Source organism: Candoia aspera, chromosome 3 (genome assembly GCF_035149785.1).
Source record: "Candoia aspera isolate rCanAsp1 chromosome 3, rCanAsp1.hap2, whole genome shotgun sequence".
Classification (NCBI taxonomy): Eukaryota; Metazoa; Chordata; class Lepidosauria; order Squamata; family Boidae; genus Candoia; species Candoia aspera.
The window spans coordinates 114,149,042-114,221,130 of NC_086155.1; the positions used below are offsets into that span (position 1 = coordinate 114,149,042).

The 72,089-nt window shown below is 38.6% G+C and overlaps 2 protein-coding genes across 2 annotated transcripts in view; one reads left to right on the forward strand and one right to left on the reverse strand.

The window, feature by feature from the left end:
* Positions 1 to 1,978: 1,978 nt before the first annotated feature.
* Positions 1,979 to 33,866, forward strand: PFDN1 (prefoldin subunit 1). The gene is made up of 4 exons (XM_063298661.1): positions 1,979 to 2,092; positions 4,040 to 4,206; positions 17,930 to 18,014; positions 33,607 to 33,866. Exons 1-4 carry the CDS (start codon positions 2,027 to 2,029, stop codon positions 33,688 to 33,690), a joined length of 402 nt encoding a protein of 133 aa, XP_063154731.1. The 5' UTR covers positions 1,979 to 2,026; the 3' UTR covers positions 33,691 to 33,866.
* An 11,555-nt stretch (positions 33,867 to 45,421) lies between these two features.
* CYSTM1 (cysteine rich transmembrane module containing 1) overlaps positions 45,422 to 72,089 on the reverse strand; it is a 37,008-nt gene continuing 10,340 nt past the window's right edge. Inside the window, exons 2-3 of the mRNA XM_063298662.1 lie at positions 60,648 to 60,895; positions 45,422 to 45,932 (exon numbers count right to left, since the gene is read on the reverse strand). Of these exons, the coding sequence (XP_063154732.1) occupies positions 45,826 to 45,932; positions 60,648 to 60,876 (336 nt within the window). The 5' untranslated portion in view covers positions 60,877 to 60,895 and the 3' untranslated portion in view covers positions 45,422 to 45,825. The remainder of the gene's footprint in view (positions 45,933 to 60,647; positions 60,896 to 72,089) is intronic.

A 72,089-nucleotide genomic window follows, 5' to 3' on the forward strand; every position in this document is an offset into this window, starting at 1 on the left:
GATTTCCACTTCTTCCTCCTCCTTGGGCTTGGGATTAACAGTCTCCATTACCTCATGGGCAGACATGCAAGCAGGAGATGCTGCTTCATGCAGCTCTTCCCCCTACTGTCTCGCTTGCACGCAGAATTTCTATTCCACATAGGAAGTGTCTACAAAGAACCAGTGATGATCAAGTGCTTTCTACTATGAACCTACCTGTATCCAGATCTACTGAATAAAAGTAAGCTATCTCTATGTTCTTCATCTAACTACAGTGTGAAGACTGAATTTATTTCTGAACGTAATAAAGCCTAATGTGCAAGTTCTTTTTTTGGTTCACGCTTCTACTCTGCAAGATTGCTGTTAGCTGCCTGAAGTTCTTTTACTAACCTTTAAAAACTTCATCAGATGTGACCAGTCTTTCCTGCTGTACTGGCTCAGACAGGAGAATTTGAAAGTAACGCTCTGGTTGCAACTTCCAATCAAAGCAGGTAAAACAGAACCCTTTTACCCAGAACAAAAGTGTTTTGAATGGTATCCAAAACAAAGAAACCCTATTTTGATTTGTGTCCTTCAACAAAACATCCAAAACATTTTTTGGTTCAGGTATGGACAATCTAAACCACCTGTTTCATGCACAGAATATTTCCCATATCCCTGAATTTAATTTATTAAAATATTTAGCTTGCTTTTTAATACAAGTAATGCCAAAACAGATAAAAAGGATGAGAGAGCTCAAGAACATGTTGAAACATATTAACAAAACTGCATCAGAAAATAGGTCAAATATACTTTTTTCAGCATTAACTGAAGGCAATCAGCACACATACTCAGGGAAAATTAGGACAAAAGCATGTCTTAAAATGAATTAAGGAAAAAAAGAATTACTGTAAGGAAAATGGTAACAGTCTTTGCTACTCTGCAGGTTTCCAAGCAAGCACTGAATAAACACCCAACTTAACACTGACATGCACACAATGCACATTACTGTAATCCGAAATGTGATTTATGTGGCTTAGTAAGTTGTTTGAGCTTAGTCACTGTAATTTATTAAACAATGGTTAAGCATGCTATTGCAAATCATAATGTGATTTGTTAAACTATTGGCTTAAGTGTGTGAACCAAACCGTTGTGACTTAACAGAGGTTTATGGCTTGATATAATGTGGCTTATTCAACAAACCATGCCTAAACAGTTTAGCACGGATGTGAAGGCAATCTGGCTGTGACATCTGTCACCCCATTGATTGCCAGGGTTGATCTGGCTAGCTAGGCAGGTGTCCCCTTCCTCCCTCACCGCTCCGTGTGCATCCCTCCCGAAGCTGCGCGCTCGGCGGAAGAGGACGACCATCCCAGATAGGAGGACTGTACCGATCTTTGGTTAAGGGTCTACGGTAGCTGCACTCCTGATAGAACCTCCAAACAGTTGAGCACAATGTATGAACCAACACCCAACATACTGTTGCCTTGACACTCAGGCACCATGAGTTTGGCATGGAGCTGATAAAAATTTGGTCCCTGAATTTGAGAGAGAGGATGATGATGATGATCTACTAACGAAGCCTGAAAGTTTCAGGTAACAATACCACAGCACAAATTAGCATGAATGTGACCTGAACCAGTCTGGACTTCCAAGACTGCATTCATTTACTGTCAAGATAACTTGTTCGCTGCAAAACAGGAGGAAAGCGAGGGAGGACAGGGTGTAAGATTGCAGCACGCGTTTGTTAACTGAACTTTGTTTTCTTGGGTTATACCAATATTGCCAATGACTCTTAATCTGTTATTTATATGGGAACCAGTGATAGAGCTGTTATGACAGAAGAGAAAACCCTTGCGTATTTTTATTGAAGACATTAAAAACTGCTAACTGAATGATTTAAGGAGGATTTGCTGGAAACCGAAGAAAAGACTGAGCAAGAAAGACCGAACGCGCCACTTTCCAAGCTATCAGTCACATGCGCGGTCACCTGCCGTTCCTCACTGCGCATGTCTCGACTGAACAGGAACAAAGAACAGCCAACGCCGTCCGTTAAAGCTGTTGCCCAATGCGCATGCGTAGCTTTTTTGGTTTCGTTAAAATGGCAGCGCCCGTGGATCTTGAGCTGAAAAAGGTAAAGAAAAGGAAAATAGGGCCGAGCTTGCCTGGGAGCGAGGAGGATTTGGAAGTTAGGCTAATGTTGCCCATTACCGGAAGAGTTTGGTTGGGTTTTAGTGGTTGGTGTCGCTTGTCGAGAGGTTCTCCTAGGAATTTTAGACCACTTCTGTATTAAGAATATCAGACTTTTTAGCGTTTAAGAGCCTATTCTTGGTTGAAGGATAAAATTCCCTTCGAGTCGAGTTCGACGCCTGGTGACTTCATAGAAGATCAGCAAATTCTTCTGGGTGGGTTCATCTGATTAATCTCTTTCCAGGTTGGCGAATGGTCTCCACAAACTTTTTACTTCTGTTGTTTCCCTTCCCTTAGCAATGTATATTTGGAAGCATTTTGTTTGTGAACCGAATTGTGGCAACATTGTTTCTCATATAATCCATTTTCTGTTTAAGCTAGTGCCATTGCCCGTTGTTCGTAGGAGAATGTTTAAGAGTAACGTTTTCGGTGGGAATTATTTATTTGAATTGTTTGGCTCTAAATTTCGTTGTGTACCTAATTCTAGGGCGAAAAGCATCTTTACTGATTTAATTCTGTTTTGGAAACTAGCCAAGGGATAGTCAAATTTAAATTAGGTTGCTTTTTGTTTTGGATCTGTATAACAAATATCTAGATGTAAGCGTTTTGGGTAGGGGTTAAGATATGTTTTAACATTCACCTATTTAATCCTATACAGGTTGCATAAAAGATAAAACTAATAAAATTTAAAATTTGTAGTATTTCAATTCAAACTGAGCTAACTTGTTGCAAAGTGTAATTCTAGCAGTTTAAATATCAAACCAGAACACTTCAATAATATCTGTCAGCTAATGACTCTATTGATCTGGATCTAACTTTCTCCCTTTTCTGTTCTTTCTTCCGTGCTGTTATTTTTTTATAATTGTAATTATTTATAGTAATCTATCCCTTTTCTGCAAGAAAAATATAAGGTATTTTTTACTTCTGATTTCATCTGTCATTTCGGCTCCATGGAAGATAAACGCATTAGCTAACTCTATTTGATTTTCAAAACCTTCCATATCCCTTTACACTTTAAATTTCATTGTTTCTTGTTCACCCAGTTTGAACCTTCAGGGTTTGCTTTTCTTATGTGGAAGAAATAAATTTATCTATCATAAGCAAGGAAAAATCTCCACTGAACGATAAAGCTCACTGGGTTCACACATAGCTGAGCAAGGAGGGTATAAGGCTGTTCATACACTGCATTAAGGCATAATGTGGTTTTGCTTGTTATGGTGTATGAACCAGTTATAAGGGAATTTGTAGAATGCAGAGCAGATCTACAGTAGAGTGAGTAGTACTGACCATTTTCCTTGCAGAATTGTTCTAAGTATTACAGTTATATAATGCAGGGTAAATATTACCACTAAACAATGTCCCTCAAAGCTGTGATGCAGGCCTTGATGGTCAATTCCCAATTCTTCACATGTTCTCTGAATTATATAATCTGATTTTTAAAAACTGTACCAGATTACTGTTTGATGATTGGAACAGATTTGTGTCTCAGTGCTGTGTGTCATTAAAGAAACACATATACAGCATTAGTCCTCATCCAGTGTTATTCCTGGTTTTTTTTCTCTAAAACTTTCTTGATCCTTGGTTCATACTCCACCTTTTTCTTCCATTTACCCGATGTTTAACTATACAGTACAGGCTGTTTGTAAGAGACTGCAGTGGGAGGAAAGGAGCTCGGCTCTATTTTGCCATCTTTAACCATTATGTCAGCCCCTACCCATACATAAGACTTTCTGAAGTTGTCCTGGCTTTTTTTCTTTTAATAGATAACTTGCTAGGCATCTACTATTTTTTTTTAACATGCACTATAAAGGGGCTCAATGCTGTTTGCTACAGTGAAGTCAATTATTTTTTTTTTTAAATTTAGCTGCATTTTTATTGTTCTCCGTGACAGGCATTTTCTGAACTTCAAGCCAAGGTCATTGAAACCCAACAAAAGGTGAAACTGGCAGATATACAAATAGATCAGCTGAACAGAACAAAAAAGCATGCACATCTTACAGATACAGAGATCATGACTTTGGCTGAAGAAACAAGGATGTATGAAGGTATAGGACGGATGTAAGTAATTGTTCTTGTGTTTCAATTATCTTATTTACATTCAATTTTTTTGGTTTTCTCAAACGTTTATGCCAAATTTGTATGACACAATCAGCCATATTGGAGTTGAGTTTAGCATATCATCCGTACCAAGACTGTGGTTAAAACAAAGATAATTAATCATAATTTGTAGCATCATTTATCTTTGCTTTATTTGGTCTAGTCATGGTTCTGCATGTCATATGAATCTAGCAAGTCTGTTGCATGGTTAAACAGCCATTGGTCTGAGCGGAAAATGAGGTAGGATATCAGATTATCTCCAGTGGTTCAGGATTGCTCTAAACAGAAATAATTTTTAGGCAAAAAGGTGGAGGAATTGGTCATCTTTTTTTCTTCTTTTTTATTATGTTGTTAAAAATCTCAATATATTGTGTTGTTTCAGTACAGTGATGTTTATGTTATATGGTTAAAGAATATCGATATTCTATTATTTAGATAGCTTAAAGTATTGAAAATAAAGGCCAAAGTAATCACAAATGGTAGGCAAGGGATTGGTCTTCTCTCCTACCACATGTGATTACTTTGAACTTGATCAGTTACCATGCACCTGTATTTAAAAAAAGTGACAACTGGACTTCCAGGGAAGATATGGTAGACTGAACATGGCTCACCAAGGAGCAGAGCCAATGGCCACAGCGGAAAGAGGAGCTGGGATTGATTGGCTCCTTGGAACCCCTTTCTGGACTAAGGAGAGGACTAGGATTACCCACATGTTTGCTCCATACAGAAACTCTACTCCTCGCTTAGAGATTGCAAAAGTGCGATCTTCAGTGGGTTTTGGAACTCTGGGAGTCAAGGGAAAACCATCCTGCTTATGCTGTGGTTCAGCGCCGTTAAAAGAGACACTGGGTTCATCTACTTCCTTTCTTAATTTATTAAGGAAATTGCGTATTGTCGATCTTTTGAATTTTAAGAACCTCCGGAAGGGCAAGCTTTATTACACCAGGAGATTTTCCTTCTATCCATGATGAAAGATTCTTTATGTAAGTTTTAAGATTAAAAAGAAAACTTTTACCTTTGGAAAACAGCAAAAGGGGGATTACAGTGTTGTCCTTGGAAAGCTAAGGGGCCAGATGGATATGAAAGAATATTTTCTGTGGGTTGTTTAAAATTTTATAAAATATATATGAAGATTTTGAAATTAACTATAAAAAAATTCTCTTGTGGGAATGTTTTGTTGATTGGAAAATAAACATATGATAAGAGACTTTGAAAGTTGGCTAGAGGGAACTAGAGAGAATTAAAGATTACAATTAAAGGAGAAGTGACCTATTAAAATGGAGCAGTACTGGTTAACTATAAAACAAATCAAAGCTGTTTGGGAACAATGTACACAGGAATTATATTTAAGATTATCTGACAGTACAAAAATGGACTTAATAGAAGTTACAGAAGAGGAAGAGTTTTTACCAAATACAACAGAGGTTGATCTCAATGTGGATCTGAAGATGGACTTAAAAACACCAAGGTACAAGAGTGATATGGGGAAGGATGCTAATTTGGACTTGCAAACTGAGGCTGATTTGAATGTGGAGTTTTAGAAAGGGGATATACAAATAATAAATCAGAAGAGTGACATGGAAAGCCTTTTTATCTTGGATTTACAAAAGAAATATCTTAAATCAATGAAGCTGTTTTTGAGAGGAGACAAAGAGAAATTACTGGAGTTCTTCCTGAAAGCAGACAAAGAGAAAATGATAAGAAATCAACTTGTGGGACATTGTTGAAAGGTGAAAGGTCCCCTGTGCAAGCACCGAGTCATGTCTGACCCTTTGGGGGGACGCTGCTTTTGCGACGTTTTCTTGGCAGACTGTATAGCAGGGTGGTTTGTCATTGTTTTCCCCAGCAAGCTGGGTACTCATTTTACCGATGTGGGAAGGATGGAAGGCTGAGTCAACCTGAGCCGGCTACCCAAGAATCCAGCTTCCACTGGGATCAAACCCGGGTCGTGGGGAGAGTTTCAGTTGCAATACTGCCGCCTACCACTCTGTACCACATGAGGCTGTACTTGACAGAATTAAAGAGCAAGCTTTTGAAAAGTAAGCAGAAGGTTTACAAAGTTAACTTACTCGATCAGGATTAAAATATGTATGTTGTGGTTTCTGGTAGCTATAAATGAGACTTCTTTTTTGACCAGGACTGAACAATGGGGTTTTAAGGATTTGTTTATTGGGGAGAGATTTCTTTGGTTTTACTTTTTAGAGAATGATTTTTTTTTAATCGTATGGCGTAGCAGTTTGGTGTTCATGCTGCTTTTTCTTGCTGGGAAATCCTTGTGAGGTCCAGCAGCCAGATGTGTAGACTATTTAGCCATGACAAGTCACGTTGCCTGGGGTGCACCATGAGGAGGCTAGTCTACATTGCACTAAGTTGGGCTGAGAGCAGGTGACTGGCCCAAGGTCACCCAGTGGGCTTTCATGCCTAAGGTGGGACTAGAACTCACAGACTCCTGGTTTCTGGCCCAGCACCTTAACCACTAGACCAAACTGGCTCTCTCTTTAGAGAAAGTGATAAGTTGTATTATAAAGATGATCTTCTTGATTAAGGTTAAGATACATCTAGTACTATTTCTTGTAGCTCTGAATAGACTTTTGCTGATTAGACTGAAAGATGAGTTTTTATCGTTTGATTATTGATAAAGGATGAGATATGGGAAGAAGAGAGGTTTTTTTAATTGAAATACTAAATTGAAATATTAAGTTACTAAAATTGTTTATACTTGCCTGGAGGGAGGGGGGAGTATATCTGCCCCCCCTTTTTTCCTCTTTCTTACTTTCTTTTCTCTATCTCTTTTCACTTATTTCTTTATTTTTAATATTTCTTTTAGTTTGTATTGGTCTTTTATCTTTTTATTTTTTAAATTTTAATAAATATTATTTAAAAAAGGTGACAGCTGGCCACCTCAAAGGTGGCTGGAGTACTGGCCATAAAATAGTGAGACTTTCAGATGGTTCCTGATAGCAGTCAGCAGTACCTTCTGTAATGCACTTTATGGATAAGTCTCTTGCCCATGGTTAATGTTACACATGCTTAATGTGTACAGCATCTTTCTGATTTCTATTAGGAGACGTAACTATTAACAACTAAGAACAAAGTTTGGTTATTTTAACTTTGTTTCTAATAATTCTGAAAATTACTGTTTTGCCCTTACACACCTTCACATTGCTCTTCCTCCAGTGTGATATGTACTGTCATCTGTCAGCAGTGCCCCTCTGGATTCTACATAGGGCAGACTTTGACACCAGAACTCAAAACAAGGACAAAGTAATAACAGATTATTTCAGCTTCCCAAGGCACTCCATGGCAGATCTCAAAATTACTGTTTTAGAAAAGCAGGATTTTAACAGTACCATTGAGGGAGAAATTGTTGAACTCGGATCAAAAGGTTTCAGAAGGTTTCAGGTCTCAGAAGGTTTCAACAAACAAGTTTTTTACACATTGCAATTGTTAATCAATAAGGTACTTGTAATGTGTCTCACGTATACCTTCATTTGGTAGCCAGCCTATCTGCCCCTCCCTTCCCCTTCCCCTTCCCCCATCCCAATTTAAATCCTACATCAGTCTAGCCACTCTATGTATCTGATGAAGTGAGCTGCAGCTTATGAAAGCTTATGCCTTTTAAATAAAATTAGATTGGTGCCACCAGCCTCCTTCTGATGTTTTGCCACCGTAGACAGCATGGCTGTTGTCCTACAATAAATTATTGTTATAATCTTTGCTCTTTTCATAGCTTCAAAACGAAGAATACTATTGTTAAAACTAAAGTCTTGTAGGGCAGGGGGACTTATCAGAGTAGTATTTAGTCTGGAGAGTAACACTTCCATGGTGATTGCCTAGCATGTGATGTGGAAAAATCCTTGACTTGGCTTTACCCCAGTGACCCTTGTGTGGTGTTTTGATCCTTGAATAGTCTTTTTTTCCCCCAGACTTTTTGGTGATGTAATTTCTTTTTCTTTTAAATGGTTTATTGTTGTATTTTGTAGGCAGTCTAGAGTTGTGGCAAATTGGGGCAACCTATAAATTCCACAAATAAACAAACTGTCAGTGGCTAAAGCCTAGGCTTCCCAATTTCTGATCTCTTGTACACTTGTTTCAACTTCAGAATCCTTAAATTGATTTCCCAATTGAAGAACAGTAAAGTGACAGGAAGGGACAGTGTCTTCAGAATTCTTAGAAATAAGTCTAGCTGCTGCATGAGAATACCTTTACACAAATCAGATGTAAAAAACAATGGAAAATTAACTGCCTCCATTTCTGTCTCCAAAAGAATCAAGCAGGGATGCATTCTGTCTTCTCTATTGTTCATTTTTTATGTTAATGACATCCCTTGCAAAACCCAACTTCATCCTCCAGCCCTCACCTATAGGCCCATTTTTATTTTACTCTATGTAGATGATGCCACCAAGTTGGCATTCATGGATGCTAAGGAGCAGTAGTGTTCTTTTGTTCTAGGGACAACCTAGAAATTAGATATTCTAAAACAAAGACCCTATTTTCACTAAAAAGTATTCTAACCTTTCCTATAATTGTCAAATCAGTGATAAACCTATTGAGCAAATCAGGTACTTTAAACATTTACATATTCATTTCCAGTCAACTTCTTTCTGAAGTCACTGAATAAGTGAGCTCTTGTCTAGAGCACAAAAAGCCGCCAATGAGATTACCAGATTTGCAAACCACAAAAGCAATAACTGGGTGCCTGCAGCCATCAAATTATTCAAACTGAATATCTTAAGTTTGCTGTTATATGCTGTTCAACTCTGTGCATGCAAGAATACTTCTACCCTAGTTCTGACACATTCTCTGTGTCCCTTGATCAGCTGGGAAGGTACTCTTTGGGGTTGGAATCTGGCTTGTTCTCTCTTGAGGCCTGGCTGGGACTTTGCCAACTTGCTATATACGTACATGCTGTTTGCTAAATAAATATCTCTACATATAAATTAAAACTTAACCTAGATAATTTGAGTCACAGATGAACTGAACCAGCATGTTAAGGCTACTGATAGTGCAGTCCCAAATAAGTAATTTTTCCAAAAACTTTCCTGGTTGGGTTTTTCTTTAAATAAACATTTTAAGTATATTTTTTTGTGCTGTAGTCACTTAGGAATTACAGAATCTTAGAACTGGAAGGGACCAGCTTGACTATTAAACCTAGCCAAGGGAGGCCTGCGCCTCGCTAAGGAATTGTTTCTGCTTTCAAACTGATCTTAGTTATGAAGTGTTGCCTAATATTTAAATGGAATCTGCTTTCCTGTAATTCAAAACAATTGCTTCACGTTTTGCACCCTGGAATAATAGTGAACAGGTAGTACCTTTCTTCAGTGGGATCTTTCCTCAGGTATTAGAAGAATATTATCATATCCCTTCCCTGTCATATTTTCTCAAAACATCTGAATTTTTTCTTACAAGATTTGGTTTCCAGTCCCCTATCATCCTCTTTATCTTTATTTGCATCTGTTTCAATTTGTCTGAATCCCTTTTAACAGGTAGTGCCAAAACTAGACAGCACTTAATATAGGATCTGATTAGAGCAGAACAGAATGGAAATATTTGCTTCCCCTAATTTGGGCAGTTTAATTTTATTGATGAGACCTGATCCTATGTTTCACTTTTTTGCAGCCATGTTATATTGTTGATTTATATTCTTCTTGTGATCAACTATGATTCAAACATTCTTTTACCAAGCCAAGTATCCCCCATTCTGTAATTGTGCATTTGATCTTTTTTTTTCTAAAATTGTGTATGTCTGTGTTAAACTTCATTTTGCTATTTTCAGACAGAATTGTTTTTCTGTCTGCTAGATGGCTTTCAGGATAACAGTCTTTCCAAAGCAGCTTGCACATACTATAAACATTTGTAAATAAATCTACAAAAAATATTATGTAAAGCCAAATAAATATTTCTAAAATCCTTTCTCTGAATAGCTGATCATAATAGCTTGCTGGTTTGTTAAAGGTGAGGAAAGAATCCAGCTAAGCAGGCTTCGTAGATCTTTGTCACATATCACCTCTCGCTCTTCAGGCTACTTCCAGTAGGATGGTTGGTTCCTGCCAGGAATCCTACCTCTTGTTTAAAAAATCTCTGGATTTTTTTTTAATCATGTGTTTGGCTAGGAAACTTCATTTTAAGTTTCCTTAAAAATCAAGAACTGCAGCATGGTAAATTTCCTTCAAAGTCCTGTTTCCCGCTATTTCCACCATGTATACCTATTGTTCCTTCTCCCCTTGTTCCACCATCTAAAGGAGAAAATTGCCAGCAAGCCAAGTCGGAAAGTTAGAGACCAGGCTTGGCAGTGTTTGTCTCCCAAAAGATGTCAGGATATTTTAATACCCCATCACTTGTACTAGATGTGTTTTTGAAAGATCTGTACTTTGCAGAATAACTTGCCCCATCCTGAATGAAGTTAGTCCTTGATGGACTTGATGAGCCCTGGCAGTGGCTTTGAAACATCTCTAGGCGAATACTTCATGAGCAAGCTTGCCTGGCCAGAGAGATCACATAGAATGCATTTTTAGATATCAAAATAAGCAGCTGAAAGTCACTGGTGGGCAAAACTTTTTGGCTGGTGAAAAAGGAACAAGGCTGCTGTTCCGTCTAACCAATTGAAAGACAGAACACAGAAGTTGAGATGGCTGTGATCTGAAAATGCATGAGGTAGTTCAGGTAAAATTTTATTTATTTAAAAGTTTGGTGTAGCTGCCCATCTTATGTATCCTAACTCTGGGTAGCTCACAACAATAATGAAACAATAAAAAGTGTAAAGGCAACATAAAAAACTCCGGGTGCTTCCCAAAACAACACACCCCTCATATCCAGCAGGGACACACTACCCTAACACTTGTTTGAAAAGCTAGGGCTCCAGGACTTTTCGGAAGGCCAAGAGAGTAGGAGTCTGTCAAATCTCGAGGAAGGATGTTCCAAAGGGCAGGGACTGATGCTGAGAAGGTGTGCTGCCTAGGTTGTGTTACATGGCAACCTTTAAGGGAAGGGACCTGGACCATGTCCACTTTGTTGGATCTGGTGGAGTAGGTAGATATCCTCAGGGAGAGGCATTCCTGCCAATAACCTGGTCCTGTGCCATGTACTGTTTTAAAAATGATAACCAGCACTTTGAATTGCATCTGGAAAAGAACTGGAAGCCATTGCATATGGCAAGTCATGGGCCACCCAAAACTCTGCATGCCACTGCATTCTGGACCAATTGTAATTTCTGGATTGTTTTCAAGGACAGCCCCTTGTAGAGCATGTTGCAGTAATCCAACGAGGAAGTTACCAGGGTGTGAGTGTAAACAAGGCCTCCCAGTCCAGGAATGGGTGCAATTGGTGCACAAGATGAATCTGTGCGAAGGCGCCTCGACACTTCCAAATTGTGTACCACCTCTGTCCGGGACAAGAGTCAAAGGTGATACCTCACCAGACTCATAGCACAGAATGGAAGCAATACTTAAGCATCCTTGTGCCTGAACAAATGACCTCTGTCTGAACAAATAGCCAAAACTGAGTCTAGCAAAAAATCAGTTCAATCAACACAGCTCATGGATAACACCAGGAAGCTATTTCTCTAGGTGTTTGATTGAGGCTTTCTCCAAATGCATAAGGTTGCTTCTACAATGCACATTTTGTGCATTTGGCAGTAACTGTAAAACTCAGCAAAGTTGTCCATTATGTCATCACTGGAATTCTAGAATTAGCTTCCCTTAACTGAACAGTTAAATGAACATTTTAAAAAAATCAGTTTTGATCATGAGCTTTGATTTTTTTACAATGTTTATTTTAGAACATTCATATACTACTGCATTCCAAAATGATTCTTGGTTGTTTACAGTAATAAAAATAAGAATGACGTGCAAATTAAAAACTCTATTAAAAATCAAGAAATACAAAACAGAAACCTCCACCTTGATGGCAAACATCACTCCTGCTTACTGTCTCAGACAGCATTGTTTTTGCAGCCTTTTCTCATTCAGTGGGCCATAAATATTTTCATTATTTGGATGAATTTGAATGAATTCTGTTCATTATCCACATATTCAGAGGGTGTACCAGAAACATCTGCAAGTATTCAGACAGGATATTATGCATTTTACACATTCATCACAGTACTCAAATAACAATGTTGATGTCAGTTCACAAATAGTCCAAGCAGCAAAACTCGACAGTAGTGTATATGCTTATATCAGGCTACATAAGTCTTTCAAAAGAATATGAACTAACTGAATTAATATGTACTGGCAAAAAGCCAAAATGCTGGGCTGTCTTCTGAGTAACAGATACTACTTGCTACAACACCGACTAATTTATCATCCTCTACTTTGCATTGCTCGCTTTCCTTTTATGAAGTTGCAGATAGCTTTTGTTGAAGATAACCCTATCAGACATAAACATCTGGAGATAGCACATAGAATAATGATTATTTATGTTATTGCTAGATAGTGATTAGTGAATTGGTGATAAAATGTCTGACTTAGTAGGATTTTAGTGCATGTAATTTCTCTGAATCTATTTCTGAATAAGCTTGCATGAGATTCAGTTATGAAACTGTTATGTTGAAAGTTTCTCTCTTCATTTTTAAATTGATAATCCAAGACAAATTTCTGTGCCTTAATGTAATATAAGCTCCATTTTAAATTTGTGCCACAGGAATCTGGTACTTAAGCTCTAGCTTTGCTGCTTGTAAAGCTAAACTTGTACCAAATGTTTCTTAAAATTTGATTTGATATGTAAAAAAATCTCTCTCTCTCTCTCTCTCTCTCTCTCTCTCTCTCTCTCTCTCTCGCACGCACGCACAGGCACAGGCACACACACACACACAGGCACACACACAAAGTTTAATGATACTGAACATCAGATAGAAAAGCATCAGAGCAGCAACATGGCCAGTAAATGGTTTGTTAACTATGAAATACAAATATAAAGGAGACTATAAATAATGATACTCCATGTTTAAATTGAAAATGCTAATACAGGTAGTCGTCATTTAATGGCCACAATTGGGACTAGCAGCTCAGTTGCTAAGTGAAACCACATCTGTGCTTATGATCTTACTTCAACTTTGCTTTGCTTTACAGACCTATGGAGGTCATGAATATGAGGTTTGGTCATAAAGTTACTTCGTCATCCTCATTGTAACTGCAAATGGTTGATAAATGAGGCAGTCACTAAACGAGGACTTCCTCTAAATGGAAGATGGCAGATTTTTCCTTAACAATTATTATTTTATTTATCTATTTTGTTTATCAAATTTGTCAACACCCATCACCTCTGACCGGAGGGACTCTGGGCAGTTTATAATATAAAATTCAATTATGAATTTTCAGCTACAGCTGAGTATTTTGAAGTTCACTGATATCAATGTAAAAGACATACTCAGAACCATAGAATTGAAAAGACCAATTACATCATTAATACTAATCCCTTTTGTGCAGTAATCCAAATTAAAGCACTTACAACGATTGTCCAGCCTCTGAATATATCCAGAGAAGGGGAGTCTACCATTTCTCTGGGTAATTGGTTACATATTCAGACTGTTCTAAATGTTCACATTAACAACAATAATTTTATTAAGTTTAATAATATATATGTTTATGCAAGTTTAATAAATTATTATTATTAAGTTAAACTGGAATCTGACTCCTTGTGACTTAAAACCATTATTCCCTGACCTGCTCTTTAGGACGATAGAGAAAGAAATGCATTCTTTTATATTACATCTTTACAGGTATTTGAAGAGTAGTCTCATATCCTTCCTTCCTCTTATGTTTTTAAAATAGAGAATTATGAACTTCTCCATCACTAATTAATAGTAAAATATCTGTAAAATCCAATCTTTTTCTTCATTCACCAATGCCATGTTGTCTCAATTACTGTTTTAGAGATGTTCCACCATTTTTATGAAAGGTTGCAGTGTGAGCAGTGGTATAAATCTGCCATCCAGTTAACTGTCTAGCAATGTAAAAATACTAATTTGGAAACCATATGGTTATTTTTGTTTTCTTACAAAAATATATTAGAGTTGTAAACAGCTCCCATTTGCCAAAGCGAGCTGATTCAGATATTAGATATAGTAAGACAGTGTTATTAGGGTAAGTCATGCTGTTTTTTTCCCTTGTGCTGGAAGAACTGTATCTCATCATTGCATCTTCTTGCTAAGAATAAATTATAGATTCCACTTGAAGAAGGCAAAGGATTGGATCAGTGAATGGCCACACTTAAGCAGATCAGAAGAGAATTAATGTTTATCAGAGAAAGTAAGTCTTCAGAAAGAAGACAGACAAAGGGCCATGTCCAGTGGTTGAGAGTAAATACCAGGAGCAAAAAAATGTTGGATCTTCTACATCACTGGATCACAGAAACAGTTTTCAGGTTGCTACGGGGGGTGGGGGGTGGGGGGGGATAGCTTTTGGTCTTCTTGAGAAGAAGAAAAGATATTGTGGAACAGGGGTCAGGATAGTGGATCCCTGAACAGCATTCTACAAGACAAAAGAGTTCTGGTAATTGAAAACTGAAAAAAGTGTGTGGCAACCAGACCAAACATTTGTAAATAATGCTGCAAATCAGGAAGAAAAGAGATATAACAAACAACTGTCAACATTTATAAGTTCATTGACAGTTATTCCTTTCTCTTAATCCATGTGGTAACAAGTGATACTGCAAAGGTCAGCTATATTCATATCATAGATGAATGTACATATTTGGTATGTTTGCTGCCTTGAGTTATTTATAAAAATAATAAAGGCAGGATAGAAAATAAATAAATAAATAATGATCAGTTTACTTAGCTGCCTAATCCACCTTTCCTACCGATCATTACCCAAGTCTTCTACCTTTCACTCCAGTTTACGCTCATAGCACTATCTATATTACCACAATGAACAATGATTTCAGCAGCAAGAATTTGTTTACGGATTGTGGAATGCTGGATTATGCCAACAAAACTATAACTTCTGTTAAAAAAATTAACATGGACTCTTTATGACAATAATACAATAATGCAATACACAATAAACAGGCGATGGAAAGGGAGGTGATCCACCCTCACCCCCAGACTGAGCTATAATGGCCAAATTCTAAATCTTACTGATCAATTTTTCAAAGTTAAGTCTAGTGCTTCTAGAAGTCAAGGTAGTAGGGGTAAAGTGTGAAGTCACTATTCTTCCCATTTTGCATCAAAGATTTGTTCCTGCTTTTCAGTTTTTTAGCAGATGGATGAACAGTGCTAGCAACGATTAACATACACTGCCTGGAGAGGAAATTGATTGATTGATCTGTACGTTGCAAACTGCCCTTCTGAACAATTTTTTAAAAAAAACATCCATTTTAGTGTGAATTAATTGCTGCTTTATTTTTTAAATAAAATCAGAAAAATAGCAAAGGTAGGAGCTTATGATATTTCTTTACTTTAAAAATTGGTGATTTTTCTGAGTTCTATATATATTTTTCTGAGTTCTATATATATTTTAGGATGTAAATGCTTGTAGATAGTCACTGTCTTTGTTAATGCATCTTGCAAAATGCATGATGTGATATGAAAACCCTGCACAGTAGCTCAACGCTGATGTGTCCAGAGGAAGTACTGTATGTGGCACGTTGAAATAAGGGCTTGCTTCTGTCCACTTTATTATATGGAAGTGAGGGTTGGGTATGTCAGGGGGGACATAAAAAATAACTTGAATATAGTGAACAGGAGTTACATAAGAAGTGTGTGTGCTAAAATGAGGGGAGAGAGAGTTAATAATTAATTAATCAATCATGAATACAAAAGCACTGACATCCACAGGATCTCACTGATTTCCTCAGACTGACAAAAACAGCATTGCACTGCAAGCTCCACTCCTTTTGGGTATTCATGCAACCTTGCAACTTATGCAGAAAGGGGGCAGGGCTTGTTTCATAATGTAGTTTTGATCAGTCTGTACCCCCTTGTTCCCCCCATTCATGGTTGCCACTGTATAAATGTGAGTGACCAGCATGAGGGAAATACCTTGGGGTGGTTTGGTCATGCAGAAAGGATGAATGAGGATCAAATAACAAAATAAATACATGAAAGAAGAAAGAATTGTATGTGAGGAAGGGGAAGATGGAAAAAGCCATAGCTTGATGGAGCTGATGAAATCCTCAAAAAGAGAAATGTGAGAAGCTTAAAGAACAAAGACCAGTGTGTGAACTGGATGCAGTGGAAGCAAAGGTGGTTTGTAAGGATGAAGTGTAATGAATTGGATGGTGTCGGTGTAAACTAAGTCTATTTCCACTTTTTTTTTCTTATTTATTTAGCTTACTGTTTCTTATTTTCTGCATTCTTCTATTCTGTAAAAAGGAATAGAGTGATTGGTCTGTATGTATGGCATATATATGTAGTGTTCCAAATACTTTCTTTTATCAGGAGGCAACAGAAAAGTTCATTGATCTGGAATTTGCTGAAGATGTCTTTTTAAATATCTGATATTTTTCATATTTTAAAAAGAAAAATGGGTCATGTTGTTTGGGGTGGAGTTCCTGTATTGTTTTCAGAACCCCTCTTTTCTGTTTCCTTTATAAGGCATTGCTCACTATTTCTTATATTGTTTTCCAATACTGTTTTTTACTAAATGTGTTAAATGTTTTTTCTTTTTCATTATTTATAATTCTTCATGTTTTTAGTTCTTTTTAAGTTTGTCTCAAATGAAAATACTTTATTTCTTTTCTCTTGACCCCTGGATATTTTTTAATGTACAGTTTTTATATTCATGTACATCCTACAATGTAGAAGGCCTTAGGCCTTATCTATCCTTTCAAAGGAAGACAGAATTTTCTAAATAAGATAATTTAAAACCTGAATTTTTTTAAAACAAGAACATCATATTCTACCACTTGAAAAAGTCGGATAGATGGATAGTCAAATGCATATCAATTCAAAACCTTCTAGAGGTGTTATGAATTAAGTTTCAAAATTTGTAGTGGAACAAGAAATAAGTGATCTAGAAATACAATTTTAATAATGGTGATTAAATTTTCAAATAATCACACTGCATTTATTAGTTGTTATGGCCCCACTAAGGATCTTGTATATATTATATCTACATGCTTTTGAATATCTTTTTACTTAGCAGTGAATCAGATAAATTTCTGACTGGAAATGTTAATCAAGTTTTAAATTCTTACGGCATTATTAACACCTCTCCAAGTATTTGGTGGGGGGGTACCTTCAAGTCAGTCTTGACTCTTGGCAGCTGCCTGGACAAGTCCATGAAGGTTTTTTGGGAAGATTGTTGGAAGTGGTTTTTCAATGTTTTCTTCGTGGGGCTGGGAGAGAGGGTGACTCAAAATCACCCAGCTGGCTTTGTGCCTAAGGCAGGACTAGAACCTGCAGTCTCCTGGTTTCTAGCTGGGTGCTTTTAACTACTACACCATACTGGCTCTCAAGTCTGGGTGTTGATATTCTCATGAGGACAAACTTTTTTTTCCATTTGTTGCTGTATTATACTTAACTACTTGACTAATACTGCCTTGAATAGCTAGAAACCTAATACAGTAAAAATTAGTAGCTTTAGTATGAATTAAAATCAGTTCTGTCATTTTATGTGTTTTGCTGCAGGAGCCAATATGCGCCACACTGAACTTTGCTTGGTCATTTATAGGACCTTATCTGTGAATGTTTAATAAACTAGATTGTTCTGTTTTCCTCTCCCCTTTCTTCATACTTTTGTAGGTTTATTCTTCATCCCAAAGAAGTAATTCACAACCAGCTCTTAGAAAAACAAAAAATAGCAGAAGAAAAAATTAAGGAACTGGAGGTAAGCTTGGGATATCTAAAATGATTGTATGTATGTATTTATTTATTTTGCATTCTTTATTCTATATGAAGTGATTTAAAGTGTCTTTGCAGAATGAAAGCTATAATATGGGACAGCTAGTAATAATTCATGTCTTACGATTTTGCCTGGAAATTTCCTGTGAAGCCTGAGATCAGAAAACATGCAAATTATGCCCAAAGTGTAAAGGCATAATTGGTTTGTGGTTAAAAAGAGGGAGGTTTGGTTTCAAGTGGGTCTGTATTTCCTCTGAATACTTGCTTTATAGCTTGAGAATGTCCCTAGCCCTTGTATCTGGAAACGTACAGATGATGGCTGTAGGTATGAGTATGTTTTAACAACTTGATTATGTATACTAGCTGCAACCTTATCTTGCTTCAATCGCTCATAACCTGATCGTATTCAGCTGGACTAACATAACATGCTCTGATTTAGAAGCTTTGCCTAATACCAAGTGCAGTGCCTTTTACTACTGAGCCCAATTCAAAGTCTTGGTTTTTAGCTTAAAAATTCTAAACCAGTTGGGTAACCTGCCCACTGGTGCATTCTGAAAGCATTGAATATGTTAAAATGCTAGAAATCAACTATTCAAAAAACCAAAGTGGTGATATTTATAAGTTATCACTCTAATCTTCCTTCAACGTGGAAAAGCAATGTACTTCATTCAAACAAGTAAAGGCCTAGAAATATCTTGGTATTGATTTCCAGTCTACTACCTCTGGAAACTATAGGTGCAAAAAGTCTCTAATACAATATCTAGCTATGCAAGTGAAGAGGGAACAACTATGTGCCTGCTGCAGTCAAATTATTTAAGGACAAAGTCTTAAACCTTCTGTATTGTGCACAGTATTGTGTATACAAGGATGTCTTGGCACTAGAGACAATATATAAACTATTAAAACTCATGTCTGTTTGTAACCTTCAATTGGGTGAAATGGCGCACCATAGGGCAACAATTTTTAAATCAGCGTACCTCAAATGGGCTAACTTAAAGAATGCGTCCAAAATCCAGAACCCTTGACTCCTGGGGGACTGAAATTTGGCAAAGTTGTGGCTGCTTCAGCGCCACCGTGCCTTCCGACTACACTTCCCAGAAACCCACAGGTTGCATGGTGCAAGGGAAGATGGGAGGGGCGTATCCCTGTCCTCTTTCCTACCTCCCTTTGGCCCTGTACCCAGTTGGGTGAGCTGTGATTGTGTTACTTTGGAACTGAGGTCAAAATTTGAAATCTCTTAACGGGTGGTAAGGGAAGGATGAGGAAGCAACTTGGATGCCTGCTGGTGAGGTATGGCTGGGTGGGGGCGCCAGCAGTCAATGGGTGAGCCCTCTTCCTCCCTGGAGGGAGGGGGCCCTTGGGGACATGCCAGGATGGGGAGTGAGGGTGCAGCTTTCCTCATGGTCTGTGGCACCTTTTGTTCCCCCTCCCTCCAGCAAAGTGGCAGGCAATTCTGCAGGTCAGCTGAGGTGGAGGAGGAGTGATTTCCAGTGCTCCCTGCCAGCTTTTCACAAGCAAAGTCAGTGGGGAAGCTGGTTGGAAGTTGCTCCCGCCCCCAGTGCTTTTTGGCCCACCTGTGGTCATTCAGTTTCTCTGTTTAGGAAAGAAAATATCTCTGAAAGGATGACCCAACAGATCACAGGTTGTCTAGTATCATCCAGATCGTTGAGATTTACACTCTGAGTCCCATGCTCTCAACTCCCAATGCCTTCCTGTGACTAGAGCTGGGATGTATCTCTGTTGAGGCCCACTTAAGGCTATGCCAATTAAAATACTGGTTCAAGCAAATTTTTAGAGGAGAGTCTCTGACTCAGCTTATACTCCTAGAATACGAGACTTCTCCATGGAAGAACCAAATTTCATCTGACCAGTGGACTTCTTACTACAGACTTACCATGCTTTATGCATGGTGGGCCTGGAAAGATCTTGGAGCAAAACTAAGAATTCAATACACTGCTTCTATTTTGATCTTATCTATCCATCTTTCCCCACCCCTAAATGTATATTCTAGATTTCTGAACATTCATTCTGGCACGCCTAGACACCTTCCATCAGTGGTTTTAAAAGGGAGAGATAACAACGTTCACTTCCAAGGTCAACTGTATTCTGATACTGAAATTGAGGTGGCTACCCGTATACTCTGGGCTTGCCCAATCATAACAAGTCCCTTGGTCCCTTTTTCATCTCAGGGTCTTAGGAATCAATAAGGGAGCTGTCCATGCTGAGTATTACCAACAAGCCCACCCCCCAGAAATCTTTTTTGAAACATTTCTGAAAACTCCCATTAGAGACACCATACACAAGTAATTTGTTTCCTCCTCCTATGGCACTGCTTTATCCTTGGCAGCAATTGAAAAAATGTGAGAATGAGGTGGCAGCATGTAGCCAATTTTGGCTGATTTAAAAAACTAAGCAATTAAATCTAGTTAGTATTTGAATGAGAGACTACCAGGAATTTCCACAATTGGCCTCGTCTCTCTCACATATTCCTGTAGAATCAGTTACCTCCTCCAAACAATGCAAGCAGAAAGTGGATTCTAATTCATTGGCACAAATGAGGTTTCTTTCGAAAATAATTTGAAATTAAATGTTTTAATACAGATTGCCTAATCTTGCAGCCAGTCAGCAAGATTCATCCCAGTACTTATTTTGCAAGTTCTGCTAGCATATTTATACATTTTTGTTTTGGTCTGCTTGATGGAATGGGAATATAGGAAAACAGGAAATAATGCTACTCAAGAGATAGGCTCCACCAGGGACACATAAATGCCCTTTCTATCTGGCTGCCTTCATTTACTATATATGCTAAAATATGCAACAGCACAGAACAAAAAATAAAATTTAGGAGTCATGCACATAAGGCTTCTTTTTAATACTTGAAGAGACAGAACTGCAGCAGATAGGCAAAACCAAAAGGTTCAAATGTGTTTCTAGCAAAATGCATAATAATTCCATTAAGAAGAACATGAAGAGTCACCAGAGCTTATCAAATCAATCAGCAGAGTCAATCTGCCAAAATCTGTGGCACAAGAGAAAGCTTGTTACAGACACTGAAACCACATGGGTGGGAAATAAAGATGTTCAAGATGAAATTGTCTTTGCATAGGGGCTGATTTGTAGCAATAATTTATGTTTTCAAATGCTCCTTACAACTTCGAACAGCCCTGTACTGAAGTGTATTTTGTATTATTTCAAATGTACAGTATTTTTATAATCAGCTATAATATATTACCTACCTACAGATTGTCTACTGCTGCCAAGGGTGGAACAAGGTGAATAATCATTATTTGCATGAATTTTGGAATAAAGTGTTGGAATATCTATAGAAATAATAGGGTATAAATGATTAGGATTCTCAAGGAATATTATGTTTCTTATGATGAGATTACTCAAAGAAAATACTTTGTCTGTGGGAAGCTGACTGCCAACTTGGTTATGCCAGCAAACCAAGTTGTTATGTAAAACTACTCACATGGTGAGTTGAAAAAGTAAGTGTATCCCTTTTTTAAAAGTTTTTTTCTTTTTTAACATATGCAGACTTACCAATATTTTATCTTCATTCGAACAGTATGTAAAGAAAAGGTGATGTAATTGAACACAAGAACTATGAAAATTAGCTTTGCAATCATTTATTCAACAAAAAAGTAAAAAATGTGCCATTTCCTTCTGTGAAAAAATAATCACATCCTTGGCTCTAATACCTGGTATTGCCTCCTTTGGCAGAAATAATCTCAGTCAGGCGTTTCTTGTAACTGTCTATCACTCTCTGACATCAAATGGGTGGAATTTTTTCGCTATCCCTCCATGCAGATTTTTTTTCGGCTGTGCAATGTTTGAGGGGGGGTTTGCATGCACAGCCCATTTCAAATCAACCCGCAGCATCTCAGTAGGATATACTGTAGATCTAGGCTTCATTTCCAGGGAAGAAATGACAAACTGAAGACAGCTCCACTAAAAATGGAACTGATGACTGCGGTGAAATGAAGAGCTGGTGAGTAGGCTGGCTCTTCATAATTCCTCTCCGGACAAGGAGAGGACTTGAGATTGCCCACAAGTGCTCCAGACAGGTGCTCTCATGAGGAGACTGCAAGACAGCGGTCTCCGGCAAGTTTAGAGCTCTGGGAGACAAGGTAATAGCTATCTTGCTCAACCCATGGTTGGCTTCTTTAAGGACACTGGTATGAGTAGTTCAGACAACTATCAGCTAGGCTTCTTTTGGTGCCAATATTAATGGCTGTCTTAATTTCATATTCACTCATTTCACATTCACTGTTTTTTTGCTCTAGGTTGTTGCAATCTTCTGTTAAGGCCTTACTTCCGAACAAAGCAGTGGGTGCATCCTCATCATTTTTATTTTCCTCTATAGTATAAGTGGGTCCTAGAAGCATTCTTCAGAGTAGAAGTTCTATTTAGAGCGGTGTTGTTTGGTAACTTCCAAATTAATTGGAACTCAACCCAGTCTACCTCATAGGATGATTGTTAGGGGAATAAAATAAAAGGAGACCCCTTGTAAGCTGTATTTTGCCCCTGGAGGAAGGACAAGATTTATATTTATATAAATGTCTGCATGGAGGGATAGCGAAAAAATTCCACCCATTTGATGTCAGAGGTTTCAGTGTCTAACAATACTAATATTTAATCTGAGAATTTAAGAAACAAAGGGTTCAGGGAAAGTGTCCATGAGCTCATCAGTGTTGGAAACCCAAGATTTACATCATATTTTGATTGCTTTGCAGTCCTTTTGAGGTTGAATGTGACTTGGACATGGTTTTGTTATTAACTTTGTAGTCTTTTCTTGATTGTTGTTTAGGAACAATGAGTCACATGTTTTTTTTCTTTTTCCACCTGCAACCAGCATTCTATCTGCTTGGTTCACATAACTGTTCTTGGTTTACCAAAAGGGATATTCTGAAGCATTTGCATACAAACCCAAAGGAATTTGTTTGGTGCTACATTTTCTGATAGACTAGAAATACTTTGCTAAGGGACTAGAGATGTTAGCAATATTTTTGATATTTATTTTGCCTATTAAAGTTTTTTACAAGGTGTGAGAGAATTATGTATATGGAGATACATAAGATACCTGTAGAAGGTTCAGGATTATTTGTGGATAGGATGTATAGGATATACAGTATAAAGCTGTTTTTTTAGAGTTCTGTCATTGAACCTTGCGACCTAATATTGTCACGTTTAGCTATCAAGTGTTGTCCAAGAACTATTACCTGTTACCTAAACATTTATTGTTTATCCATTCCTTCATCCATTGTATCCCAGAGAAGATTACAATATAGAAAAAATCAACTTTGTCACTAAAAAAACAGCCAATGAACTTTGGATCTTTTAACATGCAAATCATAAGCATCATGATTGAAATTCTGGGGGGAAAGTGGTTTATTGGGGCAGCCCGAAAAGTAGTCGTCGTTAGGAGAGAATATGTATTTTAAAATCCTTCATTTTAAGGAAACAATCCACAAGTAAGCAAAACATAGTTTGAAGAAAGCATTATCTGAGTTTATTTTGTGTTTAAATGTTGCATTTCAGAGAAAATAATGTTGGGATGCTCTAAGGACATGGAAAACACCCATTCTTCCTTATGAGAGGAAGTGATTATGGCTGTGTGTTTTTATTGTTTGTGCTTGATAATCTCTGTCCTGTACTATTCTGAGCTTGTTTAGTTGCTGGGTGTTGTCGGACAAGGTAGCTAAAAATAACAAACAGTGGGAGGTTGCTATGTGGTAGCTTTCTGTACTGCTGTAACTTGCTGGATTGATATTTGCAGCGTGAAGGAGGTTCAAACACTTTGGCATTTTTGATAAATGGTTTTCCTGTTTTTCAGATCCTTTCAAGTTTCAGAGTTGTGTTGTTATTTATGCGTCTTATGTACAGAAGGGACAAAGCTAAGAGTTGTTTTACTCTTTAACCAGAATTCTTGCCCCATGAAACAATAGATTTCATTTCTTTCTATGCTACTTTGAAGCTGTTTTTTGCCATGATACGGTTCCAGCCTATGAAGATAGTTCACAGTATTTAATTATTCTATTGTTAAATTTAGATTTACTGTTTAAGTTTCACCTTAAAATAGACATCCCATTTTGTTGAATGATTTGAAGTAATAGGAGATGTCACATATCTACTTAATGTCTTTGTTTTTAGCTTTTCTCTGATATGGCTATAATTTCAAGTAAAGGAGGAGAAGAGGACCTGACATGTATTATTGTATTGAGAACTGGTGGGTGAAGATAAGAATTATTGTTTGTTTGAATTTATTGGCCACCCATCTGTAGTGGACTCTGGGTGGTGAATGTAATGGTAACACTGCTGGAAATTTGTCTGTCAGAATTTTGGTTTTTCAGCAGCCATGACTCCATGACCAGGGAGGGGGTGATACTGATTCCACAAGAAACATTGGATGTGACCAGATGCTCTTTTGCACAGGTGACAGGAATGAATGCTTATTTTTGAAGTTAGGCTCTACAGAGAAATTAGGGGTGCTGTACCTCCTTTTCTGCTGACCAGTGGGATATCTCCCTGAGCTTCTGGACTTCATCTCTAGGATAATATTGGATTCCTCCACTCTTCCAGTTATTGGTGCTGAGGGAATTTCAGGCTCCCTGAAGCATGGGTAGCAGATTAGCTCAGGAGTTCATGGCTGCTGTGGGTTTGTTTCAGCTGGTATCTGGCCTGATTCATACAGGCAGTCACACCTTGTATCTAGTATAATGTGACCCTCCTAATTCTGACTTTTCAGCACCGTTTGGTGCTATTAATCATGCTATCCTTCTCTGGACCAGTTGCAAGAGTTGGGGGCACTGTTTGACAGTGATTCTACTCCTTCTGGAATAGCTGGTTCCTGCTGATGTAGGAAGGGCATTAAAATAAGTTAAGTTAGTGCCCTTTTGAATTTAGGAAATGTAATATGATTTAGACATTAAGTTTTAATTTAAGTTTTAATTTTAGAAAAAGTATTTGTTAATGTGTCTCTGGGCAGGAAGGCCTGTTCATTCTGGACTTTGATGGCCAGCACTCATTGCCTAAGCACAAGCTTGGCCTTCTCATATCCCAGTAGTAATGTCACCTCACTTAGCGGAGCCATAATAGTTCAGGTTTTTGGCATGTGATTTTTTTCCAGCTGTAGTTAAAACTATCAGCTATATAATAATGTCATATTATTATAATATAATTATATAATAATAGAATGAGGAGATCAATCCAACATGGCTGAAGGAAAACCTCAGCCAGGGTGCAAAGATGTTTAGCCAGAGCCCAGTCTCAACTTCGATGATGCTTGCTTTCTGTAGGAGTGCCATGTTTGAAGCAAAGCAGAGATCTTGAAATACATTTCATTAGAATTTGGACTGTATGCTAGAGTTTTTTGAGACCATCAATCTATCTATCTATCTATCTATCTATCTATCTATCTATCTATCTATCTATCTATCTATCTATCTATCTATCAAATTTATCACCGCCCATCTCCCAAAAGGGACTCAATATGCACATGAGTGGAGGTAATCCTGTTGACAATGTGTACTTGGATTTACAAAAATCTTTTGACAAATATTTTCATCAAAATCTCTTGAATAAACTCAATGTTATCACTGGGCTGAGGACAGCATAGCTTCGCATACCAGTTACAGAGGAGCCACTGTGGGAGTGGGGTTTGCCTCCACCTCTTACTTGTGAGTACCCTCAGATCTGGGGTAACCACTATGAAGCCAAAATGCTGGACTAAGATGAATCTTGGCCTGATCAAGAAGATCTGTTCTTATGTTCTTATCACATGCTCATTCAAAGCATCAAAGTTGCAATAAGTATTTTTAAATGATCATGTCCCTGGAATTCAGAAATAAGACAACTCACTTTTCCTAAAATACTAATAACTTACCCAGCTGGATTTCTCTCTCCTGCACGTGATTTTGAAAATAAGCTTAGCATCATGTACTTATATTTATTATATTTACACATCGCTTCCTATGCTAAAGAATCTCAAAGCAGTTTTATCTTAAAACAACAATAAAATACTGAATAATAATGCATTAAACCCATATACATTTAATTGAACCCATCTAAAAGGTTCTGGGAGAGAAAACAAACATTGGTATTTTCAACAGGCACCTGAAACATTTTATTTTCAAGTAATAGGTACCTCTGAGATTTCAGGGGGATGAGAATGTAGGAACTACTCTAGAGAAACCCCACCTGTAAGCAGTTGCTAGTTTAATTCTGTGATTTTTTTCCTTTCAGTCTGATACTGTTTTTATTACTACTTATTTTATCGAACTTATATGGTCACCCATCTTGCATAAGTGATTCTGAACAGCGAACCCAGTTAAAAACATCAATATACTATATGATAGTATAAAACATCAATATGAAATGAAAATTAAAAAATAAGGATACACAGTATAGTGGAGGTACGTGTTAGTGTTTTATTTGGAAAAACTGATTAGGTTGTTCTTGCCTTTAACAGAGTTCTTTTGGAAAATATGTTTTAACTTTGTAATGTTTCTATCCCTGTATTGTTTCCAATGGAGAAAGATTTTAAAACAAACTCATTTTAATGCACAGCTATTCATAGAATCCCCCGGTCCGGATTAAAACAACATCCTATTGCTTGTTAGTTCTATTCCACCAGTATAATGTTGATACAGCTGCATAGTTCTAATATTCCCAATGGTTAATGGAAGTCTACTGGTCTTTTGATTTTTGTGGTTGATATTATCTATTTTTCTAACTGTTCACAGTAAGAGGATACCCATGAGGTCAGTAGTGCTGCTTATGTCCCTGTTCCCAACTTACTAATGTATAATTGTTGAGGTCCTCTAAATAAATTGAAATATATGCATTATAACACCTTTCTCCTTTTTTTTGAGCTGGGGATTACAGCAGTTGAACTCTTAACGTATCTAGATACAGAATGCCAGGTGGTAGAAATTTACTTTCCAACTGTAGGCAGTGTTCTCAGAATCCATATAGTTTGTATGATGGCTTATTCTAACTAATCTTTCCCTTTTCTCATCAATTACTGCACAAGAACAGAAACACCTTAGCAGATTTTTATCTTATCCCTACCCACTGTGCTTCAACTGATTGAATAGAGCAGTTAGAATAGCTAAAGCTGACAAAGCTCTGAATCATAATTGATAAACATGTCTCAACTTCTAGGTATATGAATCATAACTTCCTGCTTGATTCACACCTTGCTTTTTAATACCATTTACTCTGCTTGCAGTGATATGCCAATAAAGAAGGAAGGCCTCTTTATTACATGCAATACTAGGTGCATAAAATATGTAGAGGGCGAGGAAGATGACCTTAGCAGAGATAGGCAAGATCCATTACCAAAGTGACGAGAGGAAAAACGTATCTTAAGTCCACAACAAGCAGAAAATATGCGGAAGCTCAGATAGACCTCTCCCTAACTTAAGAAAGGGTGGAGGTACAGCATAATCAGACTTGCAAAATTCTGTTGTTATAGCCAATCTCAGTAAAAGTAGCTTTGCCTTCCTGTGGAGTTGATTCCTGGTTTGGTCTACCTGGTGGGGCTGATAAAGTATGAGATGAGTGTACCAGAAAAACTTAAGTATTTATTGATTCATATTTGATATTGATGCTTTGGCTTTCAGATGTATGATATTTTTTAGAAGGAGAAACAAAAGGCAATAACTTTCAAAAATCATGTTAATTTTGAAAGTGGACCCATTTGTTTCTCATATTCTTGAAACAAAAGCCTTACTTATAAAACAGTTTTGCAAGAGACCATATACATCCTCTGTTATAATAGAAACACTGGGTTTACTATCAGAAATTGTTTCCAAAGATACCCAGATGTGCAAAAAGAATAAAATAATTGTTCTATTATTCTTTCACTGTTCATTAATTTGCTTTTTCGTTTCATAACTAATTTGAATGGGAGACCCAGCCAGTACTCTACTAGGTGGCCTTTGTGTATGCGTACATATACTGTATATCTATATGGAAGGTTGAAGACCAATCTTATACCAACTACTTATTTATTAAATTTAAATCTCACCTTGGGGGGGAATGATCTTCTAAAGGGCATGTGCCATAGCAAAAAAGGCTCTCCTTGTGAGTCCTGCCAGATGAAGATCCCTGGGAGATGGAACCTGCAACATGCCCCTCCTGGCAGACCTGATGGGATGGGTAGATGTAATCCCTCAAATAGCCCCTCCCCCCATGCTATGTATGGCCATTAGAAGGCATAACCAGCACCTTGAATTGGACCTGGAACCAGAGTGGCAATTCATACAGCTCGCAGAGCAGAGGTGTAATGTGAAGTTCTAGGAACACACATAACTGCCCGTACCACTGCATTTTGCACCAGCTGAATCTTCTGGATGTAGACCACGTTAACTGTAGTCCATTCAGAAGGTGACCAGGGCATGAGTGACTGAGAATAGAGCCTCCTGATCCAGGAATGGGCATAACCTGGCACATAACATGAAGTTGTACAAAGGTCCTTCTAGCCATAACTGCCACCTGCTCCTTGAGCAGGAGTCGTGAGTCCAAAAGGACCCCCAAATTGTGTACAGGTTTTCTTTGGAGCACCAAAGATGGTAAATTCCCAGATCCAGAAGGCCCCAAAAGTTGAAATCCACTTAGTCTTACCAGGATTGAGCCAGAGCCTGTTGTTCTGCATCCAAACCCTACAGCCTCTAGGCACTGAGACAGGACATCAACAGCATCACTTAATTCACCAGGAATTGAGTTGTACAGCTGGGTATCAGCAGCATAATTGGTGATACTTCACCCCATGGTGACGGATGACCTCACGCGGCAGCTTCATGTAGATGTTAGACAGGAGCAGAGAGAGTACCAAACCCTGCTGCACTCCATGTAGTAGGGGTTGAGGGCAGAACCTCTTGTTCCCTATTAATACCATCTGGAACCAGCCTCAGAGGAAGGAAGAGAACCAGCACAATATAGTGCCGCCCACTCCCAGCCCCTAAAACCGGTCCAGAAGGATACCATGGTCAATAGTATCATAACTAAAGACTTTGAATTGAATCTGAAACTAAAAAAAGATCTTTGTAACATGATGGTTATTTGCTTTTCATGTAGACATTAATATAGAAAATGTGTTGTAAAATACAAAGTCCTAGAAAGTAATCAAATTATCATAGTACTCTGGAATGGAATCTGGTCGAGGGGATACCTGTCCAAATCCATGGTGGCTTCTGGTATATATTGTTCTCATCAGGCACAGTTGCAACTGAAGCCCAAGGGATCGGGATTGCCATCCATTCTGTAAGAGATGGTTGCCACTAGTTTAGCTTAGCTTAGCTTAGTTTCTTGAAGAATGCATATGGAGAAGCTATTTGGATCACTGTATGTCAGCTCTTATCTGGTGTCACTTACCATGGTGTCACAAGCCTACCCATGAAATGAATATAATAATTTTGTGACTTCTGGCCTATATTTGAGCCACGGGTTCCACAAGGCCTGAAAAATATTTCAAGGGTTAGAATATGATAAATACAATGAGGCTGTAAAATTGATTGAAATAAAAATGCAGTTAAGTAAGAGAAACACTGGTAGAAATACATCTGAATATCAGCATTACTCTTTTAGAAACAAAAGTGGAAGACCTGGTGTACAAATTATCTCAGGACAAATCTGCACAGTTCAGTAAAATGGGTGCCTGTGCTTATTGCAGTTAGCAGATTTACAGTGTTTTTGGTGAAAACTTTGGTTCTAAGTGCCCTGTCTTTAAATTTTGTCAGAAGACAGACATCCTTTAAAACATCTGCAAGAAAGTCTTGCATGCCACTAGAATAAGTCATCACTTGACTGAGGTACTCCAGTGAAGCCACTAGACAAGAAAGTAATTTGATCATATCAGTCTATCTAAAGTTACTTATTTATATGCCTTGTAACATAGACAACTTGGACAGAGTCTGGAATATGAGGAAATGTGGTTGGATTCTTCCCTGGTTTATTTTCATCTGCTGTTTGTTAAATGTTCAGACTCTGGCCTGTCCTATAGCCAACTTTTCTCTGAAGAAGACATGAAGCAATTGGAGCATATAAGTATCTGTAGTGTTAAAAGGAGAGAGATAGGCATAAAAATGAAAACTTAGCATTACTGAGCATATTTGCTTATTTATCTCTTATTTATTAATTTGGGTATGCAATAGCATATTCTGTATGCTCATAATTAACCTTATAGGATAGCACCATTTGAATTCAATTAAAAATAGCTTATGTAACAGATATTTATACTTTTAATTTACAATGTGTAGATGTATTAGATTTATTGTTATAAATATTTTGATTAAATCTTGATTTGAAAGTAGATTATGCATTTTCTAAATACATTAAACTTCACAGACTTTGTTGTTAAAAAGTCTACTTTACTACTCTAAAAATGATCCTTTAGTTACTCTAGGACCAAGGGGGCATTTTAAAAATTCTAATGGTGACAGCAACTACTGAAGCTCAGCTGAAGCCACAATAATCTCATGGCTCCTGTCTGATATCTCCCAAAGACAAAAGTCGTTTTTCCCTTCTTGAGGCCAAGGAGAGACATTATCCAAATAAATATGCTAAGTCACAAGATGATCACTTTCCTGAAGACTGTCAGAGGAATGTCAAAAATGAGAAATGTTAACTTTAGAGATTCAGACATTCCAAGCTAGATTTTCTCCCTCCCCCTCCCCCCTCCTGCTCTCCTCCTCCTCCTTCGTTTTGGAGGTAAAGTCACAAGACATGACATCAGAGGGTTTTATTCAAGGCAAGTGCATCATATCCAAGCCTTCATGTAGAAAGGCATCTGGTTCTAACACTTCATGTATAAATGAATCTATTTGTGATTATCTAAGAGGCTAATCCAGTAAGAGCATCCTTAGAGATGCTGTCATTTAGCTATATAGGAAACTTGTCTGTTTCTTTGAACAGTTCTGATATCAAAAACCCATAATTGAAATTGACACTATTAGTCTGTCCACATTGCTAATTCCATAAGGACTACAGTATAAATTCTATAGACTTTGAAAAAGAATGAATATAATGTATTAGGGGGTAAATTATATCCTTTATTTGCAATTGAGTTACCAGTGAGAAAGTGTGGCAAAAGCTCAGTTTAGATCGATTGTATGTGAGCTAGCAGAACACTTTGAATACCAAGGTGATATAATGGCATAATTCTCACTGATAATAGAGACTTACTTTATACTTAAGCAGGAATCTAAAGTCCACCAGTCACCATCATAAGTTTCTCTCTCTCCCTCTCTCTCTCTCACTCCTATTACAAAATTATAGTTTTCAGAACTCTGAAGTCTGACTCATCAATATTTCCTGGGTGTGTGAAATTCCTGCAGAGTGACTTGCCTGAATTCTTTCCTGTCTAAATGGCAGCTACTTAGAGACTTTACTGTGAACTGAAATTTAATGTTCTGGTAGAAGGGTAGTGAAAGTACCTGATTAAGAGCTTTTGAAGTTGTCAGCCACAAAATGGGCCATGAATGCTGTATCTATCCTGGACTCTTGTCTTAGCTAGCTTTGTCGTAGGTTGTAAAGGGCTGATTTGGCACTAAACCATTATGATTTTTTTTCCTGGGAAAAAAAACAGGAAAGCTGTATTTTTTTTTCTGCTGTGTGCTGTATACAGTGTGTTGTATATCCAGCTGGAAGTTGAGAAATTGGATATGGGGAAAGGTGGTGGTGGTGCTGGTAGTGGCGGTAACACAGAAGATATTGTCAATTTTTTAAGTTCCTAAGCAAAATTTATTGCAATCTTGCTGAAGAAAGAATGTCAAGACTTCTTGAATGTGTTTATTGATTTATATTCATCAAGTCTTAATTGCTGGCCTGTTACCTTGCATAAAGTCACCATACACTGTGGCCATCCATATCAAAATTTCTAGCTGAGATTGTGTTCTCCCAGTGAGCTTATTCCATGAAGAATAATATCTGTTATCCTCTGACAAGAATGAGAATATATCAGCATAATATTGTACAGTATCTTTAACAATGGACTCTATTTCTTTGTTTTCATGAATTGTAATGGTCATATTGAATAATTCAAATTTGCCAGAAGATTTCTCTTTCGATTGAAGTGATTTCCGATGCCTTTTCATGCTTACTTACATGTACTCAGGTGGAATTACTTGAAATTAAAATGAGAAAATGTCACCTGCCCAACGATGATAGGTCTAATATGGGTCTAATATTAAAGAGGAAAATAATCATAATAAAATACAGTGGCAGCTAATTGTAAAAATGGCATGTAGGTAAAGCCAGAATTCACAGTAGGTGGAGACAGGATAGCTTCAAGAAGGAAGTCAGGTCAAAATTATCATGGTATTTTTTTTTCCAAACAGGGGAAGAAAGTAAAATGAGGGAAGAAGAAATAGTGAGGGGTGAGGGCTCTGAGGATACACTTCCTTATCTCTCCAAAAAATCCAGGTTTCTCTTAGGAACAGGGGGATAGTGTTTGTTTGCTTACTGCTGAATGCAGGGCCCTCTCTCTTGATGGGATGGTTGTGACACGCACCTGTCTTTTGATATGGTTCAACAGTGCCCTCTAAAGGGTTTGGGAAGTGAGCCCCATACTGAGAAGTCTGAAAAGAAGGTTGTGCAAAACAGTTGGAGTATGAACTGTTTTAAGTGCATGAAGCAAGGTGTGTTTTGAACAAAATGTGCCTCTTTCATGTGGTGCCCTTTTGGAGTCTTCCATGTAGCTTTAGGTGAATGGAGTGCTGTCTTGCCTCTTGCCATGAGACTGTTAGCTTTTGAATGGTTTCCGCCTGGGCTGCTACAGCAGCATTCATGTCCCTGCTGCTCCTGGCTTTGGCTGAGTCGGGTACTATGGACCTTGGGTGGAGTTCTGGAGCAAAACAGCAGGCATTTTAGCAGAACTTGGCAAATTCTGGATCTGGCTGCTGTTGATGAAGGACAAGAGAGGAGAAATAGGATTGCTAAAGAACTGGCTTGGTTGGACTGATTTTATTTGGAATTCTCTGTACAGTATGTAAAAGAATAACAACCCTGTCTGCCATGTAGAACTGAAGGGGAGGAGCTGTTAAGCACACTTCTTTTCACCAAATCATCAATTAAACAAGTGTTACCCCCAGTTGATCTCTATAGAAAAAGGAGGAGTATGGTAGTGCTCCATTCTAGGAATTAGGCAGGTTTCAGAACAATTTGCAAGAGTCACTTATTCTTCAGGATGTGCTGAAGTCTTTATTTGGTATCTTAGATTTCTTGAGTTTCTTGAGTCTCATTGTAAAATACACATTTTTCTCTATGTATTGGTGATATAGTTCAGATTCTTCTCTTTGACTTTGCGTTTCAAATGTAAGGGAAACATTTATTTATTTATTTATTATTAGATATGATTTTGATAATTCTCATTTACAGTGTGGAAAGTACAAAGCAGAGTTTGATTTGATGCAAGTGCTTAGAAATATTTTGCTAAGTGGATCTTAAAAAGTTTCTTCTGTTCCATGGAAGAGATCTGTTTTCTTGCCAGTTCCAATGCCTGTTTGTCTGTCTCTCCCCATCCTGTACTCTGTTGTTACTACAACTACTATATTATTTGTTTTTCTGTCTTTCAGCAGAGGAAGTCATATTTGGAGCGGAGTGTAAAAGAAGCTGAAGATAATATCCGGGAGATGCTCATGGCTAGAAGAGCACAATAAGCTCCTTACATTTGGACTGAATAGCTGAATGCAGAAATTTTGAACCCCTGTTGTTAGACATCTTTGATTGTTAAAGATATGAAGAGCTTGGTTTATGTAGCTAGCTGCATTATGTCAACCCAACTGTGTTTGGATGCACTAATAAATTCCTTAATTTATATACCATGGCTGCTAAACCTGGCCTGGACTTGTTTCTTGAAACAGAATATGACAAAGGACCCAATTCTCTACACGTTACTCTGTTGAAAACAGCTTCAGCTAGAGTGGGAGTTGGTGTTTTGCTTTTCTTTAAAATGACATGCAAAAGCCAGCTGAGTTGGATTACTCATTCATACTCATTCTGTTAGGAAAAGATAGTGAGACTTCAGCACACAGCAGAGGGAGGTTAGAGCAGTAAGGCTCTTGCTGTCATCTTGCTACTTTCTGTTACTGAGAATGGGCAAAGTTGTTATTTGCCAGGGACTGGGAAGCTTGTAAAAACTGGTGACAAAATATAGGAGAATGGAACGAATTAGGAAAATTCTCTGAACAGATGCTGTTTTTTAAGACCGTTAGGTTTTGCGATGGCAATGGTTGGAGCATGGGTGGATTTTACGATACAAGCAGTTTTGAATGGTTGGAAAAGTTCAAAGCTGGCACAGTACGGGTAGAGTGGCTTTTCAGTAAGTAAATACTTGTGGTTAAATCTTCATATAGCCTTCTGCCAAATATGTATCACAATGCTATAGTATTGATAGCAGTCTTAAAAATGAAAGTAATAGCATTGTCAGGTTGCTGCCATCTTGTGGGCAAGAGTTTTACCATTCATTTCTGTGACTATATCATGCCAAGTCAGGGATAGGCAATCTGTGATGCTCCAGCTTTTTCTGAACGATATAATTCCTGGGATCCCTCATCATAGCTAATGCAGTCTCCTCATGCCGGGAATTACATGGTTTGGCAACAGCTGGAGCGCTACCGCTTACCTTACTCTAAGGCCAGAACAGTGTTCTTGGGTTTTCCCGCTTTCCCTTTTTAACCTTGCAAGAATTGTAAAGTAGATTAGGATGAAAAACAATAGTCCTAGTCCTAATTCATTACCTCTCTATGAATGTTGGCTTGCAGTACTTTATCAATGTTTGATACTGTCCCAATAAGATAGCTGCACTCAGGATTGAGAAACGAACTGAGGATGTATTCTGCCTTCAACATAAGGGAATGGCGGGATTTTAGAGCAGTCTGATTGGTAGAGGAATGGAAACTTATATAAAGCCACTTTGAAATATACCTAAGGCATTGTGCTGATGCTGATCAAACATCCATTGCGTGACACTCTCTTTTTGGAAATGAAAGGTTGTTCTAAATCTAGCCTGTCCTATGAATGAAAAGATTTGACAATCAGGATGAAAACAAAATCTCCCAGCAGTAGATTTGCTCTTCATATAGCAGGATAAGTACAAAACTAATTTCAAAATAATGATGAGAACAAAAAGCCCTTCAGACAATGGAGGCACCATTCTAAATTGAGCACTCCTAAAACTGTCAGCTTTCCTATTGGGCTTTGGTTTCTTGACTTTCAGTTACTTCTCTGCAGAATTTGGAATATCTTCTACAGTATGAACTGTTGCTATAAAGGATGCTATACAACCAGTCAGTATGTAGTGCTGCCACCTGCTGAGAGGCACGTGTCATTTTTAATTTTGTTGTAAGGTGTTTGTTTATTCTCATTATACTGCCTAAATCTCTGTGTACGTGCACTAACAATGAGCATGTTCAGGCAATCCAAGCAAAGATTTAGAGGACTAGAAGGAAGCAAAAACAATTAAGCCCGCGTGCTGCTTTCCTTCCCACTACTATACGAAGAAGGGGAAGCATAAAGCCTTCTAAGTTTTGGCAAACCAGTTTGTTACGTCTGGATGTGAAAAAACATGATTGTGACATTTCTTTTTCACTTTATTATGCTAAACATATCAACAAAAGAAAAATGCAGATACATACATCAGCAGTAAAGGATCAGCACAGCCTCAACTCTGATAAATGTAACAATTTAAAAAAGGGTGGGGTGGGGGAAACACCTGGAAATTGCATTATAAACAGAACAACTGCAGAAGCTTTGACCATATTGCTCAAAAAAAAAATCCTTGTCCCTTTGTTAAAAAAAATTAATTCAAGTGTTGACAAACAATACACATTAGTAATCCATTGCCACAAATCAGTAGTAGATTTCTCCTTTTACTGTTCTATAGTAATTATTTTAACCAACCTCCATACCTGAAAAATACAAATTCAATATAATCCCTTTAGATAGCGTCCCAAAAGTTGATTTCATTTTCTCTTTGTCTCTTCTCAGAAACTTTTTATAAATTTAATACGTCTCTTTTGTAAATTCAAGATAAGAAAGTTATCCAAGTCACTCTTCTGGTTTATTTGTATGTTCCTTTTAATTATTAATACATCAGCTGGTTTCATTTGTAAATCAGATGTAACATCTTTTTTCTGTATCATTCTTCTGTTATTTTTCAGATCCACGTTCGAAATAGCTTCAATCTCAGTCTTATCCTCTTCTATCACCTCTTTTAAATCCATTTTTATGATAGCAGACAATCTAAAAATAACTTCTGAGTGCATTTTTCCCAAATATCCTTGAATTCTTCCAAAGTTACAGTATTTTGCTCCATTCTATATTAGTGAGTCTCTTCTCCTTTTCATTCTTTCTGGTTCTCTCTAGTCTCTTCAAAGTCTCATTTTACCATGTTTTTTTCTAATCAATATTTTCCCACAGGAAGATTTCTTACACTAAGTTTCAAAATCTTCATTTATTTTTTATAGAATTTTAAATGACCCACAGAATTACATCTCCAACAATAGGGTGATTTTAACCAATTCTTACTGAATAATAAGACAACCAATTTACAGGAAGTATTTTTTTTATTCTATTAACCTCTTTTTAAGATTAAAGAAAATTAATTCCATGTTCTTTAATCAAACCTTTCATTAGGTTACCAAGACAGGACATTCACGCTTGTTATTCCAAATGTCATGTGAATAAGAGTAATTTCATCATCACTTTTCCATACAGGAAGCTTACAGACTTAGAATCCTCAGCTGAAAGGAGTAATAGAATACCGAATTTCCACAAATTAAATGCAGACATGTAATCTAGCAAAATATGGTGAATCCTGGAAGAAAAAATGGAGTGGTTGATTTAAAGAAGTATCTGAAATTTGAGTGAAATCACCACTATAAATTATGTGGTCTCTTGACTTAGTATATAAGCTTTGAAAACAATTATACACTTATTCTGAAAAGTCTGGTTGGCCATTATGGGTTTAGGAATGTTAAATGTTGATCGCTGTATCTAACAAGTTTAAGAAATAACCTTCTCTAATAATTTTTCAATGATCAACTTTTAAAAATTAATCAAAATAGCAACAGCTTTTGTACATGTAGTGCTATCATTTATGTAAATCTCTGCCATCTAAGCTTTCTGGAAAAGCTGCTTTGTCTTGGGGAAAAAAAATGGAATTTCAGTTCCCATCCTTTTAAACTAAACTAAGACTTGTCTATACTTGGTGAGACAGGCCAATCCTTTAACATTCCACATTACAATGGACACTGCTATTACATATTAATATTAAAAAACAGCAAGATACAATATCCTATCCCATCCATACTATATCTCATTAATTACTAGGCTTCCCCCAAAATGACAAAAATACTACAGTGATTAAAAATAAAATTTCTAAACCTCAGTTGGTGATAGCCAGATATTATAACACATCTCCACTACCCCCTACACAAATTGATAACCTAATCAGTTGATTGTTAATGTTACATGAACCTGTTGGGGTTAAGGCAAAGAAACAACGCTGAACCAGGAATGAAGCTCTAGTCTTTATTGTTTCTACCACGCAAACAGAATCTTGCCAAACTGAGCAAAACTAGCAGGTTCTAAGGGAAAAACTCCAGAAACACTAAGGCGGGCCCTGCCTGACCTTCTTGGCCGGGCGCCCAAGGTCTTCAACACCGTGAGTGCATTTCTCCCCCTGGAATGCGCCCCCTCCTTCCTCGCCTGCTATCTCCATAACAACCAATGGGAAAGATGGGGAAAGTTTAATAAAGGGAAGAATCTTCAGTGATAACCAATTTAAAGGAGGAGTGCAGGAAAACCAGGATGGGGGAAGAAGGCAAAAAAAGAGAGACCATAGCTGTAAGACTATGATTTGTAAACTTGCCATATAACCATGGTCTTACTGAAGTAAATGTACATGTATAATTAAGAGCTAAAGCTAAAGAAGTTAACAGCCTGAATATATGTAAATGTAATAGCAAAACTTTAGAAAACAGGAAAAACCATTGTCTGCTGTGCCTTCCGGCAGTCAGTCATTCATCCCAACCAGTACAGCACCATCACTCCCCCCATCATCCCACCTATTAGGCCAGTATTCCAAAAGTGGAGCAGGAAGACCAAACACACCTCTATACCTGAGGGACCACCTCACCCCCATTACATCAACCCGTCCCACCCAATCAGGCAGGGAAGGCATGTTATGGACCCCGTCCATGAGAGATTGGCAAGGTCCAGGAAGAGGGCCTTCTCTGCCGTGGCCCCCACCCTGTGGAATAAGTTACCCGCAGCAGTGAGGTAGGCCCCCACTCTCCCGGCCTTCTGAAAGGGAGTGAAGACTTGGCTTTGCCACCTTGCTTGGGGCAGGAGGGATAATCACTCATGGGGATGGTTGGCACCTTGATGAGGCCCTGAGGAATTTTACTGAGACTTGTTCCTCCATCTTGGATTTTATATTTTTATGATGAATCTGTTTTTATGGTATTTTAATCTTGTATTATTTTAATTTGCTTGTAAACTGCCCAGAGTTGCTTTGGCAAGATGGGCAGTGAAGAAATGTGAGGCATAAATAAATAATCTACAGAGGAAAAATCCAGGACTGGGAGGTCATGGAAAACAAGACAGTACACATTACAGTTCTCCACCATCTATATACGGCATTCAGAACAATGAATTCAAAGGATCTTGACCAGATGTCTCCTGGTGTTTTGCATCACAACCCAGGGGTTCATGGGATGACCGTCTCATCATTAGGCTTATATCTGCCATATAATATTGAGGGCAAATCAGAGGCATCATCCAGCAACACATCCCCATGACAAAATGAACATACAAGAAACCACAATCACATCTGGAACATACAGTATACAAGAAGTCACAATCATATTTGGAGCCAAATAGTGATATACCTCAAGAAGAGTATACAGTGAAGGCAATCTTCTGTTTAGGTGTTAAATGCCCACTCCACCACTATGTGTGCTGGCTGTGATATCAGCTGAAGAACTCTTGCTCAAGGGATGTGGAAGTAGTAGTAGGGAGTTATCACCAAGTCTGCATGTCGTAGACCTGGTCCTCTGGGGTGATGGCATTAAATCAGCAAGCTATTAACCAGCACAGCAGGTCCAAAGAAGAAATTCCAGCTGCTACAAGGTAAGGCAACTCTGAAACACCTCAGTATCATCTCAATACCTAGTGGAGAATCCTCCATGGTTTGATTAGCAGTTTTTGGTATGAGGAAATCCCACTGCCAGCAGTGTGTCCTTGGATTGCATCTTTTCAGCAGGATGGTGGTGGAGTGTAGTTCTTGGTATGATTCCACTTGTTCGTTCAGTATGGAGAGCTCCTTGTATTGTTCTTCATGGGGATCACCTTGTCCATTGCTTTTCTTGTTTGTTGTATCTGTTATCCAGGTCATGATGTTTGTTTATTTACATAGACCAAAAAAATCCCCCACAGTTAAAATACAATTATAAAAGCCCTGTTCATAACAGAAGCTAAACACCATCGGATTTTATTCTAGATCAGGCAACTTCTAGCAGCAATTACTATAGCATAAAAATTGACTTCTGGGGGACATTTTGGAATACTGATAATTTAGTAAGAAGTGCACAATTTCCTACTTGGACCAACCTGAGTGGCTTATGGTATGAAGGGAGATTAACTCCAACCACCAAGAAATATGGAGTAATTCAAGGATACATTTGCAATTGATTTGATTTTGGTATCTCAACATACATATAAACTTTGGTAGGAGATATTAAATCCCCCTATCAAAGCATTGAGGGTAGGGTGTCTAAGAATGCCATTATAAGCACCCTTCTATCTGAGGACACAAGAATGTGGGAATAATAAGGGATGGATGCATATGTTCATTGTAGCAAAGGTATTAGTGCTGCCTCTGCATATCACAAACGAAGGTTCTCTCTGCTTGATTTCTGTACGGGTTTTCTTTAGATGTAGTACAGATACAGCTTGGGGGATAAAGCATCAGTGAGCCAGATTGGAGATAATTGGAACTTTCCATGGAGAAATGTGTTTGTCTATCAGTACAATCTGGGCAAAAGACTCACCTCTGTGCATTGGTTTGAGCTAATACTTTAGCTGGCACAGCCTTAAACAGGCTTCAACAGAGACACATTTAAGCTCTAACTGAAGGAGTGTGCATGGTGAATGAGCAGGGAACTTGGAGCACAGATCTCAGAAATATAGATGAGATTGATTCAAGTGCAGAGATATCCTTGTATATGCAACACTGAGCTGTATGCACCATGCAACAGAAGGCTTAATACTTTGGCTCTGAATAATTCATTACATACATTTATATGGCTACCCAATGACACATGACTTGGGGCGGGGCGGGGGGCTAACAATCAATGAAAACAACATAATTTCTCCCTCTTTCTCCCTCTTTTGAGGGAAATGGGCAGTGGCAAAATTTAATCAATAAATAAAATAATTAAAAACAAAGTATTTTGCACACAGAGCAAAATCTAGGAAAGAGCAAACACAATAATCAAAACTGTTCACCTACTACCCGGGCCCAGTGCTTGGGGGAAGAGCCAGATCTTTGGCATCTTACACAAGGCTGGAAAACTCAGGGCCATCTGAATCTTTGGGGAACAGAGAAAGCATACTTCCTGTATACCATTAGATGCCATTGTTTAATAAAAAGGATGTGAAATATGCCCACTTTGCTAGACTCAGAGAAAAAGAAATTGGAGACAGAAGGTCCTGCAAATAACCTAGCCCTAGGCCATGAAGGGTTTTAGAAGTGATAACCAGCACCTTGAATTACATCCAGGAGTTGCAGAGTATAGGTGTAGCATGGAATCTGTTGAAATGATCCAGATGGGAGGTCACTAAACATGAGAGACTGTGAGTAGAGCCTCACTGTCTAGGAATAGGCACATTAGATGAAGCTGTGCAATGGGTCTCCTAGCTACAGCTGCCATCTGCTACTTGCAGAGGAGTTTAGACTCTAAGAGGACTCCCAGTTTGAACACCCTCCCTATTCAGAGCCAAACATGGCAAGTCCCCAGCTTTGAGAGCCCCCAGAATCCATAGCCACTTGGCCTGCTAAATTGAGTCTGAGCCTGTTCCTCCCCATCCAGGCCCTTACAGCCTCCAGACACTGAAAAAGCATCTTGACTGTATCACCTAGCCAGCCAGGGGTAGAGATGTAAGTTTATTCTCTATCTGAAACACACACAGAAATGCACCCATGGATGTAACCCTCAGCAAACTGAGGGTCATCTAGCAATGGAATATTATCTGTATCATCCCTCTCATCTATATCTATATATCTATAGCTCCATGTATCATTTATATCTATCTAATCTATATCATCTCACTGTTTTTTCCCCTCAAAACCAGTGCCATCATTACTAGTCCATGATCAGAAATTGTGACTGAACCATTTTTTGTCAACTAAGTTAACCATCAGTCAAAGTACTAAGAAGTTGTGCAATTCTGAACATGTAGATAAATAGAAAAGTATGTTCCTGCTTGTTTAAAATTAACCTAATGAATAGATGGAAGTTTTTTTATGAAATAAATCTTCCAGAAATCTTGGTTGCCCAGACAGGAGACTTAGCTGCAATATACAGGAAATATTTGATACTACCCAATGAGACAGGTTATCTACAGAATTATATAAAACATTTGAGCTGAGTTTGGCTCCCATCGTGTTGCAGATATACCAGGAATTTTTTTGAAAAAGAGGCCTTACTAGCTTAATATTCTGAACTTTATATAACAGCTATTTTAAAAGCTGGTGAGAAGCCTTGAGTTGTGTGAGCTATTGTCCAATTTCTTTGTTAAATACCGATGCCAAGAATTTACAATACTTTGGCAAGATGTCAATGAAGATTCTCAGTCATCCAGGTGGAATTCTCTGTAGGTTGAGTCATGGCAACTGGATTTCTTTCTTCTTGGTAGAAATGTTTCGCTGCTTGTCCAAGCAGCTTCTTCAGTCTGGCCAAAGGATGGTGAGGGGACCCCCTATATGTCTTCCAGGGTGGCTACATTGTCCCTACACCTGAATGGCTGTTAATTGTGCCATGGAGGTGTGGACTGTCTTTGGGATGTCTTACTCCTAAATCCTTTGTTCATCCCCAAGTGGATCATTAAGAGTGGCCTTCCTGGTGGTCTTAATCTTCCTGGGGACTGATGAAAGAACAGCATGAAAAATGGGGGACAAGTTGTGTCTGAGGCCTCCACCTCTATTAAGGGAAGAATTTTCCACTATGGCATGAATGGATTCCTTAACCCCGCTCTCAAACCACCTATCTTCTCTGTCCAGAATGTGAACATTGTTGTCCTCAAATGAGTGTCTTTTAGATGAAGGTAAACTGCTGATTCTGGTCCTGTGGTGTTGCTCCTCCTGCGTTGGGCCGTCCTCTTGTGTAAAGACTGTTTGGTTTCCCCAAGGTAGAGCTCAGAACACTCCTCACTGCACTGGATTGTATATATTATGTTGTTCCTCTTATGTTTCGGTGTTGGATCTTTAGGGTGTACAAGCCTCTGTCTCAGTGTGTTAGTGGGTTTGAAATATACTGGTATGTGGTGTTTTCCAAATATCCGTTTTATCCTTTCCAAAACGCTGCCCATGTAAGGAATGACTAGGTTCTTCCATTGACTCTAGGTCTCAGCCCTGTCTGCCATTGTTTTAGGTCTAGGGGTAGACTTAGATTTAATGAAGGCCCAATTTGGACACCCACAGGCCTTCAGGGCTGTCCTCAGGTGCTGGTTTGCTTTTTGGCATCCATGGAGGTGGGGATGGTTTCTGCCCTGTGATGTAATGTCCTGATGACTCCTAGTTTGTACTGCAGTGGATGATGGGAGTCAAACATCAGGTATTGCTCTCTGTGTGTGGGTTTCCTGTAAATCTCTATTTCTAGTTTGCCACCCGTCCCAATAATAACCTCACAGTCTAGGAATGCCAGCCTTTGGCAAGATTTCAGAAAGTATTATCTTCAATAATTCATCCCACACAATCTGGTTTTATGAAAGGGTGGCAAGTCTCTAGTAACATTGGAGTTCAGATTTATTATCATTGCCTCCTGAGAAAAATGAAACCACTGTTTAGTTTCAATCACTAAATGCAGAAAAAGCCTTTCACATGGTGCAAGTCAAGTTTCTGGTAATGGGAAAACTGGATTTCCATTAGCACTTATTTCTTGGATACATTATTGGATAAAAAATTGCTATTGGAATCTCTCTGCTTGAGTGATTACAAATCACTTTTCTATAATCAATATGCAACAGGGCACATACCAGCAAAATATTTAATTTAGTGTTGGAACCTTAGGTGTGTCTAGTATGAAAATTTGGTGACTTCAGCTACAGTATGGAACAGAATATAAGATATTGTTATATGCAAATGATGTTTAGAGTCTTTTCAATGACTGTTAAAGATTTTTAAAAAAAATATTGTAGAAATTATGCATTATGGCATATATTCTGGGTATACAATAATTTGGAATAAGTTTAACATCATTCCAATTGATAACAAAGGTGTATTTTTTGTCCTTATTCAATTAAATATCTGGGGTAATTTATTTTAATAGAAATAAGTATTTCAAATTTTATTACACAGATGAAAGGGGATATTAAGAGATTGATGAAAGTACCCGAGAAGTTGTGGGGAATGAATAAGGTAAAATAAATAATACGTATTTGGGAAGTAAAAGCCTGTGTTGGTTCTGCTTAAATATTATTTAAAAATTATAAAAGGTTAGTTTTTTATGGTAAAAACACCTATGATCATGCTTTCCTTTGAAAATGATTGTATTTTTTCCTGATTTTAAAACACATCACTGGCCTTATCTCTTAACTTCTAATGAATTGGAATATTGAATATATTCAGTTGTGGGCTCACTTTGGAAATTCTTACTGAAACCTTGGATATCCTGGCATGTTCTTGATTCTAAATATAGCATTTTATAATTTTTCATAAGCTGATTTGACATTTTTGACCCTTACTGGAAAAATTGATACTTGGGAATAATTTTTATTGTAAATAGGAAGGAAAAAACTTGGGGGGAACATGGGCTAAAAAAAAGGTAATTATCCTTAATCAATCAATCAATCCTTTAAAATGTTCAAATTTATCAAAACTAGCTAACTGCAATAATGTCAGTTAAAAAGTTGGTTACATTAATTCTTTAGCCCTGAAGCTTTCACAGCCTTTGAAATTTTTAAATGATTTGGAGGTTTCTACAGATGCTACAGCAACAATTCAGTATTACATTTTTTTTAAAAAATTAACAAACATATACTTGGGTAACATACAAGAAATTTAGATGAGAGAACAGAGTATCTTATATCATAGCATCAGTGGTTTTAGATTTTAAAAAATACGTTTCCTATGATTTAAAAACCAAGTTAGTTCAGCAAATAATTATTCGTATGGTTTATTGGACTCCACAGTGAATGTTAAGAAACATTGGCTATTCTTTTTATGTTCAAGATGTATTAAATTGAAGGAATTCTATTACACATGTTTTGGACATATCCATTGCTAGTTGGTTAGATATTGTTATGGTAAACCAGCTCCTTGCATGGACATTAAGGTTAAGAATATTAATGAGTTATTAAATTACTGTATGTTCCCAAAGTTTTGGAATTTGTCTATTTATGAAGAGTTTTGGATATACTGAACCTGGACTTTTGGAAAAAAAAAAGATGATTTTATATTTTTGGAAGGAAACAAGAGTTTTGAGTATGACAGATAGACCTCTTCTACTGTTGCTCAGTAGCCATACACCATCTAGATTCATATGTCAGCAGATGGAACATCTCCTCAACCAAGCACATATTCTCCTGGGATGCTCAAGAAAACATTGTTTATTTGAATAGTTGCTGAGAGGTGCTATGTGAGCACCCTGCCTGCCCTGAATCATTTTTCCTTATTGAATCCAGAGCCCAGCACAACCCTAGCCTTTAAGACATAACAGTTTTGATTCTGGAGGTAAGAAAGACCCATCAACCACAGGACTAATTATTGTTTAATCCTCTATGAATTTGACTCCTTGTATTTATCCTCCTTGTAAAACCATGTAAGGCAATAACTATCACCACCTTGACAGTAGTTAGTCCAATAGTGTTATTTCCTTCTACTTTTCCTTGAAACAACAAACCTGTGAGGTAGGCTAAGCTGAGAGAGATTGACTGGCCAAAATCATCCAGTGAACTTCCATGGCTGAGGGTAGACTTAGAACCTGGATCTCCCTCTTTGTAGTCTAATAGTTTAACCATCACACCACGCTGGTTCTTCTTTTATTTAGATAATAGAAGTTGATACAAAAAGAATAGTCCTTAACCCATCTATGACACCCAGTATGCAAATAACTGGCATTTTATTTTTTTGGTGTTCTAAAAATTTTCAGAAGAAAAACTCATACCTTCACAGATTTCTGGATCGTATTTTATTGGACAAAGTTTATTAAAACAGAAAATTAAGCAAGTAAGAGAAAACAAAAAAATAGCCTTAAATTATTGCATATTATTCCATTTCTAGGGACGGTTAAATTATGAATACATAATTTGTAGTAAAAGCTTTTTGCCAAACAAAATATAGTACATCATTTAAAGAACAATTATGAAGAAGGATGGAAGGAGGGATTCCCCACTCAAATCACAAAGGATGCATCCAACCACATGCATCCAACTCTGGCAGGCATGTTATGTTCGGGCAAAGCATCTCATTTATTACAGGACGAAGAAGCTGCTGAAAAGAGACAGGAGGAGGAAGAGACTGCATAGCACTCCAAGAGAGAGGTATCGAAAGGACTGGCTTCTCAGGGAATTCAGGTCAGCATGTCCCAAAGGCAGCAGCAGCACAATGCAGTCCAACATGCTGTCAGGCAGGCACTTTCGCCAGAGGTATCTCTTTGCCTCTCTTCCACAACATAAACTGAGAAAAGAAAAGGCACATCAAAACTTCAGAGGAATTGTGTCTAACCCCAATCTTTCATGCATATGCAGGCAACCAAATGATGGCTTAGACTTCATGAACTCAACTGTTGCTACCACTGCATTCTGGGCAGCACCTTTTGGCTCAAGACAGCTGAATGGTACAAGAATGGCCAACATTAATTCATCATAAGCTTGGCACAAGTGTTTATGACTAGAAAGTCCTGGAAGTGGGGGTACACATCCAAATACGCCTAAACTCATTGCCATTTCCATAGTTCCAGCTAATCAGTCTCTTGATTTTGTTAAATTCAGTGAACGCCCTGAACTAAGGAAGGCATATCAGATTTGTCCCTTTATTTATTTATGCCTATGTATGTTTGAATGAAGTCTACTCTATAGAACTTGGGTTTGTCTGCCAAGTATGTATTTTTTGCTAGATATCAGTATCAGCAACTCCAAATGCATTTTCACCTGCATGGTTCCTGACAGCTCTTAGTCAATGGCTGGGGTAGAGGAAAATAATGAAAAAAGGAAAACGAAAGTTACTTTTAAGAGGATCAAAGAAATCACTGGAAAATTTACAGCTAAGCTAGGAAAGCTCAAGAGCAAGAGTTATCATTAAATTAATAGAAGATGAAAAGACTGCACCCAAACACTTTACAAATGGGTCTGTAAAATTAGAGAGACTTTTGTAAATAAAGAACACATTCGGGAACTGAATCTATTAGAAATTGAGTTATCAGAGCCAATAGTCCAACTGTTGAATAAAAAAGCACTAAAAAAAGGGGTTGGTCTTAATTTCTTCCTGCAACATTTTGAAGATGCACAATCACCCTTATGGTTGTACTTCATCCAAGGAAATATTTCCAAGTTTCAAGTCTTGTGCAATATTGGAGAAGGTATTTCTTTAAAGGATTTTCCTACCAGGACTCAACCAGAGTAAGCTGACACTCTGTATCTGTAGTCTCTTTTGGCCCTCAAGGGAATAAAAATTAAAAATAGCTTCAAAGTTTGACCTCCAACTAGTTCTACAATTAGACACAACCCTATTTGGAAACAAGGAAGCATTCCAGATTGGAGAAAAATGCTGTTGCATTTTGGTCCTTATAGAGTAGGAGGAAAGGCGAAAAACGGTATTCAGGAGATGCAAACATGTGGGCATGACATTAAGGACAGCTTAGACAGCAGTGATTAAAAAATACTTATTACTGAAAGAAGGACTTTCCTAATAGAACTGTAAGGCTTACTAAGCTAATGGCCAGGTCCATTTCAACTTGATACACTCTGCATGACATTTCAGATGGCCTTTTCTACTGGCTGAAAGCAGAAGGCTAAACTGGAAATTCCAGTTTTTCATCTCAGAAGAATCTTCACAAAATGTTTTTGTATTTTACATTATTTGGAACTTAATATTTAAACAATTTACTGCTTTAAGTGGCACCCAGCAAAAGGGAAACACATCTGATTTATTAAGTAGACAGTAATCTTGAAAGATTCAAGATACGAAAATTTATGGCAGTGAAAACATTAAGTGCATGAGAGAAAAGTCAGAAAATGAGCTGGGAGACCCATCACTGGATTTCTGGTTTTGTTTAATGACGAATGAAAATGGCAATTAGTCACCCATGCAGACTCCAGAGGGCTGCATGGGAACCAATGCTGGGTTCAAATATGTAGGAGAGTTCATTATGAAGGAAGCAGCAGGAAGAGGGAGATTGGCCCCAACCCACTCTCTTCCCAGTCTACAAGACAGTATCAACATTCCTCAAGCTGTTATTTGCCTCAAGCTATGGGAAAAGAAGGGAAGGGAAGCATATGCAAACAGCTCTTTCAAAACCATCTGGAAATGTTGAGGAGAGATCTAGCTAATTGAAACACAAATGAAATGCTCTTCTTTCCGGCATATTTCTTCTTCCTATTTAGAGCTGTTCTTCATCCAAGACATCTGAAGGGGGCCAGGCTGGGAAAGGCTGCTCTAGGGAAGCTCTGCCCAAGAAATGAAAGCTTCATGCTGCAGCTTTCCTAACATGCAGCACTTCTCTATTTATTTTATGGAGAATGAACATACTCCCCAAACAAAGGTACCTGTGTGATATGTCACTGTGCACAAAATATTTATAGATGCAACAGCACACAGCACACTGTAGCAGAAACAGATACCTGAATAGCTGTCAGCAGGCTTATATACTTATTTAGGCATTTCCACACACCCTTCCAAAAAAAAACCCCAACATCTCACAGTTGGTGTCTTTTGAACCAGCTACAGTTTTGAGCACCTTTATGTGAAATAAAATGGCATTTCATTATAAATGAACGTTGTCTTAAGGAACCAAGGTTTAGCCAGATACCTACAAGATACTCTTTTCAGTTGCCTGTGTCCCATCAAGTTCAAGTTTCTGCTGAAGTTTGTCAGACTGTACTTACTATACCCCAGAAATTAAAATGCAGAGCATGCGTGTGTGTGACCCAGGCCCTGGAACCAAATATGAGTCTATGCCAAGAATCATCACAGCAAGACCTGCACTTCGCATGCTCCAATACAACATTACTATACTGTATTCTGACAAGGGACGTTTTCTCTTTGCAGAAATCAAAAAGATTCTGCCTCATAGCAGACCTAAGGCCAGAGAAAGGGAAAGTGACTTTGCTGCTGGAAGAGCATGAATGAATGGTGCAAATGAACCTTAATTTCAGGAAATGGTAGTCACAGAGCTTGCCAAAGGTAACTGCATTTTTAATTAGAAAAATACCTTGTGATGTTGTTGAATTTGCCCTCATAAACAAAGGCTACCAGCTATCAAGCAATCAGACCAGCGTAAAAATATGTATTACACTGCTTCTGATAATACAAAATCAATGCAAAATACAGTATTGAATAATAAAATGGAAGACCACTGACTTCTATCTTCCCATATTTTCTGCCCCTTCTTGCAACAATGCCATATTCAGCAAGTTGCCAAGCAGAATTTTTGCTACTTGTCATCAGATCTGCAAGTAGAGCTTTCATAAAAATGTGGACCACCTGAAATTGTTGTGCTGAGAGCTATCATGCTGCTATGGACATCCCTACAGAATAAGGCACAACTGAAAAAAATGGGTCAGGGTGTTTCTACCATTCCTTTCCCACACAGGCAGGGTCCTGCACTGCATGGAGCATTCTTATATCTAATGTTGAAAATTGCTACAAGGAGAATGTTAAAATGCGTAAGGGGGAATGCTCTGTGACACTTCAGATACTGTGCTCCTTAGGGATTAGTAGTTGATGCCCATCCTACACAACCTGGTACAGTTGGCATGCTGCAGGTCCCATCGATTAAGTAGTGCCATCTGATGGGATCCAGGAAGCAGACCTTGTAGTAGCACCTGCCCTCTGGAATGACATCCCCTCAGATTCAAATGGCTCCCACTCTGACCTTGTTTAAACAACCCTTAGAATCTGGCTCTTCTCTTAAACCTTGACCCAGAGCAAGCAGCAAAATGCTTGTGGGGATGATTGGTTTGTGAGACTTCTTGTACTATTTTTCCAGACATCTGCTTTTTATACTGTTTGTATTTTATTGTTTGAAATGTATACTGTATGCTGCCCAAAGTCGCGAGGGAGTTGGGAGGCCTGTAACTTAAACAATTAAACAAATAAATAAAGTAACCAGAACCCAGCTACCATACTTGCAGAGATTCTGCCTTGAGCCTTTTGAGTCTCCATTATCCATCTCTGCACCAGCATCTCTCCTGCTTGGGCACAGCCCATTCCCACCAACATTTGGGGAGACAGCCCAGTCTGCATTTTTCATTCTACAATTTCCATGATGCATGGAAAGCATCTACCAGTATTAGAAGAGCCAGGCCTGTATCATCCCTAGATACAGGTAGTCCTCAACTTACAACCATTCATTCAGTGACCATTCAAAGTTATGGTGCTGAATAAAGGGACTTAGGACCAGTCCTTGAAGTTACAGCTGTTGCAGTGCCCCTGCGGTCACGTGATCAAAATTTGGCAGCCTGCCTGCACTTACAACTGCAGTGGCACAACTCCTGCCACCCACCTATCTCCTCCCCATCTCTGCCCTTTTGGCTGCCCTGCACAGCAACATTCCTTGGCAGCGGCAGCAGCACAGGGGCTGAATTAGAGGCCTGGGGCCTTCAGCAATCTCAGCCGCCCCCCCCCCCCAGGCCTCTACTTCAGTCCCAATGCAGCCAGCACCACTGCTGAGGAGTGCCGCCTCAAGCCCCGCACCATGGCCAGCCATCCCAGCGCCATAGCACAAAGCCTCAGCCACCCATCACCCTGCACTCCACAGGCCCTGCCACACCCAGCCAACCTTCGTCTTCCTCCCGCTGCTGCTGAGGAATGCAAGGCAGCTGCTGGCCACACCAGGCCTTCTTCCCAAGGCCACTCGCACCGTTCTCCAAATCGTGCACTCCATTCTCGCAATGCTTTGGAAAGTCTTCGGAAAGCTTCTGAGGTCTTTCAAAGCATCGTGAGAATGGCATGCCTGCCATTCTCCAAATCGTGCACCCCATTCTCGCAATGCTTTGGAAAGTCTTCGGAAAGCTTCTGAGGTCTTTCAAAGCTGCAGAGCATGCGCTGGAAGTGCCCCAGAGAACTTGTCTGTGGGCTTCAGCACATTGGAAGCTGCTGGCCCTTTGTGAAGCTCTGCAGGAGGAAGGCTGGGCCAAGAGTGAGCAGAGGGCCTGTGGGTAGGCTCTGCCAGTGTTGGACTCACCTCTGTCCCTTGCTGAAGCCTGCAGGCTGGTTTTCCAGGAGTGCTTCCAACACAAGCTGCAGAGTGCGCGCTGAACCTCCAGGAAGCCCGCGTCCCTCCACTTCCTCCAGATCTATCACCACCCCAAAAGTGTCTTCCACGCAGCCTCCACCTTCGCTTGGTGAGCTGCTGCTGGCTCTCCTCCCTCACCCGGCAACAGAGAGTGCCGCGCCATCCCGTTGTCTCCTCTCTGGCTGGGCCTGGCAAGCTCCCTTCGGCAGACGAGGCTCCACTGACTTGCCTCGTGCATCCCAGGATCCCGGGCCAGCAGCAGGAGAAGACAGCCAAAGTCAGCAGGGAGCAGCAGGGGTAGGCAGCAGGTGAAGCTGGGGGTGGCAGGGGTAGGCAGCAGAGTGCAGGGTAGCCCAAAGGGCAGGCAGTTGGGGGAGTTGAAGCCAAGGCAAGTGCGGCAGGGCAGAAGTGTGAGGTCCTGGCCTAATGACAGTGCTGTCCTGGCCTAACGACCACAACTAGGACCACTGAAACTGCCATTGCTAAGTGGGGCAGTCACGTGATGTTTTGCCTAACGACTGCATCACTTAGCTACAGAAATTCCAGTCCCAATTGTGGTTGTAAGTCGAGGACTACCTGTAGTTAAATCAGCTTCTGCCCACTCGTGATTCAGGTCAGGTTGCTGGGTCTTGAAAATACCAAATCTTGTAATTTAACTGCAGCTGTTGCTCTGTACAGAAGGATAATGACTGAAGTGCTTTAGCTCTAGCAGCAAGAGGATCACTCTGTCATCTGTGTGTACAAGCACTGCCATGTGCCTACCTTCAGTGGATGAAATTCTATTTTTATTACAGAGAGGGAAAGAGCTGCCTGCTGACAGCCTTGGCTGAATTTAGTTTAGATACAAAAACCAAAGAAGACCAAACTGAGATTCTCACTACTTTTAAAAGTTCTTTCCCATTCTGCTTGACTGTATGTATTACAGGTAAAACCTTTGTGGAAAATTTCAATAAAAAAAATACTGGGATTTGAACCAGATATTTTAGATTAAAACATGCCATGCCTGAAAAGTCTGGTGATGGATTCCTATGAACCTCAAGGTTGTTATTGCAGAAATAATTTACATTTTTAAATATTCCATATACCACAGAGTAAGATCAGCCTATAGCAGCTTTTATGAAAAAAAAATGTAGGAGATTTTAGCACTGCAGTGGGAGTGTAAGTACATATTCAGGTGACCCATTCAGCTCAAAAACCTAATCCCCTTGTTGTGAGGTTCAGAAAATCCATTATATGGGACCATATTCTGTATTTGTCATGGCAGTTGGGACCTCATGAATGGAAAATCAAGATGATCTTGACTTTTCCACTTCTTCCTACAAAGATGGCTCAATACTAGAAGCTATTCAGTAAAGCTTTTCTGGCAGAATATAAAGTTGGTTGGTTTGACCAAGGTTAAAGTAAGACATGTTTTTATAAAACTCTAGTAATTCTTTATGGACTTTTTGCTGACACCAGGACTAAAAAGTTGATGATTTTTGGATTTGCATATAGATAAGGGATGGGTTCTTCAGCAAAGGATCGTTCCCTTGTCATGGTGCTGGAGCTTGAGCACCTCAATGATGCCATGAGCTAAACCGTGAAGGGCCACCCAAGACGGGAAGGTCATGACAGAGAGGTCAGACTAAATGCGATCCCTGGGGAAGGTAATGGCAACCCACCCCAGTATTCTTGCCATGAAAACTAAATGGATCAGTACAACCAGAGATATGTCGGTATACCATCGGAAGATGAGACCCCCAGGTCGGAAGATGGTCAAAATGCTACTGGGGAGAAACAGAGGATGAGTTCAACTAGCCCCAGACGTGATGACGCAGCTAGCTCAAAGCCGAAAGGAAGGCTGGCAGCTGACGGTGCTGGTGGTCGAATCCGATGTTCTAAGGATCAACCCACCATTGGAACCTGGAATGTAAGATCTATGAGCCAGGGCAAATTGGATGTGGTTATTGGCGAGATGTCAAGACTAAAGATAGACATTTTGGGCGTCAGTGAACTGAAATGGACTGGAATGGGCCACTTCACATCAAATGACCACCAGATCGACTACTGTGGACAAGAGGACCACAGAAGAAACGGAGTAGCCTTCATAATTAATAGTAAAGTGGCTAAAGCAGTGCTTGGATACAATCCAACAAACGATAGAATGATCTCAATTCGAATTCAGGGCAAGCCATCTAACATCACAGCGATTCAAATATACGCCCCAACCACAGATGCTGAAGAAACTGAAGTAGAGCAGTTCTATGAGGATCTGCAGCACCTACTGGACAACACGCCTAAAAGAGATGTTATTTTCATCACAGGAGACTGGAATGCTAAGGTGGGCAGTCAAATGACATCTGGAATTACAGGTAAGCATGGCCTGGGAGAACAAAACGAAGCAGGACATAGGCTGATAGAATTTTGCCAAGACAACTCACTCTGCATAACAAACACTCTCTTCCAACAACCTAAGAGACGGCTTTATACATGGACTTCACCAGATGGACAACACTGAAATCAGATTGACTACATCCTTTGCAGCCAAAGGTGGCGGACATCTATAGAGTTGGTAAAAACAAGACCTGGAGTAGTTCAGATCACGAACTTCTTCTTGCACAATTTAGGATCAGACTAAAGAGATTAGGGAAGACCCACAGATCAGCTAGATATGAGCTCACTAATATTCCTAAGGAATATGCAGTGGAGGTGAAGAATAGATTTAAGGGACTGGACTTAGTAGATAGGGTCCTGGAAGAACTATGGACAGACGTTGGCAACATTGTTCAGGAGGCGGCAACAAAATACATCCCAAAGAAAGAGAAAACCAAGAAGGCAAAATGGCTGTCTGCTGAGACACTAGAAGTAGCCCAAGAAAGAAGGAAAGCAAAAGGCAACAGTGATCGGGGGAGATATGCCCAATTAAATGCAAAATTCCAGAGGTTAGCCAGAAGAGGTAAGGAATTATTTTTAAACAAGCAATGCGCGGAAGTGGAAGAAGACAATAGAATAGGAAGGACAAGAGACCTCTTCCAGAAAATTAGAACCATCGGAGGTAAATTCCAGGCAAAAATGGGTATGATCAAAAACAAAGATGGCAAGGACCTAACAGAATAAGAAGAGATCAAGAAAAGGTGGCAAGAATATACGGAAGACCTGTATAGGAAGGATAACAATATCAGGGATAGCTTTGACGGTGTGGTCAGTGAGCTAGAGCCAGACATCCTGAAGAGTGAGATTGAATGGGCCTTAAGAAGCATTGCTAATAACAAGGCAGCAGGAGATGACGGCATCCCAGCTGAACTGTTCAAAATCTTGCAAGATGATGCTGTCAAGGTAATGCATGCTATATGCCAACAAATTTGGAAAACACAAGAATGGCCATCAGATTGGAAAAAATCAACTTATATCCCCATACCAAAAAAGGGAAACACTAAAGAATGTTCAAACTATCGAACAGTGGCACTCATTTCACATGCCAGTAATGTAATGCTTACGGTCCTGCAAGGTCGACTTCAGCAATTCATGGAGCGAGAATTGCCAGATATACAAGCTGGGTTTAGAAAAGGCAGAGGAACTCGGGACCAAATTGCCAATATCCGCTGGATAATGGAAAAAGCCAGGGAGTTTCAGAAAAACATCTATTTCTGTTTTATTGGCTATTCTAAAGCCTTTGACTGCGTGGACCATAACAAATTGTGGCAAGTTCATAGTGGTATGGGGATACCAAGTCACCTTGTCTGCCTCCTGAGGAATCTGTATAACGACCAAGTAGCAACAGTAAGAACAGACCATGGAACAACGGACTGGTTTAAGATTGGGAAAGGAGTACAACAGGGCTGTATACTCTCACCCTACCTATTCAACTTGTACGCAGAACACATCATGCGACATGCTGGGCTTGAGGAATCCAAGGCAGGAGTTAAAATCGCTGGAAGAAACATTAACAATCTCAGATATGCAAGATGATACCACTTTGATGGCTGAAAGCGAAGAGGAACTGAGGAGCCTTATGATGAAGGTAAAAGAAGAAAGTGCAAAAGCTGGCTTGCAGCTAAACCTCAAAAAAACCAAGATTATGGCCACCAGCTTGACTGATAACTGGCAAATAGAGGGAGAAAATGTAGAGGCAGTGAAAGACTTTGTATTTCTAGGTGCAAAGATTACTGCAGATGCTGACTGCAGTCAAGAAATCAGAAGACGTTTAATCCTTGGGAGAAGAGCAATGACAAATCTCAATAAAATAGTTAAGAGCAGAGACATCGCACTGACAACAAAGGTCCGCATAGTTAAAGCAATGGTATTCCCCGTAGTAACATATGGCTGCGAGAGCTAGACCATAAGGAAGGCTGAGAGAAAGAAGATCGATGCTTTTGAACTGTGGTGTTAGAGGAAAATTCTGAGAGTGCCTTGGACTGCAAGAAGATCAAACCAGTCCATCCTCCAGGAAATAAAGCCAGACTGCTCACTTGAGGGAATGATATTAAAGGCAAAACTGAAATACTATGGCCACATAATGAGAAGACAGGACACCCTGGAGAAGATGCTGAGGGTGGAAGGCAAAAGGAAGAGGGGCCAACCAAGGGCAAGATGGATAGATGATATTCTAGAGGTGATGGACTTCTGGGGGAGCTGGGGGTGTTGACGACCGACAGGAAGCTCTGGCGTGGGCTGGTCCATGAAGTCACGAAGAGTTGGAAGCGACTGAACGAATAAACAACAACAAAAGGGATGGGTTATGGAAAGAAAAGGTATTTGTTTGTAACCTTATAGAGGGTAAAGAGTATTTTTTATACTTGTGATAAAGAAATATATAAAGAAGTGAATTCTGATCTTCATCCTAGTTTCTTCTTTTTCTTTCTTTGAACTTTTATTCTTTCTTTCTATTTCTCCTTCTCTCTTTGAGTTTAATTTGTATTTGCTTTTACTATTGTAATTAAAATCATGAATAGAAATTAAATATAAAAAGAAAAGGATAAAAATGTATTGTTTTTAACATCTTTTCTTTTTTACTGGTTAAGTAAAACATGCACGCAAAAAAAGCAAAGTGTATCATACATCAATTTGGTAATTTAACTGCATTACTTGGAATAAGTCTCATATTTCCTATACTTTAGTGTTTCTGGGGAAATTTGTAAAATTTAAGATTTTACTTGTTGCTTGAATTATTTGTTGAAATAATTGTTTAAATGAATGTTTCTTTATTTGTGACTATAAATAATCTAGAGGCTTCATGTCCAACCTTATTTCTAGTGTTAAGAGAGATCCTTTTCCTTTTTGGTAAGGGGGTTGCACTATATATTGATGGCTGTTTTGACCCTACTGTAACAGCAGTAGCTTCTGCAGATACAGAAGTAAGTGGAAGACATAAACATTATCAGAACCATACAACACAATGGTAAATGTGAGAGTGATGGTAGAAAAAGGTTTTGACAGGAAAATGCTCAAGCAGTTTTGGTGGGAAGAAGTCTTGGAATGTTCCAGAGCTTTGGCATAAATTGGATGTGCTGGAACAAGTTGCATAATAGAAAATCCTTTTTCACATAAAGTGAATTCTTGGACAAAAATGGTCAACCCAATAATAGCAAATATGCATAAGGCAAGGGAAACCTGTTACTGATTATATTAATAAATCAATCAGCATTTGTCCTCCTCTAGAGACTCCTGAGTTGTCAATAAACTTCACTCTGCTTTCTGAGCCATATCAAGCTGCCCCAGACCAAGGCCCTACAAGATTTTAATAAGCTCTTAAGTCTCCTTTTTAATTTTTTAATTGCTGGAGGCTTTGCTGTATCTCCATATTTCTTCAATGTGTTGTTTATTACAATATCTGATATTGTTCACTTATTTTGTTTTGTGACTCTGCTGCAGTAGTAGCTGGTACCAGCATACTTTTTAATGCCTCTAATCTATGGAAGAGTTTTCTTTGTTTTGTTTGTAGAAGACTGGGATTCCCATTCTCCTCCTCTTCCTCTGTACCCCTAAATTATTATTTAACTTTGAGAATATCTGTGGATGTCACGTATCTCTGATATACTGAAGATGCTTCTGAGAATAGGGCATCTGTTTGGTGATGATCCTTTTCAGAAATGTGTGTGAATGTTTTCTTTAAGAATTAAAAGCAATAAATGTTCTGGAGGAAAAAAAATAGCAAAAAAGAAGAAAGAAATATGGCAAAATAACCATACAGAATATGAGCAACATTACAACAGGAACTGCAGCCTATTTTACAACTTTGGCTGAAATGTTACAAATGGATAGAGTTGTGGCACACTACTGTACAATTACTGCGTTACTCTCTAGAATAGTGTGGGAGGGTCAGAATCTACACTTACAATACCAGTAATAGCCAGGGCAAAGGTGAAGAACTAGATTTGCTCCAGAATATTTAAAGGAGAAGGACTTAAAGGAACCTCATTCCCTATGGCTTCACTTCTTCCCTTGCATACAGATAAACAAAGGGCCTCTATAAAAGATAAATGGGGATCAACCATGCCAAACAGCTTTGTCAACCATCCCCTACCACTCCATGTTGAGAAAGTTATAAGATAGTCAGGGTACAACCATTCTCACCAGCATTTCAGCAGGGAGACCTGCAACCACAGCTTTGCTATATCTTCAGCCTATTAGCACTTAAAAATTGCACTCCTCCCATATTGAACATAATTGAAGCAGATGAAGTCTTAAAGATACACATTTGTCACTCTCGGCCTTAAAATATTCTACACGTTTTCTCTTCGGGACACAAAGCTTAAAAAGCTTCAAGTAAAAACTAATACAAAAACAGCCTTGTGTGGCGCAGAGTGGTAGGCGGCAGTATTGCAACCGAAACTCTTCCCACGACCCGAGTTCAATCCCAGCAGAAGCTGGATTCTTGGGTAGCAGGCTCAGGTCAACTCAGCCTTGCATCCTTCCTTCCAAGGTCGGTAAAATGAGTACCCAGCTTGCTTGCTGGGGAAGGTGACAATTGGGGAAGGCAATGGCAAACCACCCCATTATAGTCTGCCAAGAAAATGTCGCGAAAGTGGCATCCCCCCAAAGGGTCAGACATGACTCGGTGCTTGCACAGGGGACCTTTCACCATCACAAAAACTAATACACTGTCTGCATATGGACAGCACCTGTAACAGGATAACTTGACAGAATCCTGACTGAACTATTTTTCAGACATTCTCCACATACAATAAATTCAGAGCAACAGACTCTAAGAGTGATGTTATTAAACACTTCCTTTTAGGCAGTTGTTTGTGAAATAACAAATGCAAAGCAGACAGCCTTTTGTTAGGTCATCACCCAGTAGCTTGCCTGTATTCCTAACAGTCCTCACTAATTCCTCACTTAAGTAGAAAGAAATTGATGTTCATGATTTTAAATTAGTACATGGAGCAGCAACTAAAAAAAAATTAAAACTGAATTTCAGCTTACAACCTGGCTATTAATGTTATCAGTTTTCTTCTTTTGACAACAGCCAAGACAAGGAGAGATACTGTAAAAAATGGGAAGTGTTCTTTTCTGAAAAACCAACCAGCCAGAATGCTCTTATCCTGATTTGTGACAGTTATGTGAACATCTCTAAGCAAAACTGAGCACAGAAATTCACAAGTCCTTCAACTGATTCCAGAATTAGCACCACCAGCTTTCTAAAACTGAACTAGATTAAAACTGACTCTTTCTGATCTCTTTTGCTTGAAGAGAAAAACTAAGGTTAAAGTCTCCCTTGCCCCACCCTGTCCTGCCATATCCACATTTGTTTTTTATTAGTAACCAAATGAAATCTTAAACGCATGTGTACAGATATAAACCCCTTTGACTGAAACTGAACTACCAGCCACCTTGGAAACTTGTTATCTAATCTGTTGTAGGTCAGAGTTAACCTTGCTTTATTATCTATAGGCATTGACGTTTATGCCAAGTACCACTTTACTCAATACAAACAATTTGCATGATTTTATTTTAAAATGAGGCATGTTAACTTTGTCTGTATCATGAGCATTCATTGTTTGGTTTCTACCTATATAGATTATTAGTTACTGATTAAGCTTAGAAGAAACAAGGATTGTTAATAACTGCTTTGAACTGTGGTCCATAAAAGACAGAGGATCACCTAAGTTAATACTGGTAGCAGAACAAAGTTTTTAAAACAAAATCAGCTGCAAAACGATAAACAGGGAATGGCCGTTAATGAGAATTTATCATTCACTTTAGGTGATTATCTAAGTATGGGATTGGCTTGAATAACTGTTTTCGTCAAGTTGTAGTTAAGAATGAATGCAGAACTTTTTCAGAGGCAGTCCCTCAGGCCAGATAAGACCAAAAAACATTTTGTGCAACATGGAGCAAAAGTGTTCCTCGGGTAACAGAAATTTCAAGGGAAAAAAAGCATGTTAGCTGCTATGTTCTGAATGTGTCTGCTAAGGTGGGAAGATGAGTAGAAGACAGAGGCAGACAGCACAAGACTGCCTACAAGTTGTTTTTGGGGAAAAAAATCCACAAGAAAAGAGTCAGTCAGGTGAGACTTACTGTAATCAATTTGCAATAATCAAAATTTCTACTTTGTTTACTCCTAGTTAACATCCATTAAGCAACTTCAGCCTACTGGTAATTTCCAACATCAATTAACAGTAGTCTTGGCAACCATCTTCTATGGCTTTATGAATATTCTCATATTTACAGCTGCCCAGAACTCTCTTTAATTCCCGTGCAAGAATTACATAATCTATAATCAAATCACCACCTTTACAACTAATTTAATGTCAGGCAGTTACAACAAATAAAATAGGAAAACACCTAATGGAGAAAAGTTAGTGTTATAGAGCAATCCATGGCTATATGCTTCATTGGAGAAAATCCATGGAGTTCATTCTCCTTCTGAGAATGCCATTTGAACTGTCAGAATATCAGATGTTGATCTGTCTGCGTATGCAAAGAACAATGTGATCTCATCAGCTAATACACAGAGTCTTAGTAACTTCCAGCTTCTCAATGGATGCAGATTGAGGATTTTACTGTGAGGTATCAACATGTATACTATATGAAACAGCTCTAGAACTGATCTGTTACTATTGCTTTACGGGCAGCATACAAAACAGGTCTATGTGCTATGCTAGCAAAAGTCACATAATACTTTCTCATAATAAAAAGAGTATTGCTGCTCCCTTCTCCTGGGTTTATCATTCCAGTTTCATACTAGTTCACCTCTGATTCCAAACTGTGAAAATACATGCAATAAATAATTCAAACTGTGTCATTGCTTCATATCATATTGTAATCTGCAATTGTTTTTGCTTGAAGCTGGCTAATTAATAGCATCTTGGCTCTATGGAATTCTCTGGTAGGCTCCCATTCAGATACTAACAGGTCCAACCCTGCTTAATTTCTGAGTCCAGAAAAGGTTGGCCAGCTGTGGAGGCAGCCTTAATTAAGCCTAACCACTATCAATTGAGAATGAAGAAGTAACAGGGGTAAAAGGAACAGACACAGTATATGGAAGAGGAAAAAGGACAAGGCTAGCAAGATTGAGTTCAGTTCACTGTGAAACTTGAAAGGAATATCTGGCAGCTGACTGGACAAAATAAAGTATGCAGAACTAGGATCCCTGAGGGCCATAAGCCAGAGCAATCTAATAGTTCAAATCAAATTATGCACTGCAAAAATATCTGGGACCATCTGCAAGTAACCCAGTAATTTCATATGATCAAAAAGGTATCCTGTCCCGCCCCCCAACTCCAAAAACAAAACCATGAGGAAAAAGAAATTGCATGTGAAAAACTGGAGATGAGGACCTCAATAACAGAAATCCATCTTTCTTTTCAAAGAACTGCCAGGTTGGATAAAATTATAGCAATATTGAGAAATACCATTTGAACACCATATTCTCATTAACATGCATAACCACTAACTATTTAGATCTGTAAGAAATCATGAAGTCTGTACAATTTCATACAAGCCATTCATATTACCTGTATTTTTAGGTCCATCTGCATAGACTGGTCCTGGAGGTGGAGGAGGAGCATTCTGCCATCCGTATGGTGGGTAACCATTGTAGCCTGGCTGACCAGCTGGATACGGCCCTGAAGGCCCTGGCTGATAGGCAGGATATGGACCAGGACCTGCTGGTTGCTGAGTATATGGTGGGTAAGGGGCAGTTGGGCCCGGGCCGGAATATGGTGGAGGATTTTCGTAATTCATGTAGGACTCTAAGTGTTTCCTAAAGATACAGAAACAGATTTTACTTCAGTTGTTTTCTTTAAACAGGGAACATCCATTTTAATCTTTCATGAGCAACCTGCTTAATCTTACATTTCATTTGCAACTGGGGAGCCATTTATGTACACACTGCCAAAAAAGAACACAGACACTGTCATCAACTGAAGTATTCTTTCTAAATCTCAAAGTAGTCATTTCCTTTTTTTTCTGTGGAAATCAGATCACACCTACCACCAAGCAGAGCCCCAGCAGATGCACCAGACATCTTAGAGCAATGGGAGACAACTTGCAGTTCCTTGGCACTCTATTTTCAGCCCCATAAGAACCTTGGAATGGGTGGGGTGAAATGTTCAGACCTGATTTACTGAGGGGAACTGAATGGTGGTGGCTAAGAGGCAAAATAGATGCTTTCAATACTGTGGGGTTTTAAAATATCCATTGTATCCCTTTAAAATCCTGAACATTCCCCTCCAAATTCCTACCTCATCACCTCATAGTGGTGCAGCAGTGACCCTGGCTGTCTGATGGTGAAGTACGGTGGAGTGTATTCTCCAGCAGGTTCTACCAAGCCGTGAAGGCGTCAGGCTGTTAGCCAAAGGGTTTTACCCTTTAGGTCATGGCTAGCTAAGTTGAGGAGGCACACAGGTCACCGACAGCCTAGCCAGCAGGTGACTCAAATCTGTGGCTAACACAACTCACGAAAATGGGCCTCAGTTCCCTGCAGGTCCCTCGAACTGTGCTAAGGTGGCAGTGCAGAGCTCGATCAACTAGAGGCTGCTAAGCATCTCAGGAGGCAGGCCATCATTCCAATCGACCATGGCCCTCTGGCTATGTATCTACACCTGTCAAACATTAGCAAGAGATGATCATCTAAATCATCTCATGGAAGAAAAAGCCAAAGTGAGGTGCAACATCCTCGGTTTGTGTGAAATGTGATGGAGGAAAGAGTTAGAAGCAACCTGGAAAGATGGAAGCACAGTAAGACTTGGTAAAGGAGATGATCCATGAACAACTGGAGGAATCGGTTTCATTGTTAGCAAGGAATGGTCTTCGAAAATCGTATCGTGCAATATTTCATCAGCGAGGATGGGATCTCTTCTTATTAAACTTAAGTCCCAGCAGCACACTCAAGGTCATTCAGGTTTATGCACCAACAAATCAGAGCGATGATGATGAAGTGGATAGCTTTAATGAAGATCTCTCAAATGTTCTGTCTCAGAAAACGACATATACAATGGTGATTGGCAACTTCAACACAATAATAGGAAAAGCTGTAGGGGAAAAATTTATTGGGAAGTATGGATCTGGTGAAAGGGACAAAAGAGGTGAAAAGCTTGTGACAATGGTGGAAACCAGCAAACTATATGTTGGCAACACCTGGTTTAAGAAGAATATTGAAAGACGATTGACCTGGGTCACTCCGAATGCAAGGAGGAATGAAATCAACTACATTCTGATCAACAAAAGAAGATCACTGAAAGATGTCTCTGTAGTGCCTTCATTTAATACAGGCAGTGACCACCGGATGCTAAGGGCAAAACTAATTTTTGATGAAAAGATCAAGAAGAAAATCCTACGATTTGCAAATCAAAAATGATTACCAGAATCTCTTGATGAAAATGTCCTGAAGGAAAGCATTTCAAAGATGAATTGGAACATAGCAGAAAATCATAATGAAGACTATAACAACTTCATTGGGAAGCTGATGCAATGCGCTAAAGAAGCAAGAACGATGAAGCCAAAGGAGACAAAAGTATTTTTGAAGAGACCAAAATGCTTCTTCAAAAGAGAAGATAGATGGCTAGAACTGCTCGGAATAATGTTGAGTCTGCAAATTAATACGGAGGAAACTGAAAGAAGATCTGAAGAAATTCCAAGAGCAGAAACTTCTTGAGGCAGCAAATAAGCAAAGCAGCATCAGAAAGTGCAAACGCGAAACAGCACTGTGTAAAACAACAATAGCAGCATTAAAAGAGAATGTAAAACAACAATAGCAGCATTAAAAGATAAAAATGGAAAAGAAAAGACAGGAAAGCAAGACGTTGAGCAAATTTGCAAAGAATTCTACATGGACTTGTTTGCATCCTGTTTGGACATTCCAATGCCCCCACTGACCACCATGACCGAGCACACACCGCCTGTTCTAATAAGTGAAGTTCAGCACGCCATCCATCAGATGACACTGGGGAAAACTCCAGGAAAAGATGGTACAGCAACAGAAATACTGAGGGCTGGAGGTCACAAACTATGGAAAGCACTGGCGGACTGCTTCACCAGGTACGTAGAGATTCAAAAAATTCCTGACTGCTGGAAGGAGTCTACTACAGTCCTACTGTACAAGGGAGATCGCAAAGATCTCAAAAATTATAGGCCAATTTGCTTATTATCGACTGTCTATAAGATATTCACAAAAATGATTACAAACTGTCTTACAGGAACTTCAGATGAGCAACAGCCACGAGAGCAGGCCAGTTTTAGAAGCAAGTACAGTACTACTGATCATATATTCACTCTTACTCAGCTCATCGAACGGTCAAGAGAACATAAACTTCTGCTTGCAATCGCATTTGTAGGCTGAAAAAGCATTTGACAGTGTCCAAATCAATGCAGTAATTCAAGCGATCAGTGAACAAGGAATCAACTCCGACTACATCACGCTGCTCAAAGAAGCAAATACCAATGCTTTACAAATATTACTCTCTTTGAAACCAAAATAGAAAATACCAGTGGAGAAAGGTGTAAAGCAAGGCGATATGATCTCACCTAAACTTTTCAACGCTTGTTTGGAAAATATCATGCACAAAATGAAATGGGAAGATGGAATTGATATAACTGGAGAGATGATAAACCATCTCAAATTTGTGGACAATGTTGTACTGATCGCAAAGGATGCTCGAAAGCTGCAAAAAATGCTTTGACAACTTGACGCCAAAAGCAGAAAGGTGGGTCTAAAGATGAATCACACTAAAACAAAATATATGCAGGCACAGAACCTTCCAAAATTCCAAATGAGGCTTCAGAATGAACTTATTGAAGAGGCTGACCACTATGTCTACCTGGGACAGCTAATCAAAATGAACAACAATCAAAGAGAAGGACTGGTCAGAAGAAAGAAAGCTGGATGGGCTAGATACAACTCCATTAGGGAAATCTTACAGAATGAGAAGATCGACGGAAAACTGTGCACTAATCTTTTAAATTCCACTGTCTTACTGGCGGTGCTATATGGAAGTGAAACATGGTTGCTAACAAAGGCAGAAGAGGAAGAGCTTTCAAGAGTAGTAAGGGCTATGGAAAGATCCATGCTGAAAATTTCTCTCATCCCAAGCAGCCAGATTAGAACACAAAGTGGAATAAATGTCAAATATTGAAAACAGAAGCTACACTGGGCAGGACATGTCGCGCGCATGTCGGATGGCTGCTGGACAACAGCATTTGCTGAATGGTATCCAAGAGAAGTAAAAAGACCTATTGGCTGACCTCCAAAGAGATGGGAAGATCCAATAGTCAAGGACTTGGCTGAACCTGGAGAAGAAAGCCAGGATTTGAGACAAATGGAAAGCAAGTTGCAACCGGCAGGACTCTGTCCAGCGACAGTCTGGTCAATCAAGGTGATCAAGGTGACATTCCCCTCCAAAACATTGGGCCAATTTTTACCACTGGGGGAGATTTAACAATCAAAATGCTTAAGGTAACCATTTTGTCCCTGAGTGATGCTTGATGTCATACAACCTTTGCAGTCCCCAGGCAGAATACAAAGACCAAACATGGCTGTTATGGCAAAAACACTGCCTTTCCCTGTCTTATGGCAAAGCATTCCAGAAGCATACCTATTGCAACAAATATTACTGTAAGGAAGTAACCAGTGGATCTCTGGAGTACCTGGATTGATCTTGCTGCCTTCTTCAGAATGATGCAATGATTGCTCTTGGGAATCCAAAAACCTCAGTCTAACAATACTTCTTCAAAAAAGGCACATTCTAGGCAAAATGGCTTAGAAGCCACTATTGCAGCACAACCTCCAAAATGATTTTGCTTTGAGGAAGGACCTATTAGAGCAAGGGATGAAAGGCAAGATAGCCTATGCTAGCACAACTGATAGAATAACAAGCTGAAGGAGAGGATAGGCAGTGTATGCCATTCCTTACAGATGTGATAAGCTAAAAAAGTATTTAGGCAACATTGATAAGGGTTGTTGTATAGCCTCCAAAGCTATACCTAAGTGAACCAATAGCCTGTGGTTGGAATAAAATGTTGTAATAAGTGAATATTACATATTGCTCAATTCATTTAGAACAGGGTTTCTCAACCAGGGTCCATGTAACCCTAGGGTTTCCTGTGAGGTCACTAGGGTTTCCCTGGGAGATCACAATTTATTTAAAAAATTATTTTAAATTTGGGCAACTTCACATTAAAGAATTTCATTCTTCATTCTTAGTTTAAGAACACTGTTAATGCATATATACAGGCCTACACATGAAACGAATATAATGATTTTGTGACTTCTGGCCTATATTTGAGCCTGAACGTGCAGGGGTTCCCCGAGGCCTGAAAAATATTTCAAGGGTTCCTCCAGAGTCAAAAGGTTGAGAAAAACTCTTTTAGAAAAGTTTGATTTAGCACAGAATATTGAATATAACTATAAAGCAGAGATTGACCACATTTTTTCACTGAGGGTTCACTTTACTGTGTTCTTCTGTGGGTACAGAGGACATGGTGCTGACAACACAAGTGGGAAAATCCAAAACTCTTTTCCCTGTTTTCTCTTTTTTGAGGGTGAGGGAGGGAGCTTACTGCATTTAACCTAGTAAGCCGTAAAGTTCTTATTGCTGCTTGTAAATGCTAGCTTTTGTTTACACGCTTTGTATCATTATCTCAAGAGGAAGAACTTGAGTCATTCCCCAAGGTTTCCTGGTTTCTCTGCTTATTTAAAAAATCACCTTGGTTAGGTATTCATTCGTATGAGGCAATTTTTCCATGTACCCTTGATGCTGTTAGAGGAGTTTTGTTTTTGCATATCTTCTCCAATTGGCTCTAAATCCCTAGAAGCAACTGCCATACCCAAGAAGGTTACTAGCACAGAAAAAATTCGGTAAGTGCTTCTCAAGGGAAAAGTATTCAATCCATACCATAACAGCGATATAAAAACAGCTATATTTTAGAAACACAACCCTGGCAGGCCACTGAAGAAGACTGGCTGGTGATATATTAAACAATAAAAAGATGAAGTAACTTTTTTTTATTAGAACACTAACAGAATTTCACCCATTTCAAGCACTGTTTACCCACCACACAGCACTGAATCAGAGAAATAGGTGTGAGAGCCCCAAATGAAGACTCACATCTAATTCCCTTTTTTGTCATCTTGATAGTATACTGATTTATGTTGTTTTCATCATTACAGTGGTTGTTTGACCAATGGTTACCTACCAAGTTAGGCTACATTTGAACAACTCATACTTAGCTACCAGGCTACATCAGCAACTGATGACGAACAAGAGACAAGACAGAGGTAAAAGTCTTATCTGAGTTGAGCTCAACTCCTGGAGAATTCTGGGGACTTCATCTCCATGTAGTTTTCTTGGAAATAACACAGAAGCAGTTTGCCGCTTTCTTTGTCTGGCATGCTTTTTGACTTTCCAGCCCTTGTATTTCTTTGTAGACGTCTACTAAGTGCTAACTGCAGAGTTTTTTTAGATAATCCAAGGTCAACTACTGTAGATGCTGCCACCTAATGTAGTTTTAGTAAACCAGGCCTCTAAATGAACAATGATGGGAGCAGGAATAGGGCATTAGTCTTCCCCTACTGGAAACTAGGCTAGAACAATGGTTGGGGCAGAATTATTGCTGGAATAGATTTCATACCTATTTTGAAGTAGGATCTGAGTCTGTTTCAGAAAAATAATAGGACACTACAAACACTATGCTTACCATAAATGCTGGGAGGCCTCTAGTGGCATATAGGAGGAAGACAGATGGTTTCCAAACTGGACAAATTATTGACCTTGCTGAATTTTATTTTTAGGTTTTAATTTTCTGCTTAGCTTTCAACTTCTGTATCTCACAGATGGATGAGACACCTTTATGTATATATGAATGGAATTAATAGATGAATTTATGCAGCATGCTATAACCAGATTCTCCCCTTTTAATTATTTAATTCATTTTAAAAGTATATCTAATTCTCATACCACCTCTATCAAATGAGTTTAATTAATCAAAGCAGTAACATTTTTTTAAAGCATACTGTTTCAAAGCAGAACATTTTGGAAGCACTCCCTCTTATATGAAAATAATTAACACCTTTTCTAAGATACAGCCTACTGCCTATAATTTTAAAACACATTCATTGTAAAATTTCACATTATTTTAAATATTTTCTCAATAAACTGAAGATGTCTTTAGTTGTTAGAAATGTAAAATTATTAAAATATGCAGTCTTAATATTTGGAGCACTATTTAACAAGAAATAGTGCTCCAAATATTCCAAATATATTATAAATACTCCAACAGAGTAGTTTTAAAGTCAAACAAAAAATGTATACCTAACACACAAAATACAGTAGCCATAATTTTGTCCATTCTTTAAACCAGTTGTAAGTGGTTAGAAAAGGGTTACCAACTGACCTATATGGAACACTCCTGACATGTTGTTATGAAAAGAAAGGCGGAATTGGGCACATATATTTATATCGGAAAATTTTAATGTTTTTAGCCAATTAAAACCCAGATTTGTCTTTTGCACAAAAGAAAGCTGTGAGAAAGGGTAGATGCTGTTGTTGTTTCTTATCATTGGGGAGGATAGCATGCTGCTATATATTGGTTCTGGAATAGAGAGAATATAAGTGGATTCCTACCTCTGTTTTAGCAACACAATTCTGGGAAATATGTTGGTTTTAAGTACTGAATTTCTTTGTTCAACAACATTATTCCTTTTTTGACTTATAATTATAACTTACGATTTATGAGTTGTAATTTAACATACAACTAAAGAAGTTGTCAGTACTTGGGAGTGAAAAAAGAAGGCACTAACTGTACCAGTGCTTATCTATTTGTACTTTTCTTCATACATTAGTGAATTACATTGCTTTGCAGTTTAATAAACATATACTCCTTTCTGTTTCTACAACTAAGAGAAATTGCCTTCAACTCCTTATTTTTACAAAGCTGAAAACATTAAACCCAAATTGCTTGTTTTGGGATTTAGTTGTTAATCTTAATTAAAATGGGGGGGGGGATTTGCCCTATATCTAACCCCAAAACAGAAATTGTCTGTTTTCAGTCAAAAGGGTGGTGGCAGCATACAAATCAGTGGCCTTTAGGACTCGCTTCCTTGACCAGTTTGAGGGAGTAAGAGGATGAGATCTGGAAAAGTCCTGTAGTCCTCAACCATTTTGTTAGACCACATGGCTTTTGAAAGATGAAATCAAGAGTGCTAATAGGTGGATCTCCCTTAACAGGATCCCAATGATCCAACAGTCCCTCTCTGCATTTCAGAGGGCAGTGGCACCAGAGGAAGTATACAAAATGAGTCCAGGAATACCAAGAGATTAGAGCATTTTTTTCTAGGGTTAATCCATGTGAAGATAAAGAAACATGTCTGAACAAGAGTGTGGAATCCTGAGTTTTAGAACTAGACTACAGTATGCCCTACCCCTACTTAGTTTTTCAAAATCAGTCAGTGAGCCTTCCTGAAAAGGAACACAGTCTCTGCAAAGGAACTCTTCTCACAAACAGTGGCATTGTTCAGATCATCAATAAGCATGCAGGCCTTGATCCAGTAGATATTGTTTACTTGGACTTTCATAGAACTTTTGACAAAGTACCTCACCAAAATAATCTCAGCCCACTCAGCAGCCCTGAGTAAAAGGCCAAGTACTCCCTTGGATTGGAAAACTTGAATAAACTTGAATAAATGGACATTTTCAAATTGGAGAAATGTTTACAAATAATCTTAAGTTAAGGGTGAGCAGAGAAATGGCCACGTTTCCTGATGCTACCAAACTATTCAGGATAGTAACATAAATTGGACCTCAAAACGGTACATAGAAATGCAAAGTGATACATGCTGGCATAGAAACTCAAATGTTGCATACTGTATATATTAAAGGAACCCTGACTGCGACTGATCAGGGAAGGGGTCACAAAGGATAATTCAAGGAAAATATTAAAGCAATATGCAACTGCTTAAAAAAAGCAGCTAATTCCATGCTTGAAATCATCAGGAAGAGAATTAAAAATGATTAACAATCTTAATCTTTAGTACAATCAAATAACGTCTTAGTACTTGATTTATTTTCATTTTTTCTTTGTCCCTTCTCACGAGGTTCTTCAAAACTTTAACAACCCTCTTTTGTAAATCCAATATAAGAAAATTATCCAGGTCACTCTTTTGGTTTATTGTTTGTATATCCCTTTTACTTATTAAAACATCAGCCACGTTATATTGTATGTCCGGGGTAACATCTTTTTCCATGTCATTCTTGTAACCTGTCATTTGTAAATTCAACTCAGTCTCAATCTTGTCAGCTAAAATTTGTTCCTCTTCCATAACATCTTTTAGACACAGTCTCTCCATAGAGGCAGATTTCTCTGTTGACACTATCAACTTCTGAGTCTATTTTTCAAAAATATCCTTCAATATGTCCAATGTTAGAATATTTTGCTCCATTCTGTAATTGTAAGTTGAGTTTATGTGTTCTTCTCCTTTGATTGTAATGTTTAGTTCCCTCTAGTGTCCAATTTTTAAAATCTTATTTTTAAAAAAAAAATCAAAACAAATGCATTTTCCCACAGGAAGGATTCTTTGTAATTAATTCCAAAATCTTATTTCAAATTTATCTGGACCCTTAGTATGTTTATAACTTTCTAAAATGAAAGCTTTAATGACTCTTTTGCTGTTTTTTTTAAAAAAATAAGTACTTAAATTTGTAATTAAAACTTTCTTTTGCTAAGGATTAAAGGGAACTCACCCGGTGCTGTCAAACTTGTTGATCCAAAGGTTGCTAAAAGCTGAAAAGCAGTTAACAAGCAATTTCCAAAAGTGATTAGAAAAGGAAGTATACGAACCCAGTGCCTTTTCAAAGCAAGGTTTGAGTAAGATGGCTATTCTCTTATCTCCCAGAGCATTAAATCCACCAGAGAAAGCTATCTTGTGGTCTCCTTGCAAGGAGCAGCTGTCTGGTGCACTTGTGGGCAATCTCAAGTTCTCTTCTTGTCTGGAGAGGTTCAGAGAGCCATCTACTCATTGGCACTTTGTTCTTCGCCATGGTGTCGGCTCTGCTTTTTGTGGAGCTGTATTCAGTCCACCATTTGTTCCTCCAGAAGTCAATACTTACTACTTTTGATGACTGCTTGCCACCTCCTAAATTACAGGCAGCATACTTTGAACAGTATGGAGTAAGAGTGGATGAGGGCTACCCATCTCCTGGCAGTGTTTGTCAGCTTCCCAAATGCACCTTGCTGGGCACAATGTAACAGAACTTTGGACTATTTGGGATTTTTCCCTAATCCAGCAAGCCTCTTCTTATATTCTTGGTTTGTTTACTGAAAAGAATAGTAGTGAAAGCTCAGGCAGAAAGGTCCTCCAGAGAAATGATGGAAAAAGCTTCTTACACAGCAAAGTAATTAACTCTTAAGATACTACCTTTCAGGCTTGGTTTAGGGTGGTTGAGCAACTCTGGATTGAAGTCAACTTAACAACTCACCAGATTTTGAGGGAAATTTACATTTTTATTCAGTTTGCTGTATGCTTTTAAATATTTTCAGGTTTTTTGCTTAAAGCATTCTCTATTTATGAAAACAGGCTTTGGATTTAATTTTCTTTTTGAACAGGAAATGCCCTCTTTTTCCTATAAATTTCAGTCCTAATTCAAATCTCTTATCTATGATAAAAATTTCCTTATGTATTAGCTTTTAATTCTATTGGTGGTTGTGACTATCACATTCATAGTTTCATTTATACAGTTGTAACTGAAATTATTCAACCCCCATTGCAAATCAGGTTGATTGTCAAAATGTACAGACTTTCAGCTGTTTGCAATGAACAAATCAAACAAAAGCAACTGAAATAGCTCAACACAACGAATGCTTCAAGTGGTGTCCCCAAAGTCAACTGAAAATGCAACATCAGACCTGTATCCCTCTGAGGTAGAAATTTGTCAGTGGAACATTTCTACAACATCAGTACAACTGGAAAAAGAATCGTATTTTTCAATCTTCTGGTATCCTCAATCCAAAGCCAAACTGGGTATTCTGAGGTCTATTTAGAATATTTTTAGGTATCAGAAAGCTCTGCTCATTAAGAAAATGAGAACATTAAATTATCATACCTTTTTCATGAAAAACTATAACCTTACTCAAGATCTAATTAATTGAGACTCCCCACTGGGCACAATGTCAGATGTGTGCAATTCTAAATCTAGCACAATACACACCAATCATTAGAGATGGCTTCGATCCTCACTGTTTTTCTCATTTTTAGCTTTCCCACATAATGATAGAACTAAGATCACCAACAACCTCTCTCTATTGAGAATTAAGCATTAGCAAACAAACCAGTCTGGCCTGTATTATCCTGATTCTCTTCTTCCTTTCAAAGTAAGCATTACCTATGTGAGGAGTCTGATGAATTATCTCCCTGTAAGAAAATGCTGAAAGCAAGTTCTTTTCAAAATAGACTCAAATTGACAGGTCAGTTTGTTTTCTTATTTTATGAGATATATAGGCTGTCCCAATATGTTACTACTCTGGGGGGTTCTTTTTCAAAACCCCTTATAATTGAACTATCCAAAGGGCTTAAATTTATAAAACTAAGGCCAGCTCTTTACCTCAGAGAATCACGGAAAGTTATTTTCTTCAAATACCATAAATTAGGATTAAATTAATCTCCAGTAAACAGCTATAAGGAACCTGTTTATCCTAAACCGACCTTCCTGAATTCCCCTTGCAATATTTGCTAGAAGAAAATATTCTGGAAGTGATCAGCCATAAAGAGTGACTAGCACATGAGTCTGATTATAGTATTATCAAATCTCCTCTGGGAATATAACAGGTTGGAGACTGATATACAGAGTTGGATGATCTGGTCATTTTATACTTGTTTGATACATTTTATTATAAAAAACACAGTCTTGTGAGCTCATTCATATGGAGGGGTTCATCACCCTAAATCTTTCTGCTCTACTTTAAATCTA

Coding starts and splice junctions, on each gene's coding strand:
- PFDN1 (XM_063298661.1), top strand. CDS start 2,027: ATGCGCATGCGTAGCTTTTTTGGTTTCGTTAAAATGGCAGCGCCCGTG. Junction 2,093..4,039: donor TGGATCTTGAGCTGAAAAAG/GTAAAGAAAAGG, acceptor TCTCCGTGACAG/GCATTTTCTGAACTTCAAGC. Junction 18,015..33,606: donor AAAAAATTAAGGAACTGGAG/GTAAGCTTGGGA, acceptor TCTGTCTTTCAG/CAGAGGAAGTCATATTTGGA.